The 72,089-nt window shown below is 43.2% G+C and overlaps 1 protein-coding gene and 1 long non-coding RNA gene across 3 annotated transcripts in view; both read left to right on the top strand.

Moving 5' to 3' along the window:
• LOC121657194 overlaps positions 1-8,634 on the top strand; it is a 10,369-nt gene extending 1,735 nt beyond the window's left edge. Inside the window, exons 2-3 of the long non-coding RNA XR_006013529.1 lie at positions 1,090-1,093; positions 8,510-8,634. This is a non-coding gene — a long non-coding RNA (uncharacterized LOC121657194). The remainder of the gene's footprint in view (positions 1-1,089; positions 1,094-8,509) is intronic.
• Positions 8,635-22,050: 13,416 nt separating this feature from the next.
• nedd9 (neural precursor cell expressed, developmentally down-regulated 9) lies at positions 22,051-69,990 on the top strand. Of its 2 annotated transcripts, none has more exons than XM_042012553.1 (7): positions 22,051-22,134; positions 47,463-47,849; positions 59,956-60,054; positions 62,230-62,367; positions 64,659-65,828; positions 65,934-66,023; positions 69,182-69,990. In XM_042012553.1, exons 1-7 carry the CDS (start codon positions 22,051-22,053, stop codon positions 69,689-69,691), a joined length of 2,478 nt encoding a protein of 825 aa, XP_041868487.1. In that variant the 3' UTR covers positions 69,692-69,990. The 2 variants fall into 2 exon arrangements, with proteins under 2 accessions (XP_041868487.1, XP_041868488.1); XM_042012554.1 differs by lacking the exon at positions 22,051-22,134 and adding an exon at positions 25,861-26,074.
• The last annotated feature ends 2,099 nt before the right edge of the window (positions 69,991-72,089 follow it).

Here is a 72,089-nt window from a genome sequence, read left to right as displayed (position 1 = left end):
GATCCTCCTCTTCATCAGGACCGCCTTCTGATACCGGGTCGTACTAGAAGGTCGGACCTTTTTAAACCATTGGTGGACTGACTGAGATCTGGTGGCTGTGGAGGCCGTTGGAGTCCAGTGAACTCATCGTCATGTTCTAGAAAGCAGGTGGAGATGATCTGAGCTTTGTGACATGGACATTATCCTGCTGGAAGTAGCATCAGAAGATGCTCCACTGTGGTCATAAAGGGATGGACATGGTCAGCAACAATACTCAGGTAGGCTGTGAGAGGCACAAACATGCAATGACTGCATGTAGATCCTTCTCAGAGCTGCAGCTAGTGATGTTACGCTGGCTTTAATTGTGTTTTTATGGTAGATGGTGCTCTGGTTCCCAGGGTGTGCGGCTGGAACTTTGGGGGTGGGTACTGGCCCACGCTGGGTGGTTGTCTGGGAGGGCCTGGTCCTCCCGGGCATGGTGTGGGCCCTATGCCTTGGTGTGGGGGTCATGGTGTCTGGTGGCTGGTGCCTGGTGGGGTCGGTGGCTGTTGATCTTGACCCGCCAGGGCCTGTACCCCGTGACTGTGGCCTTCCTCTGCCACCCTCTGGGTGGGACCGGGGTGGTATTCGTGGTGGGGTGACTTGGATTCATGCTCCAGGATTGCTGCTGATTAACCGGGTCTGTGGGCCCCCCTGGTCTGCCGCTTGCCTCTGTAGAGGCGAGGTCACATCTGCTGGATCACACGCGTCTCTGATCCTCCTTCTTCCGCATCCTCTGCATGCTGACACAGCACTGAGGTGTCCAGTGGGTTTATACACTAAGAGATGCTTTGGTTCAGGTGTTTCTGCTTCTTTGGTTGCTGTTGTGATACATGTTGTTGTTGTTGTCTTGGTTATTTTTATTGGAACTCCTGATGATTGTCTGCTTAGTTTACCCTTAAAAGCTATAAAGGATTTTTTATGTTGTGTTTCTGTACAGGTGTAGCAGCTGGTTGTCTGCTGTTAGGTTGGACTGAAGCTCGTTGCCTCTATCTACTGGATCTTTGTCTCCTTTTTTCTACTTTCCTTATTATTTCTCTTCATTACTGTCCTTTTTTTCTGTCCCTCCAGTCTGGTGCAGCAAGATTACATAAATTCTATAATACCAAATAAATAAGATAAACTAATATATTTAAAGAAAGAAAGAAAGAAAAAAATGTGATTATCTGATTAAGAGGAGCCTTATACCCATCAAGCTCCTCGCAAATTTGTTCAGTACAACACAGCAGCCAGACCATCACTCTGCCACCACCATGCTGGACAGGAAGGGGTAAAAAAAAAATAATAAAGTTGTGTTTTTAATAAAGAAATTGTGTTTAGTTGTGTATTTGTGTCAGCTGAGATGCTGACACAAATACTGATTTCATATCCTCACTGAGATGGAGAACTGACTTACTTTTAGCCATATTGTTAAAATTTGATGGTAAAACTAACTGAATTGCCGAATAGCTTGATGTTTTTACTTTTATTGTTTATTTAATTGATGTTTTTACTGCACTGGGCAGCTGCTTGCAGTATTTATGTCATATTTACATGCTTCCACACAGAATTAACCAAAAAGAAGAGAGGACTAACCCTCAAAAGTTTGGCATAAATGCATAAACATGAATAAAGGTCCAGTTATTGTAAGTGCTCTGACCTTCGGGCTCTGTGTTGCACATTTGGACGAGTGCCATGTGCATGAAAACATGAGGGAACCTGGCAGCAGGAAGAAGAGCTGCTTTGTTTGTTGTGTTTGAGTGAACAACAGGAAACAAGCAGCATGTGTAACAGCTGAACCAGAACCGGCCGAGGACGTGCAACGACATGCAGCCGAGCGCGAAACAAGCCTCAACTTTATAGATTTCTACCTTGTTCCCATGACAACACAGAACTCCTACAGGAAGATTGTTTTATAGTAAGCGGGTCCATGAGGAAACCTGACCAGTCCTGATTCTTTAGGCGTGATCTTCAGTGTTTGTTGCTGAGCGTCACAGTAGAAACACAAACTACTGAAAACGCTGTTTTCATGGAACATCTCTAACATATCTTGGCTGACAAATATCAGACATTCACTCCAAACTATGGTCCAACTATGGAAGAAAGAGGAGCAAGAGTTAGATGGAAAACACATGCTATTACATTAAAAAGTAAACTATATAAATGAGTGTACTTCCTAGGTTTTTGTATTTATTTAGGATTCTCCCTGGTCATGTTCCTCAGTCTTTCTTTAAGCAACTAAAAAGTTTAATAACTAAATTTCTATGGTGGGGCAAGTCAGCTACAATAAAACTGAAAGTCCCCTGTCTGAGCCCATGAGAGGGAAGAGTTGGTCTCCCTGATTTCTATTTATGCTGATTAGCAGCACAATCAATGGTCATACGGGCAAACCAGCAGACAGAACCTTCCCTCTTGTTACAAATGGAGCAACCTAGGGTTAGCAGACATCACTCTGGCCTTTTTTTCCAGGGGTGCAAATTTTGGTCTGATATTAGGAAAAAGACTAAAAACCTTCAAACAATATATGCAGTTACCCCTTTCTGCTAACCCGGCTCTAACTGAGATATTAAAGTACGAATCCTGCTTATTATGGTATAGCAAAGGTATTCAGACATTTGGTGACCTATTTGATGATGGGCTGTTATTTTCCTTTGAACATTTAAGGTCACCAACAGGTAGAGATTATAACAGAGTCCAGCAAGGAGGCAAACTGTCTTTATATCCGTTGGAATGGGACACGTATATAGTGGGTAAAGATGTAAAGAAATTTGTACAAAATGTTACTCGAGGTTTTTGGAAAGCAATTCGTTTGAGATGTGACGTTCGTGAACGAATCGATTCTTTTGAACGGCTCTTTTTAATGAACAATGGGAACTGAGTCACAGCTGTGAGCTGTTCATTTGCGAGCAGTTCTTTTTATAAACAAATTTTCCACACTCCCTTCATCACATTTGTGACTTGATAGAAGTCCGATGTCCAACACGCTCCATTCATGTGAAGCACTGATGGGCAAAGAGTATTGTTTGGAAACAAATACTGTGAGTTCTCTCCAAAACATTTACTAGAATTTGCACTGACTGCTCAGGTTTATCCTTTTTTATCTATATTTTTCCTATAATTTTTTTAATCTTGTATAGTAGATTTTATATAGGTACATATTAAGATCCGGCTCCCTTTAAAAAGCCATAAATCCCATCGCTACAATTCTTCAAAAGAGTCAGCCATTTCCTTTAAACCGTCGCCACTGAAACGACGCTACAAAATTACCTGCTTCTACTACTGATGGGCGGGTCTAGAAATTTTAACTGATGGGCGGGTCTAGAAATTTTTACTGATGGGCGGGTCTAGAAATTTTCACTGATGGGCGGGGCTAGAAATTTTCACTGATGGGCGGGTCTAGAAATTTTTACTGATGGGCGGGGCTAGAAATTTTCACTGATGGGCGGGTCTAGAAATTTTTACTGATGGGCGGGGCTAGAAATTTTCACTGATGGGCGGGTCTAGAAATTTTTACTGATGGGCGGGGCTAGAAATTTTCACTGATGGGCGGGTCTAGAAATTTTTACTGATGGGCGGGGCTAGAAATTTTCACTGATGGGCGGGTCTAGAAATTTTTACTGATGGGCGGGTCTAGAAATTTTTACTGATGGACGGGTCTAGAAATTGTCACTGATGGGCGGAGCTAGAAATTTTCACTGATGGGCGGGGCAGGTCATGAATACGCTGGTTCGATGCGCGTAACCTGCCATCTCACGTCATTTCCTGTTGCCAGTTCCAGTCTGATCTCAAGCACATTTTCCCGGCTGAATAAAATCAGCCGTCCAGTGCATATTTAGCATGTATTCAGTAACGGCGGGCGGGTTGTGGAAATTGGTTTGGTTGTGCGGGGGGTCGGGGTGGGCATGATTATTTTATATATGCGGCAGCCGCGGGTCGTAAAAACCTGACCCACGCATCATTAACGTTCACACGCTTCGTTCTAGTGACGCGGCTCCAAAGATAGTTTCTTATTAACCATTTAAACACCTAGACATTTTTTTCTTTTTATTCATTTTTTTCTTTTTGTTATGCACCATATTTTCTAGACTATGAGTTGTACTTTTTTAACATTGTGTAATTAAATAGGCATTTAAAAAAATTTTACTAATTAAATATTTGGCAGTTTTTATAGAAATTTAAATCATTTAGCCTTCATGTCTGTCTGAAGTCTTTCCATGGACTCTAAAGGCCGATCAGCCTGTCAGAGGAGAACAAACAGCTGGTGTCAGGAAGGCCGGCAGGGTGAAATCTGGCTGCACAGAAACAAGAACATCAGAAGGCAGAGGAGTGAAGAGGACTCGTAGGAGGTGTAGTCCTTGTCTGTGTTGTTTTGTCCTGAAAGCAGACGATGTAGGCCAGCAGCCGATGAACTGCAGTCACATTATCTCTGAACAAAACCAGGTCATTTCACAGCGGGATCGTAGCATCCCAAGTGACGCACGGATCCAGCTCCGTGTGACGGTGATGCATGGAAGCGCCTCGGATCGGCTCCGTGGGTTTGTTGGTGTAACAAGCTGATGCATCCGAGCATCAGCTGAGAGAAGGAAGCTCTGATAAAGCTGCTGTTGTTCCAGAGCGCCCAGCACACCAGCAGCATAACCTGACGGGGACTCGTCCAGCAGGCCCGAACAGGCCCAAGGTCAGGAGGTCATGCGAGCAGGTGCCGCCTGATTTCAGTAAATCACACGTTTGTTTTCATGTTGAAAAGAACAAATCAGAGAAAACGTCAGGCACAAATCAGGATAATGGTGATGTTGATGCTCAGGAAGCCAAGAGGTTTAACTTTAGCAGCTCCTCACAGCTGCATCAGTGGTTCTCTAACGGGGGTGCACCTATTTGTTAAAATAAATATATAATAAAAAAGATCTACTACATCCCAGTATCACCTGTCAATCACTTTTCACTTAGAAAAACTTAGAAAACTTAGAAAAAGCAGCTAAAACACAGAGTCAAAAGAAGGCGAAAGAGACATCAGCTTTTCAGTGAAAACGTTTAATTTTTGCCCATAAGCTGTAAGCAGTCCACGTCATCCCAGATAGAAAACATGTTTGGCTCAAATTTGGTCCAAATGATCACAAAGTTGTTTGGTCCAAAAAGAAAGATATAATCTCTCCACAGGTTAACCCTAAAAATCGGTCAGTTTTCACCTGAAACTGGTGAATAAAAGACGTGTTGTGGAACAAATATTTCACTGCAGCCTTGCTGATGTAAGAGCAGCATCATCTGCATCTGGAAAGTACGGCACAGAAGATTTACATCTGGTAAGCGTTTACCAGGCGTCTAACCTGGAATGCTAAACATCATTCACCTCTCATCTTGGAGGGGAGAATAAAATATCGATTTATTTGTTGCATCCCACCGACGAGACGTCTGCTACCAGTGGGGGTGGAAGGACAGATCAGCTGTCCATAAGCTGCAGAGAAACCTGAAAATGCCCATAAAAGGTCACGAGACTGAAGAACCGTGTGCAGAGATGAAGAAAATAAACATAATACCAAAAGAATAAATTAAAAAAATGATAAAGACGTGCACTGAAACCTGTTTGTCCTCGTTTTTATGAAGTGATAACTTGGTTATAAACAATCCCACAGTGAGATTCAGATCATATAAAAGCAGTTTTATGTACAAACAGGTCATCAATCACACCTGAACCTGGACATCAGCCTGCAGCCTGGACCCCTGAAAGCATCATGACCTTGTGATGCTATTAGAGGAAAGTGGTGAACGGTAGAATAAATGTTAAGGCTCCCATATTTTGCAAAATTCACTTTCTGTCATGTGTGTCCTCATAGCCTGTATGAGGCCCAAAAATGAGAAAATTCTGTCTCCCCTCTCTCTTTCTTGCTCCACTTTTTAGCGAATGTGTGCTCAAACGGGTGAGTTTGAGATCTTTCCCTTTGTGACCTCATGAAGGGAAATAACCCCTCCCCCCGGTAGTGGTTACGTCACTGACCCGCCCCCCGGCTCACTGAGCCCACCCTCAGAAGTCACCAAGCGGGCGCCAGCCAGAGAGGGGCGTGGCCAGGCTCCGCTCAGGAACATTTAAAGGTTCAGACACAAACAGCCCGTTCTCTGCAGAGCCACTAGAGCCACATCTGGAGCAGCTGAAATGAAGGACAAGGCTGAATTTGGGGAAATAAACTTTGCAATCAATGTTGTTGGACGTTTGACACCGTCATGAAATTCTTATAAGTATAATGGGTATAAGTATAAAAAAGTATAATATGGGCCCTTTAACACAGAGATTAATCTAGGGGTTTTATTTTTAACGCATAAACAACAGTTACTACTCACACCATAAAAATCTGAATTTGGCATCATCTCGGAGCTTGTAGGGGGGGTTTGTCAGCTGTGACCCGAATCCACCACAAACCACGTTATTTATGGAGATTCTGTCAAGCCTTACACGAAGCATCGATGTTACCACACTGGTATCGATCGATGTCGGAACAAACTGATATTACTGATATTTGGATTAATTCGCCCACCACAGTTAAGAAGAAATTTGTTTTTTGGTGAATGAGGCCCCTTGAGTTGCTGCCATGTGATTGGCTGATTAGATATTTGTTCTAACAGTTGAAGACATAGACGGTGAATTCTGGGCATGAATGTCTGCAGTGAGTTTTCATTTAGTTGATCAGAAAAACAAAACAAACACCAGTATATTTATTTTTAAACGGCAGAGCGGTTTCATGACTGTATGAATATCTATGCAGGTATTTTAATGAGATGCTTCAGCCTGAGGAGGCAGCTCCTCTCAGCTTCAGAAACACATTTTAATGCGTCCTCACAGAATTGGTTTTATATTAGAATAAAACCCAGATGAAGTAAATATAGAATTTATTCTTCTGAAACCTCCAGAGGCTCTGTTAACATGACCTGAAGATGCCTGCTCGTTCACAAGCAGACCTCACCCTCCTGGAAGCCCAGCGTTGCCTCGCAGTGAGTTTACTACAGATGAAATGAGGGCTTAGTGATGGCGGTGGTGGAGGGGCGGAGGCGTGCTGGAGGGTTGTATCGGGCCGGGATCGGAGCTGCATCCCCTGCAGCAGTGGGCAGAGCTGGTATCCTGCCCTGTTTTCATTCCAGCCGTCCTCTCGGGGACCAGCTCCGGTGGAAATGGTTTAGCCCCAGGTGGTGGTGGAGGTGGAGGTGGAGGTGGATGAGAAATCCATATTTTCAGCTAAACAGGAAAATCTGTCTGGATGTTCCCCTACAGATTCACCAGCAGAGATAAAAACCAGACGTGTGCAGCTCAGAGACAAAAGGTTGGCAGTTTGTCTTGCTCTTTGTGACTTTTCAGGCAGGAAATAACTTTTTCATCCAGAAAAACGACTGAAGGAGCAGGGGAACATACGCTTCCAGAGAGATCATATTTCATGTGGAAAAAGCAACATATTCCAGCATCCAAAGCTCCTGCAGCTCCAAGCAGGGCTGGAAGAAGAAGTGATTTACGGTGAGGAACATAACTCTGCTCCTCCGAGCCAGGCGAGCACAGATATAAACATCATGAACTCCACAGTAAAAACAAACGGACGGTGAAGTCGGGCACGAAACCTCGGCCGCATTCTTTCCCAATGAATTTTTCATCTGCTTGGAGGCTTTTGTCTCAGTTTCTGATGAATTTCAGCTCAGCATCAACATGAGGAGGTGAAAGCTGCTTCCATCACGCTCAGCTTTAAATTCTCAGGAAGAAATCAGACAAATTTTCATGACTGTTAAAATCTTTCGGTGTTTCATCATCAGGAAACTCGAGTTAAAGAGATTTTTTAATCTCAATGAGTCCTGGTCCATTTTCCTGGTAACATAAAGTTTAAATAAACATTAAAAAAATAATAATAATAACAGGAAAAGGACTTTTTTTTATACAACATTTCAAGTTGGAGGGTTTTGGTGACTCAGTGTGTTTGTGGTCTACTGGGAGCAGTGCTGGTTTCCAGTCTAACTGCTGCAGGAATCGTGACCTGTGATAGATCCTTCACATGTTTGCTGCACCATAGTGACGAGTCTCTGAGAGCAGATGCTGTGTATGAACAAGAAGAACCGATTTCTGTCTAAAAGAGGCGAATCTTCAGAGAGGGCGGGGCTTTATTTTGATGGACACACCAGGCAGTCAATTACATACGAGGAAAGATGAGGCTCATACCACTGTGTAAAGAAAGACGGGCCTCTTAAAGTCCATTTATCTCAACGCAGACGACGGACATGCAGAAGGACGGACAGTTTCGTCCGTCTCTGCGTACATAATCTGGTCCGTTTTCAGGAAGCATAGCTATCCGCCCCTTGATGCAGAAGATGGACCAATACTACCAGAAGTCATGGGGGCAGTGCTGAGCAGAATAGCTGACATCACCAGCGAAAGAAACAAACCAGAGAAGAAGAAGAGGATCAGGACGGGAACAAAAAAGCAGAAGAAGAATGAAGACGAGAACAACTGTAGAAATTGTGCGAGCTTATGAATAAAGACTGTAAGTGAGTGTTTAGGGCGTGTTGGGCGGTTGGAAACAACGTCATAGCGACGCGTTACCGCCACTAAACGGTGTCTGAAACAGACGTCGCCTCGCAGGAGTGAACTCTGAACTCAGCACTGCCCCCTAGTGGAGGAACTGACTAAACATGGCAACTAAAACACGCATGGAAGTATGAGGACGGTGACGTGTGACAACATTTGAAAACATTGCTATGTTTACGGAGCAGAAGCAGAAATGGGCCTTTAGAGGACAGGGAGTCTACTGGTACAGACCAGGTCCATAGAGCTGGAAACCAGATTCATTACAAGTTTGTCAGGAAAAAATGGAGAAATTAGCTTATTTAAAGAGTAATGCTGTTCAGACTTCATCTTTATTTACTTGTGTGGTTCTGTCTTCAGTTGTTTCTTTAAAGGTTTGATTAAAATATTAAACATAATGATATTTTCTGATGAAAAATACACGCAAATATGGCTCTTGTAACAAAATAACACACACACACAAAAACAAATGCTTACCAACAAACAAACCCCTCATAATTGCAAAATTAGAACAAAGTAGAAGAGTGAAGCTAAATGAAGAGCCATGTTGGGCCGAAAGAGCCGACTCTTTAAAAAGAAAAATATATAAATACAGAAACAAACGTCCTTTTATGGAGATGACGATATTAATTATCCCGTTATATTGAGAAAACAGTCCTCAAAATCACGAGATAAGAAAATTTAATTATCTCAATATAAGTGAAAAAAGAATAATAATCAATCATGGCCGTGCTCAGCTTCCGTAGGGAGGACAGCTCAGGTCTGACATGTCCGGGGTGTGTTAGTCCTCCTGTCCACCAGGAGGCAGCACTCATCTCAGCTTTTGCTGGATTTTGGTCACTCCTACAACTTCCTCCTCTTCCTCAGCAACCAAATGTGTCACGTTGTCATGTGATTTGTTGATTGGTTGATGTGGTGCAACCTTAAATCAGACATGTGATCAGTATGCGCTGGCTTGTCCGTTGCCCCGAGAGATAGAAATACACAAAATTCTTGCATCTTTAAATCTAAAAACAGAAAACTACAGAGAAATTAAACAAATCTGAACTGAAACAACTGAAGGAAAAGGCACAGATGTGTCCGCTTTGCAGCAGAAAGCAGGGTTTCATAGAGCTGGACTCCTGTTAAACGTGCTGCTATGAAAAGTGAAGGACTCGCTGTAACTACTGTGTGCCTGCCATTCAGATTAACTCTGACTGCAGGAGGAGGGGGGCACTGAGATGAAACCACTCCGGATGGCTGAGAGCGGAAACTGGATATAATTCCAGACCACATGTCTGGCTGTGTTTGGGCTGAAGTTTGTTTGAGGAAAAGAGTCAGATGTAGTTTAAATGGAAGACTTCTGGGTGATGTACTCATTCTGGAGGTCCTCAGCCCCTTTGCTCTAAATATAAAGCTGTTCTGTCCTTAGGACTTGATTTGTGCTGAGGTTTCCTCTGGGGAACATCACATTCATCACTGTGTGCCAACAATCCCAGCATTGTACTTTGAAGACTGAATATTCCACCAGCGCCAAAACAAACTTTGGAAAACAGCGCATCAACTGTTGTTGAGAAGTTAGGAAATATTCAGTTTCTCAGGGAATCGGAACATGATCGTGGTGGCGTTAGGACGAAATGAGTCAAGGTGAGGTCTTCCTTCTCCACGCCTGCAGTGAACCATTTTTCTGGTCAGTACAACAACAAATCCGAAGAAATCAGACGCGTTGGTGTTAAAGCAGCTCTACGTAACTTTCCAACCTCCAGTGACATTTATGTTTTGTTCATTGCCCTGCAGCGTCCCGAGGATTAGAAACCACGCTTAGCAACTTTCGTCCGTTCCCAGCGCATCACAGCCGAGTCTCACTTTAAACTCCGCATCACATGCTAGCAACTGGATAGCAAAACACTGGCCATGAATGAGCACAATGGCTGACTCATCAAAGAAATCCAAGAGGACATTATCGGAGGATGAGAGGAAAAGAAAGAGAAAGTGTCGACATCAGGCTGACTGACACATATTTGAACAGTTCCAACATTTCAGATGTTGAAATGGAGACATTTTACCATTTCATGGAAATTAATTGGAACTACTTTTTCCAGACGTGTTGCAGGCATCAGATTCTAAATTAGCTCATGTTTTCCATGAAATGAAATGTCTCGTTTTAACATCTGATATGTTTATCTTCTACTGGGAATAAAATAGCTGGATGAGATTATTGTATTCTGTTTTTATTTAGATTTTCCACAGACACACAGCTTATTTGAAATTAGGATTATATGAATCATCTAAAAGGGTAAAATTTTAAAGTATAAAACATTAAGACGGGACTGATTTGTAAAATATAACTGGGTGGCTGATCTGTAGGTGTGTTCATCACGTCTAAATGATGCTATCTGTAGCTTACATTAGCCTGGGTGGAGCACATGTGTTTATAAACACACTCCTACAGCTGGTTTATGTCATGTGTTTGCTGTGCTGCAGACATGTTAAACAGCAGAGATGCTCCTCATCTCACCGTGTCTCATCATGTCTCATGCAGCAAACACCAACCCAGACGTGAACCAGCGCTCGCTGTGCTGTTCAGCCACAGATCCCGGGCAGAGCGCCGCATCCTGACAGCAATCTGAGCCGTCACGGCTTCTTCTCCAGACCCACAATTAGATTTGTAGCTCTGGATTTGAGCAATGCACCAGCCAGACTACACCCTGCTATGAGTTCATCAAGAAACAACCCACACTGCAGCCATTTATCTCAGTCAGGAGGGTATGCAGGAAACCAATCCATACCAGAGGCACACAGAGACCCCGGCAGCAAACGCTCACATTGTATCACTGATTTTCCTTCCTCGCTCTTGTATGGGCCGAGGCCTTTTGGGAGGACTGGGCTTTGTCTCAGTTCTGTTTTGGTAGGATTAAGCTGAGAAAACATTAACACACAGGTAAGACCGGAGGGAACACGAGTGCTGAATGAATAAAGTGGAGAGTGCACAGTGCAGAAAAAGAAGCTAAAAGTAGGTCAGCTGGCAGGAAACGATGAGTAAAAGCACCACCGGAGGAGGCGAAAGTCAGGAGCTCCTCATAAAGTCCTGCTCGCTGTGTCTGCAGCGTTTTCCAAAGCCAGAGGCTGTCCACCAACATGTGGAGTAGGGGGGGTCGCTGCCTGGTTTAGATCCCTCACTTCCCAGAATTCCCACCCGCATCGCCCCACCCGCAGAGCACAAAAGGATGGATGGATCCTCTCCATAAATAACCAACAGAGCGAAGCCAAAACCACCATGTTTTTCTCTCCATGCTTTGTTTTGAAGCCCCGAACCAAAAATCGTGCTGGATCCATCACACGACCCCACAACACTGGCACACATTGGATTAAAGGAAAAATGGAAGCAGGAAAACTGAAAAACAGACAGAGAGCGTGAGATTGAACTGACGTGTCTGTACATGAAATTAGAAACAGAATCGAGTCTGAGTGTCTGAAACTGAAATTATTGTCAGTAAAAAGAGGATTTATTATTGTAGTTTGCATCATATTTATCTGGACGAGCATTTTCTTTAGCTGCTGCTGAAGTCAGGTCTGCCTCCTCGTCCCTCTCCTACGGTGTCCTACCAGGGTCTCTGCATGCTTTAACCTCTTTCACAACATTTATCATCACTTCTATGCTGATGACATTCAGTTATATTTTTAATTCAAACCTCATGAAGGTTCAGATCTGACTCAGGTGCTTAGATTCAAGATTAACCCTTTACTGAGCAGTGATTGTAAATTTAACACTTAGACACTAAGAGCATTATTTTGATACTAGAAAATATTGCAAGACTTTAAAATGGTGTCAAACTTATATTAGTTCATTTAGTAATAACATATAAATCCCAAAACCTCTTGATTATTTCCTCTTTCTTTTGGTGACTGCATTACAAGTACATTACTAAGATGTTTACATTTAATAAAATAACCTTTTAGAAAACATTACAAACAACCTGAAATTTCTGGAGACAAATAAGTGAAGTTTCAACAATATTTTGCCCTATTTTATTATTATTTACACATTTATTATCCCAATAGATCACTAAACATTTAATTCCAGATATCCTAAAGTGAAAAATCCAATATTTCACTTGATGTTCAGACAAACTTTTCAAGATCTAGACATTATTTTAAAAGTACAATTTCATAATTGAATTTTGTGTGCAACAATGCGATTAACCACGATTAATCACAGAAAAGCGTGTGATTAATCACGATTTCTTTTAAACCCTTATGATTTTTCAGATTGTTCAGGAGGCTTGCATCTTGTCAGAAAATGTTTGGCTGACAGTTTTCTTCAACTTAATGAGGAGAAAACTCAAGTCTTTGTCTGCTGACAGATTTTTACCTAACATAGACGAGACTCTCAGCTCATTTGTTAAAGCCTGAGTTAGGAACCTCGGGGGGAACTCTTTGGATGTTTTATCATTTAAAAAAATATCACCAACCTGAGTCACAGTGAGTCTCGCTCCGATCGTACATGTTGTTAGTTTATCTCCTCTACATTTCACCCTGTTGGTAGCTCAGCTGCTTGGCCTTCCCATCCACTGCAGAGTACATGCAGATCTCCAAGAAGCAGCTGAAAGCCATCTTTTAAAACTTCCTGTTTCTGCTTATCAAAGTCAAAGTCAGCTTTATTGTCACATCTGCAGCATGTACAAGAGAGAACTGAAATGATGGCTCTCTCAAACCTCGGTGTGATGAAATAAAAAATTATAAGCCAAGAAACAAAACGAACAAGTTCTATCACCTAAGTAAATAAAACAGGACAACAGACAGACGAGGCAGACGTCGTTTATATGTTTATGGTTATAAAGCAGCAGCAGACTGAGTTAGCTTCTGGTTAAACTGGTTAAAGTGGCTGTGTGCTTGTTCCTGAGGGGGTAAAAAGTTCAGGTGTTGTTGGGGGGCGTCGGAGTCCAGGGAAGGGGCAGAGCAGGAAGAGAGCCCAGCATCCTGACAGCCTGGTGGACCAAGCAGTTGGATCAATATGTAAACTGGAAGGGGTCCAGGGAGGGTGGGAGGACAGACTTTGTGGGTCAACACTAGCCGTTCAAAGCACCTCATAAGAATGGGAGTGAGGCCTACTGGACGAAAGTCGTGAACACAGGAGGGGACGACTTCTCTGGACAGGGATGATGGAGGTGGTTTAAAGTACGTGGGGACGAGCGAGATGTTGAAGATGTCCGAGACAACATCTGTGATATTGTGGAACACTTCATAATTTTTGCTGTTAAAAAAAATATTTTTCTTTCTAAAACGTCTAGGTTTGAGATTGATAGATTGATTTTTTTTTCTTACATTCCTGAAAGCTGCAGATAAAATCAGAGTTTCTGGACGAGTAGAGCTCTTCACAGTCTGAAGCTTTGTCAACAACAAGCAGGAATGTGAGAGGCTGCACGTAAAGAACAAACCACCATCCTTCCTGGAATCAAACTAGAGAACAGGTCAGCAGGAGGGTGGTTCCACCATCACCCCTCCATCCTCCTGGTGGGGGCTGGGTCGTCTGTTTTTTATGACAAACAACACAGAGTTTGTAATTCAGGTTCAGAAATGTTTAAATTTTAAAAACTTTAAAAAAAACTCAGCGATGTCTGAGGACTGGTCATCCTTGCCATCCAGTGGTGGTTTCTGTCCTCCACCCTGAGTTCTCCAGACTCCCTGAATCTTTCCCCAACATTCTGTTCTGTCGATGCTGAAAGACCAAAGTTCTTTACAATCTGCTGTTTGGAAACATTTGATGAACCTATTGATGAAGTTTGGCCCAAAGTGGAGAGAAAAGAGAGCCTGTCCTTAAGTGGAAAAACTAAACCTTTTATGAATGCTGCTTTTATACCCACGCCTGGCACCCTCACCTGTTACCAGTTAATCTGCTGGTTGGAGAATCTTCCAGAACCATGTTACTGGAACCATGGGTCTGTACACTACTGTCACTAGTATTTTGTGTATACTTTAATCTTTATTGTTGTTTGTATAAGTGTGATATTTGATCTTTGTCCAGGGACGCAGATGAAAACAGCTGATTCTGGCACATATGAAGTAATGTTAATGTACATGTCCCTGCAAAAATAAACCGATGAACAGTGAGGAAGTAAATATGAACATGAATAATAACAGTGTAAATAAATAAATAAATAAAAGTTAGTAATAATACTGAAAATTAAAAATAAAGTAAGTAAATAAAAAAATTATCATTTAAATAAAAGAGTAAGATTCAAACAAGGGAAAAATTAAATAAACGGGTATAATAAGTTAAATTAAAACGGTTGAAAATGGCACAATTTATCTCACATTTGAAAAACCTTTTTGTGTGTGTGTGTGTAATTCATTAGGATAGTACTTAATTTACTGAACCATTTATGTATTTCTGTATTTATTTCTAATTTTTTGGTCCTCATGAATGTGAATGATCACACGTCATTTATGAATAAATCCTCATCTTTACTGTCCTTAAATCCCAGCGGCAGCTCTGTGGTGGCCTCCATCTTGGCTCATCTTATTTCACCCCCACAGTGCGTCCTGGCATGAGTGGCCTGATTAAAGCTCACACACCTATCAGACACGGCGTGGAGGGTCAATACGCTGTCTGTCACCTCTTCAGCTCCGACCTCATCACTGCTCCAAGCAGGCGGCGAGCAGCTTACAGCTCAAGCATGAGAGTCGACTTCATCATCACCTTCCAGAGCCCGGCGACCCCCCCAGCAAAGATCCAGTCGCCTCCATCCACAGTAGACATCTGACTCCATTTGTTTTGTTGCTGCGTGTTGACTGAGAGGCAGCTGAACATCCCATCATTTATCAGTTCACTGATCAGCCATTTACCCCACAAATAGGGCCGATGGAGACAAAAGAAAGAACCAGTATGAACCAGCTGTCAGTATGGTGTCCAGTAAGGTTCACATTAGTGGGCACATCGATCCAAATATCCATAAAAATGATGGTGTTGATATTGATCGAGGCCAGTTTAATAAGATCGGTACTTTAGTTGTGTTTTGCTCTACGTCCAGACGGAAGTGATGTTCATGCTTTAAATGAACCAGTTCCAAGTTCGGTTCATTTAAATTTCTTTAGGTTAGAAGTTAAAAATGAAAGACTGAACTTGGGGAAAAAAATAAATTATGTTGTGTCTTGCAATGACCTTTGTCCTTGTGTGGACGCAGGACAAAAATAACCTTCACAGAGTAACAGAAGGTCATTTTTTGTTAAACGGGTATTTCAGCTTCGGCTTTCCGTAAATATTAAAGCAAGAAACAGAAATCTGCAAAGTGTAGAAATATTAGAAATAGATGTCTTCTTCCACTGGACAGATGCCGACGTTCTGACTTGTTTCATACATGCAGGCGGGAATAATTAACACAGAAGTTATGGATTCAATTTTCAGACAGTACGTAATATTCCTGTAAACGTTTTTGTCAACCTGTTTAAATTGTCTCCACATTGGTTCATCAGCTGTCATTGACGTTATAAATAAATCACAAATAGTTTTGGCTCAGGTTGCATACTGCTTTTCCATAACAGTTGGAATATATACACATATATATACATATACATATATACATATATATACACACATACATATATATATATACACACACACACATATATATATATATATATATAAAATCAAGACCTTAAAAAAGTATATCACATTTGTGCCGCCCTTTTCCTGCTCAGGAAGGGGCACCCGTCTAAACTATTCTAGACCCGCCCCTGCACATCTGAGGTATATGCTCAGACTGTGTTCAGAGCAACTTGCTCCTATTTTAACTCACCTGTATAACATGTCACTTAGAAACTGCACTGTTCCACTTAGCTTTAAAAAGTCTGTCATAACACCAGTGCCTTAGAAGACACCGGTGCCATGTCTTAATGACTATCAGCCAGTGGCCTTAACGTCTGTTTTAATGAAAACCTTTGAGCGACTGGTGTTGGACTATATTAAAGGACAGGTTCCTGTGTCTGTGGACCCACTGCAGTTTGCTTACAGACAAAACAAGAGCATTGAAGACACCATTTGTTTTGTTCTGAACTCTGTATATGAACATTTGGATAACAGAAAATCTCATGCATGGATGCTTTTTATAGACTACAGTTCTGCTTTTAACTCTGGTTCCTGTGAAGCTCATTCAGAAACTGAAAACTCTTGGACTTGGTGATGTCATTTGCAAATGGATTTTAAACTTTTAACTTGCAGACTACAGAAGGTCAAAATGAATGGTTGTGTCTCTGATGAATTTTGCGTAACCACTGGCTCCCCACAAGGTTGTATTTTAAGTCCTTTGCTTTTCACTTTGTACACATACGACTGTGCTGCTACTCAGCCTAACAACCTGATTGCCAAGTATGCAGACGACACCACTGCTATCGGTCTGATGAGGTCAAAGGCTGAATCACATTACAGAGCAGAGATAGAAAATGTTTGCTGGAGAGAAGAAAACAACCTTCTAAAACCTGTGAACTGGTTATTGATTTTAGTTGGTGTAAGAACAAAGTGCCTGTTGTCATTTATGATTCTGAGGTACGAATGGTTGATAAATGTAAGTTTTTGGATGTCACTCTCTCCAAAGATCTGAGCTGGCAGTCAAACACTAGTAACATTGCTAAAAAGGCTCGCCAATGTCTCTTCTTTTCACAGAAATTAAAAGAAAAACTTTAAACAGAGTGGTTCGCTCTGCTCACAGGACAGTAGGCTGTGACCTACCAGTCCTGGAGGTCATATACAAATCTAGACTTTTAACAAGAGCTTTACAGATCATCAGTGATCCCTCTGGCCACCCTGCTGCAGAGATGTTCGACCTCCTGCCGTCAAGGAAACAATATCGTGCTATTAAATGCACCACATCTCGTCGTACTAAAAGTTTTTTCCACAAGCTGTCATGACTTTGAACAATGCACGTTGAAATACCTCAGACATGCATTTTACTGTTTTAGTTACTTCCCTTACTGCTATTTATACAGTGTTTTAGGATGTGTCCATGTGTTGTATTTTTAGGCTTGTGTTTCGTATGTTTTGTTTTGTCTGTTAAATGTCGACAGTGCACATTGAGTTCTTAGCAACTGTTTTCCAATGTGGTTTCTTTTCTGCAAATAAACTGAACTGAAATCATTTCCAACACTTGGTGGAAAAAGTTTGAGAACCGCTGCCGTAAATAATTCAACGCAGAAGAGGCGTCCAATGTGCATGCGTGTTGCTGTGGAGCGTTGGTGGTTTGTTGTGCGACAGTGTGCAGTGCATCATGGGTAACGTAGTGTGAAGCAGGTGCAGCACCGGGGAAATGTAGGCAGGACTTCACATCATCTGAATGAGTTCAGGTCAGGTCAACGTTCACAGAAAAACAAATGAAGGACCCCTGACCCAGAGGCCTTTCAGTATGCCAGACAATATTTAGCTAAACAACGGCGGTGAAAGCATGATTTTATTCATTGTCCGCATTAGTTAATTATTTTTCAGAGTGCAACTGGTCAGTAAACTTTGTCCAAAGTTTTAACTAATCAATCATATAAATGAGAAAAACAGCTAAATATTCATTCAGTTTTAGCAGTTTGAAGACGTTTCCCCCATCAGAAAGGATCGGACCTGGTATCAGTGATACTGGCCCTGTTTGTTTCACTTGGTACCAAATCTTTTAGTTTGACACATCATTGTGTCACATTACACCAGAACAGCTGTGGACTGGCAGAAAAGAGAAAAAGGTGAAAATTTACTGTAAATCTAAAAGATGCGGTTACATTAAGATATTCATGCAAGCCAAAGAGCACAGACAATCTGCTGTTTAGTCGTCATCTACCAGCACTGCGTGAGGCTTCTCGCTGCCTCAGATGCACACAAACACAAACACCAGAGCTCAGACTTCATGACCGGAGCACAAAGTAAGAGGGAAGCAGCTGATCGGGGTGTTTCTGTTTGTGAGAAAGATCGATACAGCTGTAAAACTGCAGCAACTTGGGGCTCCGTTCACACTGCAGGCTAAAGTGGCTCAAATCCCACTTCTCTGTCCAGATGTGACACATATCAGATCTTTTTATGTCTGAACAACACGGATCGGACCCGGGCCGCTTCCATGTGTGGTACCAAGTCAGATCCCTATCCGATCATTTTCAAAGCGTCCTCCGTCTGTACGGCCACGTCGCATTCATGCAGCCGACAAACCTGCAGCAACTGTGTGATGCTGTCATGTCAAGCTGAGGTTTCCACCGCCTGCTTCCATCTATCACACCAGGAATGAAAAGTCAAAGACTACACATCACATATTAAATAAAGTCATTGTTTATGAAAGAATATCTAAAATGCAGGAGGTTAGAAACTACGCTCCCTTCCAGTGATCAATAATTACAAAGCTGATGTAAAAGCTGATGAATGATTCTAATGTTCAGTCACACAGTTTTGCCTGTAACGAGAGAATAAATCAAATCTAAAATATGAAGAGTGGACGTAAAGCTGTTCCTGGACGTCCTGGCCTCGGACGGATGTCACCGAGCTGTGGATCAGACTGACAGACACCGTCCCATCATTCCTCCTCTTCACTGGAGGACTGCAACGTGTTTCCAAGCATAAGCTGTACTGTCTGCAGGGATCAGCGTGTCGTCTGAATTTTAACACTGCTCCTGACACTGAGGCATTATCCTGCAGCAGCTGGTGACAGAATGATGAACACTGGGCTCTGCAGCCCAATGCAAGAGCCATCCAGAAGCAAATGACTCGCAGGGGAAGGTGTGCCCAGGCAACCAGTACTGAATGAACAAGAGGAGGGAAACACTCTGAACATTGAGCTGTGGGCCTGAAGAGACGCACTGGCATCCAGTTCATTCACACTGAGCATGTGCAGTACAATCTAAGTCCAACACAGACTTTTATGGCCTTGTTTTTCACCGCCTGTGGATACTTATATCACTGCCAAGCTGAGGGCCAAATAAAGCAAAGCCTCTGGCCGCGCACAAAGAGGCTTTCAGGTCACTGAAATACAACTGTGACAATCAGACGTAAATGAAAGCCTTCATGTTTGTGAGGTTGGGCAGTCTGGAGCCTCCGAGCTGCTGCAGAGCTGCAACTGTTTCCTCTCATCTGATCGGGATTCAGCGGATGATGCAGGAGGCGGTGAGGTCTGAGTGCTGCAAACAGAAGCTGGGATGACAGCAGAGCCTTTTAAACACTGCATCTCGTCACTTAGGGCTAATATTTGATTTATTTTTATTTTTTTCCTTGAAAATTGAAATACTTAGGAATACTAAAGTGTGCCAGTGCAAATGCAAAGAGCACATTTAGTACCATGACAAAGGATTCTGGACAATAAATCGTCCCACAGCTTTGAGAAAACAATAGAAAATACATCACTGTGCCTAATTATAAGTGTTAGATTCACAAAGAACCAGGAAGAATTTCCTGATAGAAAACCCAGAAGCATCAGTCAAAGTTTAACTGGATCACAGGAAGCTGGATTTTCTTTTCTTTTTTTCTCAGCATGTATCCCTGACTTAGACTCTTACCTGTCGTCTCCTTTTCTACATGTTTTATATTTACAGAGTGACAAAGACTGATTTGCAAATTCCGACTCTGAAATTATTTGCAAACCTTCACTTTTAACTAAATGACTGTAATGTTAAAATATGAAAAACACAACTTTGAATCTACTGGAATAACTTGCCCTATTAGCCAAAAACTCAGGAGTGTCTCACATTCCCACATACAATGACAGAAAGTTCTCTTCTCCTTGTTATTCAAGCATCAGGAATGTTGGGAAGTTTTACAGGAGAGATTTACGTTCTACTGGAACGGGCTAAATCTTGTGTTAATGGTTATAAGCTGTTATAAGGGAGCAGCTATAAGTTGTAAACAAGACCAGAAAAACTCTTTATAAATGGTTTCTGTTTAGCCCAGTAAATACTGAGGAGATGTCCTGGTTGGGGGGGAATGTCCAGACCTATTGTCTTATCTCATGTTGTCTCACTGGTCTTCTCGTCTTGTCTTAGTGAATTCCTCTGTGCTGCTGGGGGTTGCAGGGAGACGCTGGAGTGAGGTGGGGGAAGCGTAAATCTTCCTGAGCTGGGTTGTGAGAGTTTGAGGGTCTTCAGAGTTTCACGTGGAGCGGTGGGGGCCCCCTCAGAGGGGCTGCTGTCATGCACCACCAGACGGCAGCGAGCTCGGCTCTGTGATCTCCACTTATGGAAGACAAATGGTCGCCCTGCCCTCGGTGAAACACGGGTCAGAACCAAACATCACACACACCTGGCAGAGATGAAAGTCGGCCGGTTCGTTTTTCACTCGCCCTGTTGCCGGCCTGTTTTCGAGAGGCCTGCAGACACCAGACGCCTTCTCTGCTCTTGCAACACAGAAGGTGTGAGGCTACAAATACTGCTGCCACAGTGGCGGTTGTCATGGCAACTGGTGGCAGACCAGATGCCGGTAGTAATCCCGGCTGCCTGACGTCTCCTCTGGGATTCAGAGGATTTCTGGCTACTGAAGGCGACGCCGCCGCACGTCAGCAGAAATGAAGGCTAAAGACTACGAAACTCACTGCAGCCAAAGGTGAGAAGAGGACAGACAGCTGTTTGGGCTCTTCTTTTTTTTATTAGTTTTTACCTTGTCCTGCCCCCCCCCCCCCCCCCCCCCCCCCCCCCCAAGAGATGGATGTAGCGCAGGGCCCAGGAGCCCAGGAACCCCAAGAGCAACCCACCCCTCCTAATGCCCAGGAGGACCAGGTCCCTCTGACAGCCACCCAATGTGGGCAAGCACCCACCCTGATGCCCAAGTCAGGCACTCCAGGGACCAGGACATTACCCCTCTCCCCCTCTCACACCCTACCTGTACTTCCCCCAACCTCCAACCCCGGAGGGGGGCCCTGGTTGGCAGGAGAGCAGTAGGCCCCAGTTCCAAACCCAACAACTACCAGGACTAGCAGAAACTGATCGGTATTGTTGTCTGGTGGGTTGATTTGTGGTGAGTAGTCCCTGATATCTAAATTTATTTCCTCATGATCATGGGTGATATTCCCTGATGGGTCCGGCTATAGTTTTATATTTGGCTCATTTCTGACAGCTTTCTTCCAGACGCTGATGTGAACAGATGGGAGAATGAGCGCTGTTTGCCATAGGAAACAGGTGTTCACATGCATATAATCACACAGCATACAGACAGCAGAATAACCCCCCTGTGCCCACTTGTGGTCCAGAGAATGGGCTCCAGCTGGGCACGGTGTACATTACACAAACAAGTGTTATAAGCAGCCCTACAAGAGGCCTTCAGCTGAGGATGTGACTGTTCACCGGGACAAAGAGGGCCGATTGGCTCCCTGTGATCCTGATAAATGAGCTGACTCAAATTAGAGCATTGGGGAGCACATGAGAGGGAGGATAATTACAGGAGGTTTCTGGTGAATGCAAACAGACCGGCAGCAAGCCGAGCAGGCCTTCCTCACTGCGAGCATGCACAGTGTGCTTGATGAGATGTGAGACTTTCCTGTTAGTGTGTCAAAGATCAGATGGGTGTTTCTTCTCACCTCCGTTAGATGCTGTTTTTCCGTTTGATGCTGAAGGAGTGCAGAGAGACACCATCTCAGCAGCCGACTCACAGCGAGCTCCATAAAGAAACGGTAAAATACACTCAGGTTTTCATTTTTATGCTGTTATGGATGTGTAGCTATGCTTATATTGACTGGCTTGCAGTTGTACTACCAAAATATTAAAATCCATGTTTCTGGAGTTCATTTTTATTTGTTTTCTTGTACACATTTTAATTTTGTAGTTTATCATCAAGCTCTTAAAATGAAGCTTTCATGAATGATCGGCCCGCTCGCCACAGAACGTTTGTCTGTGACCTGCCACAGGGACAACAGTGATGCTGACGTTTACATGCTGGATGTTTTACTCATGTGCCTTTTTACTGCTCTTAACCCCTGCCACCTGCTCCCAGGAACAGAAACATGGCATTAATGTGACTTTATGCTTGGCCCAGATGTGGCCTTGACTTACAGCGTTAACTAAATGTGAGTGTAGCTGCAAAAACTCAGTCACATGACCACCACATGAGGCCCATAAGGAAACTGCCATTATCCAAGCCAGGCCAACAACTGACATCTGGCCCACTTTTGGCCCACAGAACTGGGCCATAAGTGGCAGAAGTAGCCTGGATTCATCCCAAGCATATCTGCTACCTAGGATGAAGTGGTAAACCAGGTACTTTTCCAGCCTTTTGTTGCTCCTGTTCCAACTTTTTCCAGACGTGTTGCTGCATCAGATTCACTATCAGCTCATATTTTCCATCACATGGTGAAACGTCTCCGTTTCATCCTCTGACATGTTGTTTATCTTTTACTGGGGATAGAATATGAGTTGATAAGATGTGGAAATCATTGCTTTCTGTTTCTCTTTACATTTTAGTCCAAGAGTTTTTTGGAAAAGTGGTGGTATTGCTCTATGGATCAGAATGATGCAACAGTGTACAGAGAGATTTATAGTGTTGCATCATTTCTTTAAAGAAAACCTGCAGTTGTTCCAGTCTGAGTGTGAGAAGCACCTTTAATTTTTCACTGGGTGTCAGCTGTGTCTGAGAGCCCATTAATCAAACGCAGTGCAGAGCAAACACAGCTGAATAAATAAATGCATGCAGCTTCTAAATGCAGAGCATGTCGCAAGTGTAGGTTCGAACAACAGCAGCAGGTATGAACTGAAGAGGAAGATGAATGAGTGAGGAGGCTGTTAAAAGTCATGCTGCTGGGTGTCGTCGTTTTCTTTTAAACTGACACAACATTTCCGTGCAGAAAAAAATGCTGCATAATCTCACTTCCTTCACACTCGTGAACTTCCTGATCTGTAATCAGACTGACGGAGAAGAACATTTCTGCAACACATTCGGTGTTTTCAGCCATCCCAGTTAACCAGATACTAATCTGATCTAACCGTTGACGTACAGATGGAATTATAAAAATGTTTACCACATCACATGTTCCATCATTTCCTTCTTTATTTTCTAGGCCAAAACACTCCCCAAGCACACAGCAGTAACACTACAAGAAGTTCTGACCAAACACATTTAATATCTTATTTCCGGGAGGAAGCAACCGATGTGAAGCAGGTTTATGTGTTTATGTGTTGTGTAGTTTTGTATTGCCACAAAAAAAGTGTTAATAACAAAAATCTAAAATTTTAAATTAGCTTTGAAAATTATGATCAAAGAGTTTCCATTCTTAGACGTTAGATATGTGGCACATCTGCAGGCATCCAACCAACCATCCACCCATCCAACCAACCATCCACCCATCCATCCATCCACCCAACCATCCATCCACCCGTCCATCCATCCATCCATCATCCATCCATCCACCCATCCATCCATCCACCCAACCATCCATCCATCCATCATCCATCCATCCATCATCCATCCATCCATCCATCCATCCATCCACCCGTCCATCCATCCACCTGTCCATCCATCCATCCATCCATCCATCCATCCATCCACCCATCCACCCATCCACCCAACCATCCATCCACCTGTCCATCCATCCATCCACCCAACCAACCATCCACCCATCCATCCATCCATCCATCCATCCACCCATCCACCCATCCACCCAACCATCCATCCACCCGTCCATCCATCCATCCACCCAACCATCCATCCATCCATCATCCATCCATCCATCATCCATCCATCCATCCATCCATCCACCCAACCATCCATCCACCCGTCCATCCATCCATCCACCCAACCATCCATCCATCCGTCATCCATCCATCCATCATCCATCCATCCACCCGTCCATCCATCCACCTGTCCATCCATCCATCCATCCATCCATCCATCCACCCATCCACCCATCCACCCAACCATCCATCCATCCATCCATCCATCCATCCATCCATCCATCCATCCATCCACCCATCCACCCAACCATCCATCCACCCGTCCATCCATCCATCCACCCAACCAACCATCCACCCATCCATCCATCCATCCATCCATCCATCCACCCAACCATCCATCCACCCGTCCATCCATCCATCCACCCATCCATCCACCCAACCATCCATCCACCCGTCCATCCATCCATCATCCATCCATCCATCCATTAATCCATCCATCCATCATCCATCCACCCATCCATCCATCCACCCATCCATCCATCCACCCAACCATCCATCCACCCGTCCATCCATCCACCCGTCCATCCATCCACCCAACCATCCATCCATCATCCATCCATCCATCCATTAATCCATCCATCCATCATCCATCCATCCACCCAACCATCCATCCACCCGTCCATCCATCCACCCAACCATCCATCCACCCGTCCATCCATCCATCATCCATCCATCCATCCATTAATCCATCCATCCATCATCCATCCATCCATCCATCCATCCCTGGACCGGTCCCCAATATCAAACAATATCAAATTAACCCTTAAATCTCCTCTAGATCTTTGGCACCTCTGAGTGCTATGACTGCCGCCATCACCAGCGTCTCAGGACCAGTAGTGTGTAACTCTGAGGGGTAACTTGTGATGGATAGCTTGACCTTTAGATCAGGGATGTCAACTCTGGTCCTCAAGGAAAGCTGTTCTGCAGGGTTTAGATGTTTCCCTGCTGCAACACATTCAGTGGAATGGTTTTCCAACAGCTTGTTGTCAAGCTTTACACCAGCCTTTTAATGACCCATTAATTTGTGACCGGTGTGTTGCAGCAGGTAAACATCTAAAACCTGCAGGACTTTGGCCTAAAAGATTGCTGCTTTGTATTGTAAATCTGTATTAAACAATCCATGATAACAAAATTATTTATCACATTTTCATAATAAAAAGAAATATAACAATACAATTTTGCTAAAAGACCTCTATTTTGACCCAGAAATTATGACGAAGCCTCTTATGTAGTCAATACTAAATTATTACAATAATTACAACAGTTATTATTATCGTTACATAATTTCTCTCTAGTTTATAATTCTGAAAAATATGTTTCCTGTTTATTATAAACAAATTATTAAAATTGTTAAAATAAAATTTCATCCATTTCCATTTTTTTAATTATTTATAATCAAATAAATAATTGATAATTAATTTGAATTAATTTCTTTTTAACAGAACAAGTTATTCAGGAAAACATTTTCATTTAGAAATAAAAAAATATATTTTTATCATTTAAAATAAACCATAAATTTAGATGGTTTCTTTGAGCTTTTATTCTCTTATTTTTAAGGCATTTTGGGCAGATGATGACGTCAGATTTGTAAGGCAGCGCTGAAGGGGCGGAGTTAGAACGTTTGCTCTGACCAATCATCGGTGGGGTACTTGTGTGAGAGCCTGAGCCCCGCCGTGGTGAGCAGCAGTCCGGCGTAGCGAGGCAGAGAGCAGCGGTGCGGCTTCCAGGCGGATCTCTACGTGTTTCTCCGGTTTGTCGCTCCGGATGGATCCTTAACCGTCTGCGCTTCTTCGGATGCGTTTCGCCTCGTTGCCATAAAGCGGATATTTGTCACTTTTTCTTTCGTTTCCTGGACTCGCACAGAGACGCAGCAGGATGAAATACAAAGTAAGTCCTCGGATCGGTACTTTCTGATTTTGGTCTTGAACGCTGGGAGACCTGCGGCTGGTGCTCTTCTGTCTGTGATGCTTTAGACTCTTCTTCATGCTTCTTCGCGTTTCATACAACTTCTTTAAACATCCGGGTACTTTGACAAAGAGAGGTTTAAAATAAAAGCTGCGGTAAGTTCATTCAGAAGATGCTGTCATGTTTTTCTGAGATGTTTCTGAATTTATCAGAGTAAAAATATTTAAACATGCAGCTCAGGTATTTATCCCTCCAGGGCCGTAAAAAGGGAAAATGTATCCGGGGCCAAAAAGACTTTTGGACCCACCATTAAAAACTAGGAGATAGAGAGTTACAGGCTGGATTTATATGAAAATAGAAAACATCAGCAGTTTTTTTTTATTTTTTATTTTTTTAATCTCTTAAGTGGTAAATGTGTGGCTTAAAGTTTAGGTCTTCACCATCTTTATTTCTATTTATTTTTAATTAAAATGCTATAAATAGTAGAAAACAATCATTTTAAAATATTTTGCATAATAATTTTGACAAAGACAAATAGAAAAATAGCATGAATTAAGTTAATTATTTTTTTAATAATGAATTTTTTGATTAAATGGATAGTTGTTGGTTTGTTTAGTTTCTTTTTTTTCTCTCTTTTTTTTGTGCTAACAGGCCGAATAAACTTTAACCCATTAATGTCTAAATTGATTTACAATTATATAAACACAAAATAAATACACAGAAAAAAGCTGAAAAAATGACTAAATACAGTTAGATATTAAATAAATGAAGAACAACTAACGAAGACAATATAAAAATAAATACATACATGAGCGTGAATAAAGGCAAACAAATGAAAAATAAAAAAAAGAAATAAAATAAAGACCAGAAGTTATTTGTTTTAGATTTGTGACAACAGGTGTCAAGTGTTTAACTGCAAGTGGTATTAAATGCATCGTTATTTAAGTAAATTAATCATTAATAATTAAACGGTCTCCTTTTATAGAAAAAAGTTTTATTTTCTTTGTAGTGATTAAAGCAGTATGTTTGGTCAGCAGGGGGCGCTGTAAAAAAAGAAGCTGTGGTCAGAAACATGGAGAGAAGTTCTCAGGAATTCTCAGCTGTGGTATCATACCTTCATATCTGAGTGTCGGCCATGTTTGTTCTTGAGCGGCAGAAACAGCTGATCAACCATGTGATCAGTCATGGGAGAAACGCGTTAGCTACGTCAGACAGTACAACAATTTGTTCAAATTGGAGAATTTTTTACAAATTTCCACCAGTCTTTACAGAAACAAATCAATTTATACGTGTATTTTAAAAACTGGGCTGTTGCTGCTAGCATAGCATTGTTCAGTGTGTTGCCGTTGGACTGAAGGGAACAGATGTTGTTTGTTTTGCATTTATTCATCTGTGTTTTCTCTCCAGAATGAAGCAACTAATCAGATTTAATCACTTGTTAGATTTGGATCTATCTTTAGATAAACTGGGTTATTTTATTTAGTTTCAGACATCGGTCTGATCCTTCTTTTTTATTGTTTCCATCACCAAGGAGATGATAGATTATCCTGCTTTATTCACACTGATTAGTCGAGTCATTGCAGCTGGGTGTGACCTCGGTGTAAATCCTTCTCGTGGTTGGCTCTAACTTGCCGTGCAGCCAATCAAAGCCTCTGTTTGACAGCCGGCCCAAGCCATACATGAGCTCAGCAGCACCAAAGCCCAAACCAAAACTATAAATGTCAGGTTGGCTGATTTTTCCCCACTTTTAAATTCAGTGTGCCACATTGCATATTAAAAATTAATAAGGTTAACAACCAGAGCTGGACTGGCACCAGTATGATGTGAGACGACCACAAATAATGCAAATGAATGTCTGTGTTACATTTACAGTGTATGAAAGGATCAAGCACCGGTGGTGGTGACGTGGTCTAGGGGGCCCCCTGAATCAAACTGTGCTCGGGGCCCCATAAAGGCTCAGACCAGCCCTGCTAAGGCTTTTTTCATCATGTTGGGTTTAAAATCCTCATCTTGGTGTGAGGGACTGGACTGCTCAGCTTTCTGAGTCCTGGGTGAAAACCTGCAGCAATGCTGTCATGGAGGGCGTGCACGCTGATGTGGCTGACTCATTGTCCTGTTGAGTGCACAATAATCAGGGAAGAGGAGGATGATGATGGTCCGGGCGTGAGGTCAGTGAGTAGCAGAGACAACAGGTCTCCGTGGTTACAGCGTTCATCATAAACAGGCAGACTGGATGGTTATAAGTGATCCACAGCAGCGTCTCCGGGGAGGAAACGTGCACACTCTGACGTGCATGTTTGCCACAGCGGGGCCAGATAGCAGGAGGTCATGTTTCCAGCCCTCTTTGCTTATAATAAACATATCTGTGTTATGTAACGCTGGCAGAGGAAAGGAGGGTGGCGACATCAGAGGACACGGCTCACGTCAGCAGGATTATCGAGTTCCAGTGTTTAAAGTTTACTGCGTCCATCAGTTATTTACAGCAACACGAAGAGCTGCGTCCAGTGGAGCTGGGAGGTGTCATCAGGAGCTTAACAAGGCCGCCCGGCCGACTGAACTGAACCCAGAGATGGTTTCCAACAGGTGTTCAGGTGTGACAGGAATCTTCTGTAGGTCACCTAACACATTAAATCCCTCTGATGAAGCCACAGAGGCGGATCTCCTCCAGGAAATATGGAAAGAGATCTGAAGCAAAAATCTTGAGAGCACTGTCCAACAAATCCATCCAACAACACATCTGATCTGGAAAATGATCACCTCAAATCACCAAAACATAAAAACAGGGATGTTTTATGTGTTAAATCTGAGCTGGCACAGCAGCAGACAAGAAGCCAGCAGTTAAATGTTTTCACCTCTGAGAGTCCATCTCCTTAAACTTCTCAACAATCTGAAGATCGTCAACAGGGTGGAGGTGGTTCAGGAGTATCACGCTAAGCAGACTGCTGTGATTCAGTTGATGCAAAAACAATCAATACTAATGACTGTCCAAGAGGAAATCACTCACTGAGCCCGTTTACACGCAAAGATATGATCATTACCTGATTTCTGGAGGTATCAGATAATTCAATAGGTTATGTAAACAGAATAATCTGATTATGCTTTATCAGATAACTGCCATTATCAGATTATGAGAAATCAGATGAACAGACAGAGATTTCTCCTCAATACTCTAATGTCTTCATGAATATAGACTCATATATCTGATTTATTTCACCTTTTTACATCTGCGCATGTGCAAAGAGCTGCGATGCTTCTGTTATTTTCAAGGTCTTCCATTAAAAAGATGGAAGCAATGTAGTCACGTGAGCAAAACACAAAACAAAAATGCAATGGTGTGCAGCAGCAGAAGCTTGGAATATAAACAAAGTAAAACCTGTAAACTATTTAGCATCTTATTATCTCTCGTATTAGCAGCTAGCACTAAGACCGTGGGTTGTCACATTAGCAGCTAGCACTAAGACCGTGGGTTGTCACATTAGCAGCTAGCGCTAAGGCCGTGGGTTGTCACATAAGCAGCTAGCGCTAAGACCAAGGGTTGTCACATTAGCAGCTAGCACTAAGACCGTGGGTTGTCCCATTAGCAGCTTGTGCTAAGGCCGTGGGTTGTCACATTAGCAGCTAGTGCTAAGACCAAGGATTGTCACATTAGCAGCTAGCACTAAGGCCGTGGGTTGTCACATTAGCAGCTAGCACTAAGACCGTGGGTTGTCACATTAGCAGCTAGCACTAAGACCGTGGGTTGTCACATTAGCAGCTAGCGCTAAGGCCGTGGGTTGTCACATAAGCAGCTAGCGCTAAGACCAAGGGTTGTCACATTAGCAGCTAGCACTAAGACCGTGGGTTGTCCCATTAGCAGCTTGTGCTAAGGCCGTGGGTTGTCACATTAGCAGCTAGTGCTAAGACCAAGGATTGTCACATTAGCAGCTAGCACTAAGGCCGTGGGTTGTCACATTAGAAGCTAGCACTAAGACCGTGGGTTGTCACATTAGCAGCTAGCGCTAAGGCCGTGGGTTGTCACATTAGCAGCTAGCGCTAAGACCAAGGGTTGTCACATTAGCAGCTAGCACTAAGACCGTGGGTTGTCCCATTAGCAGCTAGTGCTAAGGCCGTGGGTTGTCACATTAGCAGCTAGTGCTAAGACCAAGGATTGTCACATTAGCAGCTAGCACTAAGGCCGTGGGTTGTCACATTAGCAGCTAGCGCTAAGGCCGTGGGTTGTCACATAAGCAGCTAGCGCTAAGACCAAGGGTTGTCACATTAGCAGCTAGTGCTAAGACCAAGGGTTGTCACATTAGCAGCTTGCGCTAAGGCCGTGGGTTGTCACATTAGCAGCTAGCGTTAAGGCTGTGGGTTGTCACATTAGCAGCTAGCACTAAGACCAAGGGTTGTCACATTAGCAGCTAGCGCTAAGGCTGTGGGTTGTCACATTAGCAGCTAGCGCTAAGACCAAGGGTTGTCACATTAGCAGCTAGCACTAAGACCGTGGGTTGTCCCATTAGCAGTTAGTGCTAAGGCCGTGGGTTGTCACATTAGCAGCTAGTGCTAAGACCAAGGGTTGTCACATTAGCAGCTAGCGCTAAGGCCGTGGGTTGTCACATTAGCAGCTAGTGCTAAGACCATTGGTTGTCACATAAGCAGCTAATGCTAAGACCAAGGGTTGTCACATTAGCAGCTAGCGCTAAGACCAAGGGTTGTCCCATTAGCAGCTTGTGCTAAGACCAAGGGTTGTCACATAAGCAGCTAATGCTAAGACCATGGGTTGTCACATTAGCAGCTAACGCTAAGACCGTGGGCTCTCATATTAGCAGCTAATGCTAAGACCATGGCCTCGGCCATGTTCAACAAAGTTCAGATGTTTTGAAAGTAACAGGAAGTGATGTCACCACATCGTACATAATCCAAAATAAATCCAATAACAGTGGTAAATGTAGACACCAACCTTGTGAATATAACTCAGAAGTGTATGTAGACGCATCAGATCAGATTTTTACAGTAATCTGATTACACCCAGATATCTGATTTTGATGGACATATAATCAGGCTCACTGTGTAGACAGCAAAATGCTTCAGAGAGCCGCTGTTCTATCTGATTTTGAGACACCAGTGCCTGTTTACATGACCATCAAAATCAGATACCTGGAAGTAATCAGATTACTATTATAATCTGATATGATGCGTCTGTATGCCTTAAATATGAAAGAAATCTTGGGTTGGTCATAATTCTATCAGAACTTTTATCGCGCTCTTCCACATCGGACCACGAGACATTTCTCCCTACATGTTCTGGTTATGTTATGGTTGTGTTTACCCACAATGCCGTGCGTTGTAGTCCACTTCCTATATTTGGTTTGCTTGAAGTGAACTGAGAGCTATTATTCATTAACAATTACAGAATCTATTTTTAAACATTTGCACATCAATTCCGAATCGTCCACGTTTCCATCTAAAAACGACTTTCCCCCTCCCCTGCAGGCATTTGGGCTAACCCCCCGCCTACGTAGTGAGGGCCTGGCTTGCTATGGAAATGCTCGCCTGACCAGGCCGGACTGTTCCCATCTGACCCGAAGTCTCCTCTCTCATCACTGTCTAAGTTTATGGCTTTATGTCAAAGATAAAAGAGTCAAGGCCTTTTTTTTCTTAGAAGGATGTCACCATGGTAACCAGAAGTCTCCAGATAGCAGCTCTTTGGATGCACTCTACAGAAAGTCATGCATGCAGCAGAGTGCCGTGGTGTTCTTATCAAATTTGCTCTTGAACTCTTTAAAATCAGCCAAGTGGTCAGATTAGGTTTCCCGGCTGTCGTCAACCACAGATATCTGACTGAAGAACAGATAACCAAACATGAATAAATAAAGTATATTTGGACTCAGCTCAATGGCAGTTCTCAGTTTCCTCTGGGTTTTTACCTCTCATAGGTGTCTCTGGCTGACTTTACTGGAGGTTAAACTCTACACAAGCTAACACCCAGAGGCGTCCTCGGTCTTTTTGGTTTGTAGTCGCTGTGAATGTTGCAGAAATAGCTCCATAGCCACAGCGAGGAACGATTAGGTGAACCCAAACTGTGTCTAAAAAGTGTTTTTTCCCTCAGTGTTTCTCTGTCAGGGGTTCAGGCTGCAGGCAGTGGGCCAACAGAGCTGGAGGAGAGCTGACATTGTTCTGAGAGCGAGGAGGAGGAGGAGGATCTGTGTTGATGAAAGGGTCTGCAGAAAATAAAGGAGAGAGGAAGTTGTGGGGGCAAACAGAGTGGTGGCGGTGGGGGGGATGGGAGGTGGAGTGGCCCGTGAGAATGAGAGCATTCCAGGCGATGGGGAATGTGAGGCTCGTTCAGAAGATGCACAAGATGGTTTCAAGGTGCCCCTTTACATTGTTAACTAGCTGTCTGGCTCTGAGCTCTTCTAAGAGCTAGTTTTTCCTTACGGGAGCTGGTTCAGACGGAGCTGGTTCAGACGGAGCTGGTTCAGACGGAGCTGGTTCAGACGCAGCTGGTTCAGACGGAGCTGAACGATGTTTTCCATGTTTCTTCCCTCGCTGCTGTCCTGCTGTGTCGTGGCGTCGTGACTTTCCTGTCGACTTTCCTCCCCTGCAGGATTTCTGTGAAGAGTTTATCCCTCAGCAACATGAATAGCCCTCGGTCTGCCCCCCCTTGCTGGACCCTCACACGGCGAGGCGTCCATTACCATGTGAAAACGGTCACCACAGTGTGTGTGCTCCTTCTAGCCACACTCACACAGTCCAGTCTGCAGGAATGCATCCCATCATTTCGCTTTTTTTCTTCCTACTTACAAGGAATTCTTCTGCAGGATCGACTCTGACCTGCTGATAAGGAAGAATTGTGTTTGCAGGTCTTTGTTCTTTAGTCCTGATCCAGAATCCCAACCCAGATCCAGTCCTTGTGTCTTCATCTCAGACTTTGTTGTAATCTTCTAAAGTGGTCTTGATCAACAGTTCTCCATCTTTCTAAACCCTTTCTTGTTGATCCTTCATTATCAGGCCAGTCCTGGAACCCGAACATTTTAGAGGAACTTAAGGACCCAATCCCACTGGTGCTGCTTTAAACCAGCCCCAGTCCACTTCCACAGGTAGCATGTTTAATCTGGAGCAGTGTGGACGCTCATTCCAGCTCTGGTGCGAACCACAGAAATGAAGCCTGGTTGGTTTTCTTCCATTGTGAAACGGACCACAGACAGGAAGTGACGTAGATCAGCATGGTGGAGTTCTGGCTGCCTCACACTGGACAGGTTCTGGTGAGAACCGGATCACGGTTAAACCAGAAACGACTGCAGAAATTTATTGTTGCTTGATTGTCTACTTGCTCTGAACAACCCACTTTCAGTCCTGGCCAATTAATGAGCCCATCTACTTCTTCTGTCTCGTTGGCTCCAGGAAATGTGGCCCTCTAGTAAACAGCTGATGTTCTCCAGGTGGTCCGTTTGAATAAAGTGTGAATGGAGGCGCAGAATTTTTCCCGATAGTCCCCAGAACTATCCTGGTATGAATGCGCCCCAAATCTGACCTATGAATCATTTAAGAATAAAAAAAAAGCTCTGTCGGCGTGGCGATATTTTTATAGAATGAACATATAAATATATTATTTTAAAGTTAAAGTTAAAAGTTAAATAAAATTCTAAATAAACATTACTGTACACAAGTATTGTATGTGTTAAAATAAAATATACAAATAAAGTTTATAGTTTACATTTTTCATAAAATGAATATTCATCTGTTTAAACTTTAAGCATCTTGGATGGTAGAAGCTGAATATTTGTGTGACTTCGTCTCTAAATTTCCTGTGTTCATGTTTAAATGGGACATTTCTTGGCTGGATGGTGAAGATGGAGGAGTTTGTTGCAGCTCTGATCATTCAGAGGGCGGCGGGGAAGATGGCCGCCTCTTCGGTTGGTCTTTGTGTGTCTGACATCTCTGCATAGCGTGAAATCAGAGGGACACTGAAGGGAATCTGCATCTCATTGGCTATTTCTCTATGTAAAACCAATCATTGTGGTGCTGCAGAGATACCACGAAACGCACTTCACATGTCTGTTGATGCCCCCGGAGGGATTAGTGTGGGTCTCTGAGGGCTGCACGATGCTCTTTTTCATCGTTGGCATCAGCGCCCGGCTTGGAAATAATCTGCGTCTCTGCTTTGGCAGGACTGAGCGGCGGCTGGCTGGAAAACCCAGCGTCCTCCTGATGTGAGGAGGAGCCGGAACTTTAAAATCCTCTCAGAGATTCAGCAAACTGGGGATTTGTCTGAAATGACTCTGCAGAACCAGTTTCACCATCAGTTTCCTTCTGGTTGGCAGAAGTTGGCCCAGTGCAGAGAAAAGACGTCCAGGTTTTAATTACAGGAGCACAGAGGAGTCCGGTCTGGGCAGGAAGGGCTGCAGGCGAAGAAGTGGGACGCCAACACGTCCTCTTACCTTGTAGTTTCTCTGATGAGTGGCAGGATGACGGCCGTATGAGCTCATTTCCTGGAAAGGAGGGCGTTGCAGCCGAGCGAACTTCCTGTTTCATCACCACTTTTACTGCTCTGATGCATCAGAGGAGGAAACAGTGAACAGCTGACCCACATGACACACCATCACACCGTTTCTGGGTTAAGACTCACTGGTTCTGCATGTCCCCGTTAGTCACAACCGGCGGCTGGTGGAGACAACCAGGGCTGACGTGTCCCAGTTCCTAAACTTGAACTGGTTTTTACATCAGGTCCAGACCCACAGACCGCCTACATCAGGTCTAGAGGTGTCACCATTCTAGATTTTCTTGGCACAATTATCAAAATGTGTAAAAGCACACAAACCCTCCTTATAAGTCTAAAAGTTTTATTTAGTCTCTTTTGTTCTTTAGAAAGCAGGAAACACGTCGGCGGTCCTTTAGCAGAACGGCTGCTGGATTAATTCAGAGTGAATCGATTTCTTTTTGTATCCCAGCTCTGAGAAATATGTGGCATAATGTGCACGTCGTAAGGCAGCATTTCATCCCCATGATCAGCGCTCATCTGTAAGAGTTGTCCTGGACACTTATTATAATCAGTAACAAGTAAACTGGCTCCTCGGCCTCCTCGTCAGGTGAACCTACAGGTATCTGCAGATGTGGAACCGATAAAAACACCTGACTCCTCTACGCTGGCTGTTATAGCCATGCAGTAGAAATAATTATTTTAGGCCACATCCTGATTCATTCTTTAGTTTTGTTCATGGTTTAAACGTCTCACACTGAAAACTTCCAATGCCTTTATTTACAGACTTCTTTATTTATTGTTATTAATTTATTTAATATTTAATTGGATCTTTTTCTTTTTATGTTTTGCCTGATTTTAGTTTGGTATTTCTTTGGATTTTATATAACTGGGGGTTAAATGTCGGATTGAAAATGAGATTTTTGTGATTGAACGGAAGTGGAAGTGTGTTAAGTTGTGAGGTCGTCTCACGCTGATCTGTGGATCATAAAAACGGTTGAGGGTGAGAAACATTGATCCACTCAGCTGATTCATTGATCAAAGCTTTGTGTTTGTAAGGGTTTATCAGAAAGCTTCACAATGTTGGAGATTTTTACAGAAATAGTTTGAAAATATCACCAATAAGTCAGAATAATTGATTAAAAAAGGTTTAAAAACCACACTGATCTGCGAGTGTGATTGACAGATGATGGATAGATTACTGCTCGTCACCCGACGTCCACATGGAGCTTTTTGGATTTGTTGTCAGGGAAACTCCCTGATGGCAACCCTGTGGTGTGGTTAAATGCAGCATCACTTCCTGCTGGGGCTGCCAAGCCGTCGCCATGACGACCGGTCAGGGCGTGGAGATGCACTCATCACAAACAACGTGTTTACTCAGACTAAGAATAAAACCTGAACGAATAACAGCCTGATCTGCCCTCACAGATAAAGTATTGATGTTTAGAGTCGGTTATAACTCTGCCTGCCTCTCGGAAACGTATTGATTCACAGCTGCTTGCGTAAGATATCGATCACTGTCAGCGGCTGCTGCCACGTCGCTTTAAACCAGGGGAAAATTACACAATAAAAACCTATAAATAACAAAAACTCCACATTTTTTAAATCTTTTAGTTGAAATACGTAACAAGTACTTCATCAAGATATTTACATTTAATCCTTTTAAAAAACATAAACCTGATTTTTTGAAGAAAATAAGTTTCATTCACAAATTTACTTTTTATTCATTTACGTATCTCATTCATTTTTGTTTTATTTATTCATGTATTTTATTCTTTATATATATTTTATTCTCTCTCTCTCTCTCTTTCTCTCTCTCTATTTTTTTTCTTCTTTTCTCTCTCTCTCTCTCTATATATATATGTAAATATATTTATATTCTTAATACAAATTTATACATAAATACAAATTCAAGAAATGAATTTCATAAACTGTTTAACATTTAAATTTGATACATTTTTAGAAATTTATAATTTTTTTTTTTTTTTTAAAGTTCATGTGTGAAAAAATATTTATTTTTTATTTTCTATTTGTATTATATTTATTTTATTAAGTTATTTAACTATTTAATTTGACTTTTTCCCGTATAAAAACATGCGTTCCAGCTTCCGGATCACAGTGACTCTACAAAAATAAATTCCAGGTGTCTGGAAGTGAAAAATCCAGAGGGACTTTTCCAGAACTAGAAGTTATTTTAAATGTACATCCGTGTACGTTTCCACATGTGTGCAGTAATCCTGAGCTGACTCATCATCTGAGGTCAGAAAGATGGAAAAAGTTCTCCTGCCTTGGAAATGTTTGACATTTAAACAGAAAAACATCAACCTCACATGGACAAACTAGGAATTCTAGTTTTATTAAAACGTCACAGCCAGTATCTTCTAAGTTATTTTCACATTTACCACGTTTATCCTGCGGGTCAGATTGGACCCTCGGGTGGCCGGGTTTGGTCCCCGGGCCATACGTTTGACAGCCCTACTTTTAGAGGTGTTTTTCCTCCGTGGGGTAATTACATTAACACATGGCCACAGGCAGAGCTTCCAGAGGACCAGCCCTCCTGAAAGTGTCCAGATGAGGAAACAAGGCGGTGCTCTGAGCCCTGAACCGCTTCCCATGAGCCCGTCCGACCAGAACGTCACACGGCCCATTTATCTGAACTGGCTCTCACCCGCAGCAGGCCGCACTGCGAGGAAAAGTCATCAGGTCCTCATTACCGTCATTACTATAATTATTTTCTATATTTAACCCTGTGAAACGAGGCCAACTGAGCGTGTGCGAACCACCCCGGGACACGTGCTGCAGTGGTACGGCCCTGATTGCCCCACCAATGTTCTCACAGTCGGAGCGTACCACGTTTTTATGGAGCAGGTTGTTTGTTTGGGCTGAAACAGGGTGCTGTTGCCATGGTGATGCGGTTTCTTCCATGTGATGTGGTTTTGTGTTTGGCCTCTGCAGAGGGGGAATTTGAGTATTTGTGTGCTTGTTTAGCCAAAGCCACCTTCATCATTATTAGACTGATGAGTGGCCCTGAGAGGAAGAGCCAAAACCACCCAGACAGCTGGTCCTGGAAGCGAAGGTGGGGCCTCAGCGAGGAGACCGTCAGGGTTGAGGCGAGCAGCTTGTTGACTGACCGGATTGTGTTCCAGCTGGACTTCATCGTGATGAGAATCAGAAATCCTCTGGAAAGGGATGTGTGAACTTTGGTACTTTATCTGTTTTTAGATTGATTTGTTTCATCATTTGCTGATTTTTTGTCTCATTATAGACGAATACCATGATTCAGCAGCAGCAGCTCATATAGAAGAAGATTTACTCACTTTGGCTTAATGGATTTAACCCTGAAAACTTAAAGCCATGTTTTGCTATTTTTGGTCCACCTGTTTTTTTTTTTTTATCTAAACCATCCTGTAGAAGCTTCAGACATGATGTTTCTCAGCTGTCAGATTGGGAGGTAAAATGATGTAAAATGAATGTATGAATAGATGTAGCAGCATAAAGGTCGACCAGAAGAAGAAAACAGAATTTATCACTAACAGAACTTTGTAGAAATAACACACAGATCAACAGTGACCAAACCTTTTCTCATCTCATCGTTCTCTCAAGTCTTTCAGGAGAAAAAATATTGTTATTGAAACAAACACACAACAGAAACTATTTCCATGTTTCCACTTTTTCCTCATTTCCAGTTATTCCTGCTACTATTTACCTGCTATCCTCACTAAACCAACTCCAGCTCAGCTGCTTTGTGGCGCCACCGTGCATCAGAAACGTCTTCTTGGCTTTATTCCAGCCATAGAGGAGCATTATTTTTCTTCTTTTCACACACACATAGAACTTTCTGCTCACTGGTTGATCTTTGGCTGCTCCTGATTGGACGTTACCGTCAATCTAAGCTCTCTGATTGGTGGAAAGTCTGACAGGAAGTGGCTTCATCATCATGTCCAGGTCTAAACAGAGGTCTCTTAGTAACATAGTAGTGATGGTGATGTTTTTATGATGAAATGTGATAAGTAATTCTGTTATCATGGATCATTGTGGATTTACCAGATAGAGTCTATAAATAAAACTACATTTAGTGGCTGGATTGTAAACCTCCTGGACGGATAGAAATGCCTGGAAAACCTCCATAGATCAGCTAAAGGGTAAAATATCCATCACATTTACCCCACAGAGATACACACCACCGCTGCTGGGATGCTGGTGATGGAAGAAGTTAAACACTGCAGGGGGATCTGCTGGAGGTTTAAGGGTTAACACAGAAATAAAAGAGTTTCAGTCTTTTCATCTAAATCGCCACAATAAAGCAAAAAAGAGCTCTTCCAAAAAATGTCAAACTGCTCCATTATGAGCTGTGTCAGATTTAAAAAGCCGTGCTGGATGACATGCTGCTGAACTCCACGCTGGGCCGCCCTCAGCCTCCAGCTCTGCACCAGATGTCTTTCTAACCAACCCTGAACTCCGTGGGATTTTCTCAGCTTGGGCTCGGCTTCAGGGCACGCTGAGGGTTCAGGATACTGACAGAAAGCTACAGATTCTGTAGCTAGGAAAAGCCCCAGAGCGCGCCACTTTTGTGTCTGAGTGAGGCATTTAAGACTAATTGCTGTGGGTGAATGCATCAGTTATTCAGCCTTTACTCCACCACGGAACGAGTTAACTGGGCATGAACACTCCTTCCCAAGCTCACAACTTGTCTTGTTTGGTCCAGCCCAGCCCAACAGTCCTGCACTGTAAGCCATGCATGCTCCATTTAAAGCAATTAGGAAATAAGTGACTTGCTCAAGAACACATCAGTATTAAATACGGAAGGAGAGTGTTGTCACTACTAACTTTCTGCAGCAGTCTTGTCCAAGGTAAAATAGCCAAATTAAACTTCATTTACCTCTGAAACTAAACAAAGACAGAATTCTTCTGAAAATATGAAGCTCACATCAGTTCAGGAGGAAAAGAAGCAGCTCAGTATTTCCACATAAGATGAACTAACGGGGAAATCTCAGCTGCTGACTGTAAATCTGCATCGGCTGTAATCTCCCTGCACACCGAGCTGGATTAAATTCATAAACAGAAACAAGCTGCACGGAGAGTAACGCAGGATTTCAGATGACACGCTACACGTCCGTCTGAAAGACACGTTTGATCTGAAAAAGCTGCACAGAGAAGCAGAAGTCTTTCATTTATCAGCTCAGTGAGGGAAGCAGGAAGCCCACTTTGTGGCCTCAGCTGCTCTGAGGCTTTCTTCAACCTTCCTCTTTCCACCCAGCTCGATTCACACGGTTCCCATGTGAAACTTTCTTCTGGGTACGCCGTTATCTCCCTCTGCGTGCCGGACCACCCTGCCTATTGTCCGAGTCCACCGTCAGGGCCGTGAGCCAGCAAACACCCGTCCCACAGCGGGTTCAGTCATGGCCCAGGAAGTGGGTGGACGCTGGCCAATGGGACAGAGGTTCCCTTGGTCCAGTTATTTGATTCGAGGTGGCGGGGTCATCCATTAGGAAACAAACCCTGATCGTTTTAATTCAGGAGGAAATGCAAACCGCCCGGGCCAAAGCTTTAGATCTGTTTCGACAACCAGTTAATAAACGTGTTTATGATGGCAAACTAAAAGATTTTCTTTCCACATAAAACACATTCAGGTTGTTTCCATGGGTCAACAGTGCAGGTAATCTGCAGACTCTGGTCCAGACCCCTCGTATAATGGTCGGGGAAATATTTAGCTTCTGAATTCTGAGTTCTGTTCAGATTGTTGTAACATAAGAACACGCACACGCCAGTCAGAATCAGGTCCAGACATCTTCTCAGCTTCCCGTTCTCACAGCTGGAAATACTCCAGAGTGCGGGCTCTGCACAGAGTGGAAGCACTGTGTGGAGAGCACAGGAGGCTGGGAACTGGAGATGCTGGACACCAGTGATAAAACCTGGTGCAGCTGCATTGTTGGGGATAGTTTGAATTCTGAGGAGAGTGTAAGCTGTCATGAAGCGTTTGAAGGTGAAATCAGACATGTTTAGGATGCACACAGGGTGTTAACTCAGCCAATCATGATGCAGCAGGAACGCTCCAGCAGCTTCAGTGTGACATCTGATGTGATGATGATGATGCTGCTACTGAGTCATTGAAGAATTGACTGGCTGGATTACGGAGTTGCACACACGTGAGCCTGTTCCTGCTAAACTACAGGATGCTGTCATCTAAAGTAAAATGTTTTCAGTTTTACAAAAGACGCAACGTGACGGACAAACTACATGTATGAAGAGTTTGATTACGAGGTGCCGCTTGTGTTTCACTCCTCTGTTTGATGCTCAGAGAAAAGAAATCACTAAAATTAGACAGAAACGCTGCAGGTATCATACGCCTTCATCCCAGTGCTTCTTGCATTTACTGTAAACAGCTACTAAAATGGAGGTATCAGTTTTATCAACCACATGCACGCAGCCTCAAACCAAAGTGTGAACTCGCATGTGTAAAAGCTACTGAAAACCAACTACATGCACAGATGCAAGCAGGTGGGAAAAAATGTCCGTCCTGTTAATCAAGACAGCAAGCTAACGTTACAGAAGGCCTGTCAGCGTCCATTACAACTATATGTACCAGGCTGATGATGCTAATTAGTGATTTCTAGCCACTTGTAGGACAGCCAATAGCTGCTGTTCTTACTGAGGAGTGGGAACAGCGGCTGGAGGAGCATCAGTCCCTGAAGCTGTTTATTACCAGGAACTACATGGACCAGTCGTACCATGTCCTGTGGAGGATGATGGGGACAAACTTTGCGACTACAAAGTGAAAATCAAATCTGATTTGATTTCTATGTCTACTTGTTTTGTATTCGTGCGGCCAGTAAGATCTTTTTTGGCTTTTTTTTTTGTCAACTGCTGCACCAAAAAAATGTGAATTGTAAACATTGTTATTTCTGAGTTTATTGTTCAAGTTTTTATCACTAATACAGTGAAAATGAATGTTTGCTAAGGCGATTTCACCCCTAAACCCCTAAATTTTCTGCTGGTCCTCCTACAAATTTAAGTTAGGGGCCGCTGTGCTCCTCATAATAAAAGTTAGTTAATGACACATTCATTTGAGTCAAGTGTGTTGGAGCTGGGACACATTGGAAACCTGCAGGACACTGGCCCCAGACGTCCAGATTTGATGATCCCTGCAATAAGAAACCATGCTGGTGCTTGAGTTGTGCACACCTCTGAGATCTGTGTGAGTTTGTAGAAAAAGTTTTACAAAGATGACGTGGTGCCTGGTGAACCACAGACGTTTTCATACATGCTCAGTGTTGTTTGGTTTTCATTAGGTTTGAGCTGGAGGTAAACATGCAGGTGGTAAAAATAGATAAATCATCATCACTTTTATAACATCATTGCAGAGCAAGCTGCAGATTTCAGACACAGTATCTGAGGTTTCATGGGAAGCTGTAAACAGGACCTTTACATACAATCAGGATAACAGTTGTTGGCTGTTATCACCACCGGGTACGTGCTTATCTTTTTAGGTGATGAAGAGGAGGCAGGGCGCTCGTTTGTTGAAATGCGAAGGCATCAGGTGAATGTTGTTTTCTCAGTTGCAAATTTTAAATTTGCTGTATCTGAAGTTTGAGTGTGGGGGATGTTTTAACATCTAGTGGCTCAAACTGAAACCAACTCTCCACCCACCAGCTGTCGTGTAAAAAAGCACGAAGGCTTTGAAGACTGTGTTACCACCTCTGCCTGACAGCTTAATCCTATGTTATATACTCGCCTCCTAATATGATGGCAGCCTCGTGTATCCTGCGTTTGTTTAGGTATCAGTTGTGTAATTTCTCTAAAATCAACATTCAGCATCCTGCCAAAGAATCTGTGGAGAGAAACTGGGTTTCTTAATTTCCTTTCTATGCAGGAAAATCTCACAAAGTAAAGCTACTTTTATTTTTACTGTCTGCAGAGTTTAGGTGACAAATTATTCTGTTTTATTTACTTAGTTTGATTTATTTAAATTTAAATTCTCTCTTGGTCCTGTACGTGCTGCAGAATTGAACCTAACAGACATCCCATTCTTAATCAAATGAGTTTGATACTAAATTACTAACATACCGTTAATGCTAAATGTTAGCACAACATCACATGCAGCTGCTTTCCGGGTTACCGACTCACAACAACGGTCACGCAAGACTGCGTAACTTCCTGTGTCTGTGTGTGATTGTGTTGGGCAGGAAACAAAGAATTATAACTGGCTTAAAGTTGGCCTCCAGGGTGGTCTGCCACAGCCTCACTGAGTTAGTAATGAAGACTCTTGGAGCGTTATTGATCTTGTACAGCTTCAGGCATTCCAGGATCAGTCAGAGGCTTTCTGGTAATCAATCCAGGCGGTGCACAGGTTGGTCTGTCTGGTTTTGCAATCTTAGGCAGTTCTATCAACCAGCAGCTGGTGTTTGGCTCCTCTGGTACTTTTACCAAAGCCTTGCTGTGTCTCTGTCATGTATTGATCATGTGCCCACTTATCTTAGCCGCCATGATGCCTGACAGGAGATTCCATGTTGTGGAGAGACAGGTTACCTGATAGCTGGATGGGACTGTTTCCTTCTGGGCATCTTTCAGTATCAGGACTGTCCGTCTTTGGTCAGCCATTCAGGGTGACCATCCCTCAGTAACTGGCTCATTCACTCTTAGTTCTTTTAACCACTGTGCTTCACTGTTACGTGATGCCTCCTCCTTCTATATGATTTCCAGTAATGTTCAGTCTCCAGCCTTGGTTGGTGAGCGTGGTATTACCTGCCACTGGGAGGACACTTTAGCTGGGTTAGTGGAGAACAGCAGGTTTATTTTCCTGGCCTCTAGTTCTCTCGTGTATTTCCTCAGTCGTGCAGCCAATGCTTGGAGTCTTTATTTGGCAATTTTCAGAGTCCCAGGTATGGACACCTGGCTGTACCTCTTGGGTACCCCTTTTGTGGTTGAACCCTTCTGGAGTTCTGACAGTTGACTAACATCCCTCCGAGTCGCCTTGATTGTGGCTTCCAGCCTCCTCCTCCATGGAGCCTCCTTCTTGTCCTTCATATTGATGCTATGGTGGCCGAGAGTATCCAGGATCACTGCTGCTGTGCTGTATGTCAGCTCTTTGGTTCCAGTGATAGTTCTTAGTGCTGCATTGACATCAGCTAGAAGACTTCCTGGTGGTACTTCTCTCGTTCTTCCTAGTCGGTGTCGGAGATTAACAGCTGCTACAGACTGGTTTATACTGGGATTAAAAGCTGCTACAGACTGGTTTATACTGGGATTAAAAGCTGTTACAGACTGGTTTATACTGGGATTAAAAGCTGCTACAGACTGGTTTATACTGGGATTAACAGCTGCTACACACTGGTTTATACTGGGATTAAAAGCTGCTACAGACTGGTTTATACTGGGATTAAAAGCTGTTACAGACTGGTTTATACTGGGATTAAAAGCTGCTACAGACTGGTTTATACTGGGATTAAAAGCTGCTACACACTGGTTTATACTGGGATTAAAAGCTGCTACAGACTGGTTTATACTGGGATTAAAAGCTGCTACACACTGGTTTATACTGGGATTAAAAGCTGCTACATACTGGTTTATATTGGGATTAAAAGCTGTTACAGACTGGTTTATACTGGGATTAAAAGCTGCTACAGACTGGTTTATACTGGGATTAAAAGCTGTTACAGACTGGTTTATACTGGGATTAAAAGCTGCTACAGACTGGTTTATACTGGGATTAAAAGCTGCTACACACTGGTTTATACTGGGATTAAAAGCTGCTACAGACTGGTTTATACTGGGATTAAAAGCTGCTACACACTGGTTTATACTGGGATTAAAAGCTGCTACATACTGGTTTATATTGGGATTAAAAGCTGCTACAGGCTGGTTTATACTGGGATTAAAAGCTCCTACAGACTGGTTTATACTGGGATTAAAAGCTGCTACAGACTGGTTTATACTGGGATTAAAAGATGCTACACACTGGTTTATACTGGGATTAAAAGCTGTTACACACTGGTTTATACTGGGATTAAAAGATGCTACAGACTGGTTTATACTGGGATTAAAAGATGCTACAGATTGGTTTATACTGGGATTAAAAGCTGCTACAGACTGGTTTATACTGGGATTAAAAGATGCTACAGACTGGTTTATACTGGGATTAAAAGCTGTTACACACTGGTTTATACTGGGATTAAAAGCTGCTACAGACTGGTTTATACTGGGATTAAAAGCTGCTACAGACTGGTTTATACTGGGATTAAAAGCTGCTACAGACTGGTTTATACTGGGATTAAAAGCTGCTACACACTGGTTTATACTGGGATTAAAAGCTGCTACAGACTGGTTTATACTGGGATTAAAAGCTGCTACACACTGGTTTATACTGTGATTAAAAGCTGCTACAGACTGGTTTATACTGGGATTAAAAGCTGCTACACACTGGTTTATACTGGGATTAAAAGCTGCTACAGACTGGTTTATACTGGGATTAAAAGCTGCTACAGACTGGTTTATACTGGGATTAAAAGCTGTTACAGACTGGTTTATACTGGGATTAAAAGCTGCTACAGACTGGTTTATACTGGGATTAAAAGCTGTTACAGACTGGTTTATACTGGGATTAAAAGCTGCTACACACTGGTTTATACTGGAATCAAAAGATGCTACAGACTGGTTTATACTGGGATTAAAAGCTGCTACACACTGGTTTATACTGGGATTAAAAGCTGTTACAGACTGGTTTATACTGGGATTAAAAGATGCTACAGACTGGTTTATACTGGGATTAAAAGATGCTACAGACTGGTTTATACTGGGATTAAAAACTGCTACACACTGGTTTATACTGGGATTAAAAGATGCTACACACTGGTTTATACTGGGATTAAAAGCTGCTACAGACTGGTTTATACTGGGATTAAAAGCCTCTACAGACTGGTTTATACTGGGATTAAAAGCTGCTACAGACTGGTTTAAACTGGGATTAAAAGCTGCTACAGACTGGTTTATACTGGGATTAAAAGCTGCTACAGACTGGTTTATACTGGGATTAAAAGCTGTTACAGACTGGTTTATACTGGGATTAAAAGATGCTACAGACTGGTTTATACTGGGATTGAAAGCTGCTACACACTGGTTTATACTGGGATTAAAAGCTGCTACAGACTGGTTTATACTGGGATTAAAAGCTGCTACAGACTGGTTTATACTGGGATTGAAAGCTGCTACACACTGGTTTATACTGGGATTGAAAGCTGCTACAGACTGGTTTATACTGGGATTTAAAGCTGTTACACACTGGTTTATACTGGGATTAAAAGCTGCTACACACTGGTTTATACTGGGATTAAAAGCTGCTACAGACTGGTTTATACTGGGATTTAAAGCTGTCACAGACTGGTTTATACTGGGATTAAAAGATGCCACAGACTGGTTTATACTGGGATTGAAAGCTGCTACAGACTGGTTTATACTGGGATTAAAAGCTGTTACAGACTGGTTTATACTGGGATTAAAAGCTGTTACAGTCTGGTTTATACTGGGATTAAAAGCTGCTACAGACTGGTTTATACTGGGATTTAAAGCTGTTACACACTGGTTTATACTGGGATTAAAAGCTGCTACACACTGGTTTATACTGGGATTAAAAGCTGCTACAGACTGGTTTATACTGGGATTTAAAGCTGTCACAGACTGGTTTATACTGGGATTAAAAGATGCCACAGACTGGTTTATACTGGGATTGAAAGCTGCTACAGACTGGTTTATACTGGGATTAAAAGCTGTTACAGACTGGTTTATACTGGGATTAAAAGCTGTTACAGTCTGGTTTATACTGGGATTAAAAGATGCCACAGACTGGTTTATACTGGAATTTAAAGCTGCTACAGACTGGTTCATACTGGGATTAAAAGCTGTTACAGACTGGTTTATACTGGGATTAAAAGATGCCACAGACTGGTTTATACTGGGATTAAAAGCTGTTACAGACTGGTTTATACTGGGATTAAAAGCTGCTACAGACTGGTTTATACTGGGATTTAAAGCTGTTACACACTGGTTTATACTGGGATTAAAAGCTGCTACACACTGGTTTATACTGGGATTAAAAGCTGCTACACACTGGTTTATACTGGGATTAAAAGCTGCTACAGACTGGTTTATACTGGGATTAAAAGCTGCTACACACTGGTTTATACTGGGATTAAAAGCTGCTACAGACTGGTTTATACTGGGATTAAAAGCTGCTACAGACCGGTTTATACTGGGATTAAAAGCTGCTACAGACTGGTTTATACTGGGATTAAAAGCTGCTACAGACTGGTTTATACTGGGATTAAAAGCTGCTACAGACTGGTTTATACTGGGATTAAAAACTGCTACCCACTGGTTTATACTGGGATTAAAAGCTGCTACAGACTGGTTTATACTGGGATTAAAAGCTGCTACAGACTGGTTTATACTGGGATTAAAAGCTGTTACAGACTGGTTTATACTGGGATTAAAAGCTGCTACAGACTGGTTTATACTGGGATTAAAAGCTGCTACAGACTGGTTTATACTGGGATTAAAAGCTGCTACAGACTGGTTTGACCAAATAATGAATAATGAAAAAATAATGTCTGGATGTTGACTTGAATTACGAGTTTTTACATAAAAAAAAACAGGCCAGAGGAAATGTCTCGGAGTTTGAAGGAGGATGGAGCCAGTTAGCTTAGCTTAGCTCAGCTAGCTTGGCCTCTCCAACATCTATTTACAAAACACAACAATGGGGTATGTGGTGGTCTGTTGGGTGATTCTATGTCCCTGTAGTCACTTCAATACTCAAGTTTAAAGGTGCTTAAGAGAAATCCACAAAAAAGAAATAATACACAGAATAACAGGTTTTACCTACAGATGTGTATCTAAAGAGAAGTCTGACCTTTGTCTCTGCAGAACCTGATGGCCAAAGCGTTGTATGACAACGTGCCGGAGTCTCCTGAGGAGCTGGCCTTCCGGAAGGGAGACATCCTAACCGTCATCGAGCAAAACACAGGTGGCCTGGAAGGCTGGTGGCTCTGCTCCCTGCATGGCCGCCAAGGCATTGCCCCCGGCAACCGCTTGAAGCTGCTAATTGGACCCATGTTTGAGGCACAATCTTCAGCTGGTGCTGCTGCTCAGTCTCCTCCTCAAAGCTACCAGCAGAAGGCGGGTTCCGGGGCCCAGGGCCTCTACCAGGTGCCCCAACAGCAGCAGAGCATCTACCAGGTTCCTCCAGGACAGGATGTCTATCAAGTCCCACTACAGAGGAACGCTCTAGCAGCTGATAACACACCCAGTAAGGTGAGACAAGAAAGGAGATCTTTAATTTCCCCCACAACTAAAAGTAATGATTTTTTTATCAGCTAATATGTTAATTTACTTCTTGATTAATTCAACCCCACCACAGAGCACAGGCAGCTAATAGGTTTTCATTTTAAAGATTTTTCTGATTAGCACTGCCTGAGGTTGAGGAGAGGAACTCATTCCTGAAACCAGCTGCTGAAGTGATGGGGGGGAGGACACATCTGTGGAAAAATATCAAACTTAATTTGGCCAAATTACAGTTTTATCCAGGAAACCTACATTAAAAGGCACATTTGAGAGGTTGGTGATGGAGAGGAGGGGGAATGAGTTTAACAACAGAAGACGGACACAGCTCTGGTGACAGATCTTTGGTGTCACGGTGGATTTAAAATCAGATTGGTGGGTTGGTTTAAGGTGTGATGGTATTTATACATTTACACTGCGATGTGTCCCTGCCAGTCTGATTCCACTGAAGAATCATGTGGGTCCAACACCTGAAATGTGGACTGGGTGCGCCGGGACTGGCTCTCACCACAGAACAGGGTGGTGTTTTTGGCTTCCTCGTTCGTGGGTACACTGGTTGTAGCAGAGTCAGTCTAAGCCACAGAGAAACAGCAAATATGGGAATTAAATGTGGAAAAGAAAACAGAGTTGCTGTTTAAATGTTGATGGACCTGAACCTGAAGGCAGTTTTATCTGTATTTAAACGCTGCACACATGGTTGATGGCAAACCCAAACTGTGACTTTACAGGGTTGGTTGGTGTGTCGGTCCTGATGAGAGTCTGCTTGTCTGGGTCAAAGTGAGAGAGATAACAGAGTGAACGATGGAGACTGGTGAACCGAGGAAGAAGAGAAAACAAAGAGGGACACTACTGTATCGCTCCTGGGTGTAAAAAAAAACGTCTGTTTTCACTAATGTCCACTGAAACGGAGACCTGTCCTGCTGGTTGGCAGGACTGCAGAGAAAAACCCTCCTGACTCCACGGTCTGTAGGGGGTCTTTCTGGAGTTACGTAGAGCAGAAGACGTCTGAGTTTGGTAAGCTAGAGGTCCGACGGACCAACAGACCAAAGTCTCAAGCTGCTCCGAGTGTTTTTAATTCCTATAACCTCAAATAATTCACTTCATCCCTTAACCAGAGGTCATCACAGCTACAAACCTCCACAGAAACAGACTATTTCTTACCATGACTCGTCGTTTTCCACAGCAGTCGGGTTATCCTAAATTCTGTGATCCCCTTCACCGCCATCCTGCAGGTTGTATTCTTGTAGTGTTTACCATGTGGGATTCATTTACTTGGACAAACTGCTTCAAATGCGTCTCCGTGCGTAGAAAAAAATAAAACAAAAACCAACGTAATGTACAATCACCTACTTGTGGGAAAACAATCTTTTCAACCAGCTCACAGTTGACGTGGAACAGCTGATCTGCCCACAGCAAAGCTAACAACGGGAAAGTTTCCCTCCAGGATCATCATCATTATTTCATTAGGTGCGGCTCTGCATCTCCACCAGGTGTTACACCGACTCGTCAGCATCTGGAGGGATGAACGAGTTTCTGTTCTTCTCTCATTTGTTAGATCATTTTACTGTAACACGTAAACGATGCAGACGTTTACTTCTTAATAACATCCGCTCCTCTTCCTGGACGGTCCACCTACAACGTTCCATCACCGCTTCTTCTTCCGCTTCTTTTTTCATCCATTTTTAGTCGTTGTGACGGTCAGGATTCCTGTTTCTGCTTCTGTCAGAGCTCATCTGCTGGTTGTTGATTGCGTTACGGCCCTGGGTCTGCGATAATACCAAACATGTCTGAGACTGACGCAGACCCAGGACTAGAGGAAGACTGACATGAACCAGCGCAGATGCAGCTTCAACCTAACGATGGAGATGACGGCAGCGCTGCAACTCCAGGAAGATTTACTAAAGACTTTCAGTTTCTAGTCTGCGACTGTGAAAATTGTTGGGTGAAAGCCCAGCATTAGTATCCTTCTTTATAATTTGAATCATCATTGAACCTGATCTGAAGTCGTCCCCATTCATCCAAGCATTTAACTAGTTTCAGCACCTCAGACCGGATCAGCCTTCAGGTGTGGAGAGTAATTAGATGCTGAAAGAGCTTTCAATGTCCTAAGAAGTAAATCTGCCCTACCCTTCACAAGAACTGAGCTCAGGTGCTGATTTAAGAAGGTAAACAGGCAGCAGGTCCCGGGAGCTTAGTGTGATTCACTAGACAGGAGCCGGCCTGTTGTGATGAAGTTAGTCTCAGTTAGGAGGTGCCGAGAGGAAAGACTTGTCAATCAAGCTGTGTAAAAACACAGCATCCCCGCCAACCAACACCCCTCATTTTCCTACCAGACTGCAGGCTTAGCAGAGGACTGGAATTAAAAAGGCTTCAGTGCGAACATGGAAAATTAAATGTGCCTCTAATGATAGAGTGCTTTATGCTGTAATCATGTTATTGGAGAGATTAAGTTGAGTTTAGACGTAACTGTCCCTCCAATCTGTGCTTATTAAAGTATTACAATTTTCAGTGGTTTCAAAATCTATTTAAAGGACAGATTCTGGTGTGTGCTAGTCCTACAGTCTTTTATGTGCAATAAATACATGCATACCTATATACAGGGAAGAAAACTATATAATAATAATGTTCCAATCCTGACTACTTATGGGTGGAGCTACACAGCTAATTTGCATGTGATGTGAGGAACAGATGAAATGAGAAACTAGCCAGCTATGAGGAGATGGTACAGGCTAGGCAGCGACCAAGTCAAGTTAGGAGCTGTAGCATTTGGAGAAGCATGAAAGTGAGATGCTTTATACACGAGCTAACTGCAGAGGGTACATGCACAACAAAGGCAAGGCCAAGTGAGGAGCTGCTGCACTCGGCCAGAAGCTAACTTCAGCAGCAAGCTGCTTCAGCAACAAATAAACATCCAGTCAGCTGGCAGAGCAGCTGGAGGAGCTTCCAAGCTAGCCCAGCATCCCTGGACCTTGTGGCTTTAGCAGTGAAAAACAAGGCCAACCGAGAAGCTGCTGTACTTGGCAACTCAAGCAGCTAGCTCCAGGAGCTTTTCCCAGGCCTGTCAAGAGACCAGGGTGCTTCAGCACCGATCTTTAATTAGCTTGCAGTGCAGTCAAGACTTCAGACTGAAAGCTCCAAGGCTAGCTCGGCATTCTCAGTTAGCAGCTGCTGCTGAAAGCTTCATGTTGACTTACCATGTGTTCCTTGGCTTTCTATTAAGCACTGCTTCATTTGCTGATCTGTGCCCTGATCATCAAAACAAAAAATCTTGGGCCTGCTTAAGACTACCTAACGAAATGCCAAAGCTTGCCTCAGAGGCGTCAGGCTGTGCTGAGGAATACTGATGTGCGGGTCAGGTTTCTTCCAACCTGCGGGTATATAAAATAATCTTGCCTGCCCCAACTTGCCTCACACAACCAAAGCAATTTACACACCCCGCCCACCGCCATTAAATACACGTTAAATATGCAATTGAAGGCTAATTTTAATTGGGCTGAAAAATGTGCTTGAGGACAGAGTGGAATTGGCAATTGGCATTAACAAATGATGCAAGACTGCAGGTTAAACACATAACCCGCAAATTACAGTGGAAATTTGGGTCATGGGTCGGCCTGCACATCACTACAGAAGGAAGGAAGGTGGTCTTGACTTTCAGGGTCATTACAGTTTTACAGACTCTGTTTTTGTCTCATATCTGATGTATCTCTATTTCTGTATGCACGTTTCAGTAAATCCCTGCACCTCTTACCTGGAAACTTTGAAGAGGGGTGGCTCAGTGTTGCATGTGATTGTTTATGAATGAAATGTTGGGGATATTTTTAGTGTTGTGAAATCCAAACCTTGCTGTTTACTCTTGAAAATATCGAACTGTGTCGTGCACCGCGGCTTGTCGTGATGCGACAGCTCATGCTGCGTGCAGTATGTCTGGTCTGGTTCAAATGTACTTTTGGTTCCTCAAATGATTATTGAGCTTTCTGCCGGCTTCCTGGGCTGATAATCCACTCTCATATTCCTCTAAAACCATCAACCCTGCCTGCAGAGAACTGTTTGTTTGTCGTGCACGGCTGTCCGCTGCAGTGAGCTCATGCACTGAGCTGCATGCCAGCTCAGTGCTGCAAATCCAGAACGGTTATTTTCTCTTCATGTGGTCTGGGGCTCTGGTTTATAAAGGCACACTGAGGTTTGGCACTTGCTGCCTCCCCGGCTGTTTGGTTTGATGCTGAGGCCTTGTCCTTGGATGCCCCCCCACCATCTCTATGCCATGTGGATGCCTGGAGCTCTCGGCCACACAGTCTCCTCACATGGAGTCCTGTAGCAGCTTTTTATCATTCTGCTCTGAGAGACACGTCGTTTTCTGCCACTTCGTCTGCTTCCTCCTCGGACTCTGAGATGGGCTGGGGAGTTTAAATATCTGCTCTTATCTACACCTTCCAGACTGCTTTTCATTCCTCTCTTCCTGCCCTCATCAGGTCTGCTCCTTGTATAGGCATTTCCTCCATTGGCTGCGTCCCACTCATAGATCCAATCAGTTCATTGGTGCTATAAAGCGGCATCGGTGCAACAAAAGCTTTAATGAACTCTAGCAGATTTCAGGAAGTGAGCTGATAGCCGTTTATGGGCTACAGGGGTGTGCCGCTGATTAAAGTCCAGGTAACAAGGTTGTGTGTAACAAAAGGCCTGGTTGTTGTATCGGCTCTGTTTTCTACTCAGCTTAATCCCGGTCACGACAATCTCAGCTCCAAATAAGTGAGTTATTTCTTCCTGGAGCAGGTCAGCTCTTCAGACGCTCAGCTCTGTCGCCTTCATGATGAATCAGTGGCCTGTGAGATTTGACTGAGAGGTCAAGGTCATAAATCAGCCACAGCAGCAATCTGCTCTGCAGAGAGCATACTGAGAGCTTTTCTCCTCCCCAAAGTTTAAAGCAGACAAACTGATGAAGTAGCTGTGGAAGGACGAGAGAACGCAGGAAATGCTGTGCTGACATAAATACATACCATAAACCCTAACAGATTCAGTTTCAAATCACAAAACAAAGACAACCAGGAATTACTTTCATTTAAAAGCCAAAGCGAGTTCAGTTTTGGTATTTCCAACCACACCAGTAGCTCTCTGGATGACAGAGTCCACCACTCTGGTTCAGACCAAAATATCTCAGCAAGTGGACGGGTTGGCACGAAGTTATGGAGCAAGGACAGGACAGAAGTTTTATCTTATATCTCCATATTTGTAAGTTAAACAGCAAGTGTATATATATATATATATATATATATATATATATATCTTTACACTGGCTTCCTGTCAGTCACAGAATAGATTTTAAAACCCTTCTGCGTGTTTACAAATCCCAGAATAGTTTAGGCCCAGAATACATCTGTGATATGTTCAGAGAATATAAACCTAGCAGAGCTCTTAGATCCAAAGACTGGTCAACTAGTCCAGACCAGAGTCCAGACCAGAGTCCAGACTAAACATGGAGAAGCAGCATTTAGCTGTTATGCTGCAAACAAGTGGAACAAACTGCCAGTGGAGATTAAACTTTCCCCAAATGTAGACATTTTTAAATCCAGGTTAAAAACATTTCTTTTTTCATGCACCTATGCATGAAATCTGCACGGTAACTTTTTAACTTATCTTGCTTTTAATCATTTTAATGTAATTTATTATTTTATTGTGATTATGTGTTGATGCCTTTTACTATTTCTTAATATCTGTAATGTTTTTGTTTTATGTAAAGCACTTTGAATTGTCCTGTACATGAAATGTGCTATACAAATAAACTGCCTTGCCTATATATATATATATATATATATATATATATGTATATATGTCCTAATGAAATCTGCAGACATTCATGGTCAACTGTATGAACTCTTGACTGGGATTTATGGAGCTTTTTTGTCACATTACAGTGATGGAAATTCATATTAAATCTGGTCAGAGTTTCATAAAATGAAGCCTAACAAGCTGCTGTAGCTGGACTCTGATCAGTCAGAACGAAGTGGGGCTTTTAGAGAAGGTGGTTTAAAAAGATGCAGGGATTAAGATGGCTTATTTCAGGCAGAGTACGAATTAAAAATCATGCAAAGAGTGGAACTACCATCTGCAGACCACGTACCAGTTTAAATTAGTCGTTTATGTTGGTTTCTGAACGCAGAAATCGTCCCGTCAGACTGGTGAATCCTGTGAAACTGTTTGCTCTGTTGTTCTGTTCTTTCTTTGCAGGATTTTCTCCAAATACATTTTTCCTAGAAAGTAAATACTAAATGTCAGACACATCCATTAGCTCTACGTCTTTTCAGATGATTGTGCCACAGGATTAAAATCCTGCTTTGATCATGGAGGATGAACGATGATCCTTATTAGAGCTAAAGTCTGCTCTCTTCTAAACGCTCCTCATTAAGCTCGCTGCCTGTTTGGGTTTAGCCGCTTGGATGTGTTGTTGAGGCGGCCGACAGTCTCGTGGGATTCAAGACTTAATTACCTGCATTAATTAGTTTGGCAGTTTAATAGGCTGGTGCAGCTCGGAGCGGGAGAGGGGAACATACTCGAGCAGTTCTGAGGGGAAACAACACGGTGCTGTGATTCAGCAGCAACACAGAAAACGATTAAAGGATGAAACATTCAAGATGCAGACAGAAAACACCTTTCTCATCCAACGGTTGACTGATGGTTTGTGCAGCTGGTGGCTCAGATTTCATCTTCCCTGCATCCTCAGGGGAGTGGCATTAAGAGTAAACCATCAGAGCTGATGGCAGATCAGTGGATAACAGAGGTGATGAGGGGCTGATGAAGAGGAGGTAGATGGATGAAATCTTTTACAAGCCAACATTTGATTGAAAGCCTCATTTGTGTAGCAGGGAGGAAGTGGCTGTGTGTGTACAAGCAATGAAAAGGTGTTAAACAACGATTTCCCGTGAAACATGTTGCCACACACACATGCTATAATTCACACAAAGGCAATCATCCAGAAATCAGCCGTGTCAGAGTTCAGCTGTAAGGATGAAAACACCAGAGTAAAATGGATTTATGCCACCAGTCAGTAACACACACCAACGTCACGATTCGCTGAGAGTCAAAATGGCCGATATCTCACCTCCTCCACCGGAGACCCGAGTTCGAATCACACAGGGGACGAATATTAACACGCCTGTTACACGCCTGTAACACGAGGAGCAGCGTCCCTTAACACTGCTGCATAACCACCACACGTAAGTCGCTCTGGAGAAGAGCGTCGGCTGAATGTTAGTGGCAGTAAACTGAGGATGCGTGTTAGACTTCTCCGGTCTGGTCCCGAATACGTTAGAAACGTATTTAAATGAGAGGAAACACTTCATCAGCTGTGAACTGTAGATCTACCCAAACCCAAACTCGTTCAGGATCTTCTGGTTCTCATGAAGCAACCAGATCCCTCAGGTCATCAGGGTCAGGTCTACTTTCTGTTCCCAGAGCCAGAACTAAACGTGGAGAGGCAGCGTTCAGCTTTTATGCTCCTCACATGTGGAACAAACTCCCAGAAACCTGCAGGTCGGCTGACTCAGCAGTTTTACATCAGGGTAAAAACTTTGCTGCCTTTTGTCAAAACAACTTAAATGCCCACGCTGCAACTTTATTTCTTGCATTTTATCCAAGTTTGTTTTTAATATACTTGTTAATGCTTCCTGCACCCTGCTGTGATGCTTTTAATATTTTCTGTAAAGCACTTTGAATTGTCTTGTACATGAGATGTGCTGTACAAATAAATTTGTCTTGCCAAACAATGATGACCTGTGGAGTTCCCCCAGGCTCCATGTTGGGCCCTCTAATGTTCAGCACCTACATGCTCCCACCACCTCGAATCATGGGAAAAGAAACCTGATCATTATTATGCTGACAACACTCAGCTCTATATTACTGTCTCACCAGAGGACTTTTCGCAGCTAAATTAAAATAATACTGAAATAATTGTGAAATAATTGGATTTGAATTGTTTCTGCTGGTGTACAAGGCTTTGAATGGTTCTGGTTCAAAATATAGACCTGATCTGCTGACGCCATATGAGCCACTGAGACATCTAAGAGCATCTGGGTCAAGTTTGCTTTCCATCCTGAGAGTTCAAACTAAACATTTAGTTTTCTGCTCCTGATATTTGGAATAAACTCCCAGAAAACCGGAAATCTGATTAAAACGTTAGTTGTTTTATGTCAGCTCGTAAAACTGTGTGATATGCCACAGTTTTTTGTCCAGATAGGGAGTTTTTCTTCTTCTTTTTAAATAACTTTTCATGCAAATGTACACTGACATCTGTTTTTATCATACGTAACTCACATCAGGTTTCCTCATGCATGAAACGTGCTGTATAAATAAATTCATCGTGTTCATCTTTGCAAAGCAGCTTAACGTTTATTGGTAACTAAGAGAGTAAAACAAATATGAGGTAGTTGTTGATGCCATGACAAGGTCGCTCTTAAGCAAAGCTTTACTGTCCTACCTGCCAACCCTCAGCCTGCCAGGATGCTAAGTAAACACATCTCTGCTGAAAGAGCCTTGAGTCAGTCACCACAATGTTTAGGGAATGTTAACAAAGCATCAGTTTGGTTCCTCGGGCCACTTATTCAGCCCTGACTCCGTACTCACCGGCTTATACCTCTTCCATGAAGGAAACTTAGGAACTTCTCACCTGAGTGGGAACAAATGTTTGCTCGGTCCCTCCACCTCTTCATCATGTCATGACTCCCCCACTCCAGCCATCCAGGCTCATGGGATGCAGGAGTTATTTACCTGCTAGCATTTGTAGCAGCGTTGAGCAGCAGCCTGCAGGATAAACAAAGGGAGTAGATGGGAAATGAATGAGCAATGTGCAGAGAGGAGCCACTACAGAAGCAATGATATGCACCTGAAAGGTCACAGAGGTCCTCTACAGACACCTTGCTGCCATCTGCTAGTGACAGAGTCCCTGCGTCCTCTTATCGTGTGCATACAGGCTGAACCTGCAGGGACAGCAGCTGGGAAACCTGACCTTTCACCAAGCGCCACTTTGTTGGTTCTTTAGTGAAATCTGAGCTGTGTTTGTGTGCACACTCTGCAAGGCTGCCTGTTTCTAAGACTAAACATTAGAACTCTTTTACCAGTGGAGAATAAAACGATTCACCTGAGCAAACAGGCATTTATACAACTGAGCCTAAATCTGAGCTTCTAATAGAAATCCATAAATCTATTGATAAATATCTGATAATAGATGATCACCAGCTGCATCTGAGCTCAGATCATCTCCACCTGCTTTCTAGAACATGACGATGAGTTCACTGGACTCCAACGGCCTCCACAGCCACCAGATCTCAGTCCAGTAGAGCAGCTTTGGGATGTGGTGGAACGGGAGATTCTCATCATGGATGCAGCCGACAAACCTGCAGCAACTGTGTGATGCTGTCATGTTAATATGGAGAAAACCTCTGAGGAAGGTTTCCACCACCTGCTTCATCTATCACACCAGGATTAAAAAGTAAAAAGGTCCGACCCGGTACTAGAAGGTGGACCTGATGAAGAGGAAGACAGGTGGTCCTGATGACGTGGTTAGTGAGGGGCTTTGACAGTAATTATGAAGTAAAGGACTCTAAACCCAGCAGTAAAGCTGGCATCAGACTGGTTTCCATCTCTGCTCTTCAGAACAGCTTTTTTCCATCAGGTGGTTTATTTCAGTGCTGCTGAACGTTTCAGACTCCACAGTTCCTGCTGGGTGATGAATCCACAGGCAGGAATGCCAAAAATGAACTCAGATTGCACTTATGAGAAACACATGGGCTACTGTTAGTCAGATGAATGGAATTCCTTTCCATACAAGGCGACTCGTTTTCCACTTTCTGTTTCTAACACTTTTTTTAACATATAAATCTTTTACAAACTACCCACTCGTCTCCATCTAAAGCTCTGATGCCACTCTGACGTAATGGCTCCAACCCGAGGCAGCAGAGATGGATTTTTGGGTATTAATTTACTCCCCGGCGCTGATTCCAGACCTGGAGCCTCTGCCAGGAAGTGGAGCCTATGGTTCCTAGTTTCTAGCCCTGCTAATGGACCCTGCTTGTGGCGCATGGAGGGGACAAGAGGAGTAGTGGACTCGGGAAGGACATTCCCGGCATTCCTCTGGTCTGTCTGACACAGTAAGGAGGTCTGCTGTTAGGGGATACGAGACGGAGCTGATGGGAAGGGGATAGGAATGCTGGGATCGGGGGAGGGGGGTAAAATGTCAGGTTTGTTTTCTTCTGTCTGTGTTAGCCTGTGAAATGTCTGAGAGGTGTGTTAAATCCTGCTGCACGAACGCTGACGTTTAGATGATGTAACAGCAGGAGCTGAAATACTGGACTAAACCACGGGTTCCCAACCTGGGGTCCCCAAAGACCACACCAGGGTGCACCAGGATTCAAGAATTAAGATTGAAACGTGTATCCTCAGTCAAAATGAAGAAAGCTACTTCGTGGACAACATTTGGGCATCCAGTCCATTTTTGTCCATGTGCTGTGGTTTAGTGAGCTCAGCGAGCTGGTAACTGGGATTTTTCCTGCACCATGTCAGTAATAAAACATGCCAGAATAACGTAGATGATGAGAGAAAGAAAAGTCAGGCTTTATGTTAGTTAACTTTGGATTTTACAAAAGAATTAAAACATGGTTAGTTTTTTCTGAATTTAAGAAAAAAACTTAATTTTCTTTTTTTTGGGAATTAAAGACATTATTCATCAAGATAAAAAGCACTAATTTTTCGGAATTAATGTATTTCTGAGTATTTCCTCCACGTTCTCACCTTTATGAAGTAAAGGGTCCCCTGTACAACCAAAACCAGAGCTGGGTTCATGTCACCAGTCAGGATTCAGATCTCATGGGCTCAGATAACGGACTACTGCCTCTACTGCTCCTGTTGCTGAATTTGATACCACTGATTACAATATGATCCATAACAGGGATTAACCCATAAAACTCTGCTAGATCTCTGGCATCCCCGAGTCCTCTCTCTTCTATCAACAGCTTCCTTTGTTTTGAACACCAAGGACCATGCTGGAAACGAGCTTTATACTTTAGCATGTTGTCCTTTGGAATCCCTTTTTATCCTGTCATTCCAGAAATCAATCATCAGTGTCTCAGCAGCGGTGGTGTATATCTCTGTGGCGTAAATGTGATGGATATTTTACCCTTTAGCTGATCTACGGAGGCATTTCTATCCCGTCCAGGAGGTTTACAATCCAGCCACTAAATGTAGTTTTATTCAGAGACTTTATCTGGTAAATCCACAATGATCCATGATAACAGCATTATTTATCACATTTCACCATAAAAACATCACTTTCAGTTTAGTTGGTTTAGTGAGGATAGCAGGTAAATAGTAGCAGGAATAACTGGAAATGAGGAAAAAGTGGAAACATGGAAATAGTTTCTGTTGTGTGTTTGTTTCATTAACAATATTTTTTCTCCTGAAAGCCAAGACTTGAGAGAACGATGAGATGAGAAAAGGTTTGGTCACTGTTGGTCTGTGTGTTATTTCTACAAAGTTCTGTTAGTAATAAATTCTGCAGACAGACTAGACTCAATCCCGACGTCTCCCTGACCCACTTTCTCATCTACTCGCTGAACAATAAAGGCCACTAGAGCCGACACAATTTTTTAACACCACAGTCTAAATGAGGACCCGACTCCTTCCAGTATCTCTGATTTGGGTGTTTTTCTGTAATTAAATGGGTAGTTAAATGAGGAGCTTTTGTACCATTTGGCTTTTAAACATTTAAAGATTTCTGCTCTGAAAATCTGTGAAAGCTTTTAATTTTCAAAATAAAACTTTCTGCTAATGTTGCAGCTTTCTAACAGCCGATTAGAGAAAATTTACTTTCTCTGAGCAACTTTTTGTTTCCTGGATCCGTGACAAACACCCTGAATAAGGGAGGATGCTGTCAGGAAAAAATGGCTTCACGTGTAGTAACTGACTGTCCCTGGGTCACCCGAGGACAAGAATGAGAAGCAGACCGAACAAAAGGCGGCAGGACGATCCTGACCAGCCGTCCTCGTCCAGACAGCAGCTCTAACTGTTTGTCCCCGTCCCTGCTGTGATCCGACAGGTGGTGACCCCGACCAGAGTGGGCCAGTTCTACTCTTACGGCTCCGGACAGCACAACCAGCAGGACCTCTACGACGTCCCACCCGGCAGATCGCAGGGGGTAGGTGTCTCATGTTCTCACCCGTCCCGTCAGCTGGAAAAGCTGTTTATACAGCAGCTCTGATCATGTGGAGAACATCCTGCAGAGCTTCTGCACATCTGAACGCATGTCAAGTGTCAGCACAAGGAGACCAGACTGATGGAGTTTTTTTTTTATTTAGTTTTTATTTAAGAATGTTTTATGTAAACTTTACAAAGAAAAATAAAACAGACATTAATATGAACACAAAACAGGGGCTGTACCGGGTTCCATAAAAAAATATATAAAAAATCAAATCAAATCAAAATAATAAAGTCAGAATAAACATGATAGTACAGATAATATAGAAAGTTATACAAATTCTGGACATCTTGACATAACGTATCTTTTCCATTTATCCCAGATCCTGTCAAATCTATCAGACTGAAATCTACTAGAGAAAGTTATTCTTTCCATAATGAACAAACCGAATACAATCTGGTGCCAGTCGTCCAGAGTTGGAGCATTTAAGCTTAACCATTTCTTTATGAGAGCTTTTCAGGCAGCCAAACTTCAGTTACCAAGCAAACATCTAGTCTCTCTGTCCGTGTCCACTGAGTGCAAATGTCCACAAAAAAGTTCATCCCAGTTAAAAGGGATTTATGTCCAGAATCTCTTCCAGCTCAGAGTGAATCAGAATCCAAAAGTTATTGATCAGAGGGCATGACCAAAACAGGTGGAGATGTTTTACTCCTTGAGCTCCACAGTTTCTCCAGCAGCTGGAGGAGCCTGAGTAATGTTTACTTTGTGCAGGAGTAATAAAGTATCTACTGAGACTCTTCCAGCCAGAGTTCAGTCATCTTCACTGCAGCTACTCTGTAAAACAACTGGATCATTTCAAGGATCAATGACCAAAGCACATGTCAGATGATAATGTGAGAGCACGGCTCTCTCCAGAGAACGATGAGAGACGTTCAGGAACATTTTAATGGGGTGGCGGTAACAGATGCTACTAACTGCAGCATCCAGCAGAATCATTATCAGCTCTGCTTAGAATCAATGAGGCTGTTTACATAACATTCAAAATCAGATAACTGGGAGTAATCAGAGTATCATGATCATCAGACCCAACGCGTCTCTGCCGTTTCTCAGCGCTATACGTCATGTTTTACTGAACAATTACATCCTTCTGTCATTCATTGTAAAACAGATTTATATTTTGTGACAACATTCAGGTTTTAAATGCTAAAAGAGCTAAATGCTAGTTGGTTTGTAAACAGGCTGATAACTAACTTCTTGGAAAACAAGAAGATAAGCTAGTTGATATTGAGAATGTAATGTTACTAGAACGGAATCAGACATCTCAGCTGCCTTTATCGCTGCGTAGATCATAGTTGATGCTGTTTCTTAGACTTACTGCATCATTTTATGGTAAAAACTTTGCTCAAAATCCTGTTGGACTCAATCTGATACTTGTCTTCTGCCCCCTGGTGGTTATTCTTTGAACTGCAATAAAATGGACATATCACAGAGTTATGAATGGTACATATAAGCAAATTATTTTAGTTTCTTTAGTTAAAAGGGCCAAATTAAGACTGCATATTAAAATTTGAATGTTCTGCTTATTATTTTTCAATTCAGGCTTTATGTTGTAGGGACCGTCATACGACCCCAGAACTGAACAGCACCAACTCAGGGCCATGTACCTCAGATCCCAGGACCTGTGTGACCAAATATGCATCCAGCTGACCAGAGATCAGCCCTTATCGCTTCAGTTTCACCATTACTGGAACAGTTAATTTAAAACTGGCCCCAAATCAGCCAGTCACTGTACTGTCATAGTTATAGTACTGACAGGCGTTAACACTGGTTCATGTGTTTACATTCCTATTGTCTACGCGTTTCTTGCCTTTACAGTTTAATGTTTTATCTACTTGTGTGAATAGTTTTAACAAACATAAACAGAGATTTGCTGGTTATCGCAGTGAAGCAACCAGAGCCAAATAATCAATCAAAATCTGAGGCAAAAGAACAGAAACATGGCACCAAAAAGCTTGTTTGTGTCGCCCTCTAGTGGCTGAAAGTATGTTACGTCGCAAACAGCTTCCTTTTAATCACGTCTAAATTTTAAAATTTGGTTTAAGACCAAAAGAGTTCACCGTATCCTTCTTAACCTGAAATATTTGGTGTTGATCTTCTCTTAAATCCATGTTTCAGGTGTACGATATTCCTCCTGGACAGCTGTACCCCAGTAAGCCGAGTGGATCCAGAAACCAAGGAGTATACGACGTTCCCCTGCCTCAAATGGACATCAGTGGACAAGGTGTTTATGACATACCTCCCTCATCACAAGGGGTAAGACTTTAACTGCAACACAGTGGAGCTAAAGCATTACGATGCGATTCCAACTATTTTTCTTAATTGTCTTTATTAAATGAATAAAAGGTCAGATGGCATATTTATGACGTTCTTGCAGCTGCTGTAAATTAAAGCTTTGCTTGCCAGTTGAGTTTAACCAAAACTCTGCAAGTTTTTGGCTCCAAGTCCGAACTCCAGCAGGAAAAACCGTCAGAGCATAACTCTTTTTTTTCCAGCGGCTCTAAGATTTCAGCAGAGCGAGCCGGCAGGCGGCCATCAGTTTACTTGTAATAACCCAAAATATGCTGGGAGCTGTTATTTGCATCGCTCCTAATTACAGTGTGGGCAGGCCTGTCTAGCTGTAAAGAGTGCATTTTGAGGTTGTTGGAAATCACTTACAGGCCGCCGCTTCTTTCACCCTGCTGTGCGCCCATCATGCCCTGGGGCCGCATGTTAGAGCTCGTCTGGTTAGAGCTCGTCTGGTTAGAGCTCTGTTGTACTATCAGGAAGGAATCAAGAACAGAAACTTTATGGTTTCAGATACAGAATCTACACCCTTTTTCACTTCCTCTAACTGCAGCGCTGCTCTATGTAGTGAAAAGCCACAGACAGAGTGTTAATATGTTAATGTGCAGGTCAGAGATGTCTGCTTACAATCATGATAAAATTAGCTGCGAGGCTCGATAATCTGGTTATTTCTACCAGTTTCCTCTGCATCTATAATTGCTGACAACAGTTCCTAATGAGGCATGTGTTCTATTCAGTAAAGCACAACCAAAGGGATTGTTCCCCAACACTCAGCCTCCTGCAGAAAGTCTCCATCATGGTTCTGAATTGGACCAGGTCTACATCCTGCTGAGGATCCTAAAAGACGCTTGGATGTTTGCCCAAACGGCCACGTGGTTTGTGAACTTCGAGAAGATATGTGACAATGTCTCTAGGAGTGTCTTCAGAAGGCTTCTGATGCACAGGGTCCCCTGTACAACCAAAACCAGAGCTGGGTTCATGTCACCAGTCAGGATTCAGATCTCATGGGCTCAGATAACGGACTACTGCCTCTACTGCTCCTGTTGCTGAATTTGATACCACTGATTACAATATGATCCATAACAGGGATTAACCCATAAAACTCTGCTAGATCTCTGGCATCCCCGAGTCCTCTCTCTTCTATCAACAGCTTCCTTTGTTTTGAACACCAAGGACCATGCTGGAAACGAGCTTTATACTTTAGCATGTTGTCCTTTGGAATCCCTTTTTATCCTGTCATTCCAGAAATCAATCATCAGTGTCTCAGCAGCGGTGGTGTATATCTCTGTGGCGTAAATGTGATGGATATTTTACCCTTTAGCTGATCTACGGAGGCATTTCTATCCCGTCCAGGAGGTTTACAATCCAGCCACTAAATGTAGTTTTATTCAGAGACTCTATCTGGTAAATCCACAATGATCCATGATAACAGCATTATTTATCACATTTCACCATAAAAACATCACTTTCAGTTTAGTTGGTTTAGTGAGGATAGCAGGTAAATAGTAGCAGGAATAACTGGAAATGAGGAAAAAGTGGAAACATGGAAATAGTTTCTGTTGTGTGTTTGTTTCAATAACAATATTTTTTCTCCTGAAAGCCAAGACTTGAGAGAACGATGAGATGAGAAAAGGTTTGGTCACTGTTGGTCTGTGTGTTATTTCTACAAAGTTCTGTTAGTAATAAATTCTGCACAGACTAGACTCAATCCCGACGTCTCCCTGACCCACTTTCTCATCGACTCACTGAACAATAAAGGCCACTAGAGCCGACACAATTTTTAAAAATATAAGAAGAAAAAAAAAGCACTTGTGTATGAAACACACACATTACACAAATATTTCATATATAAAATTTTGTCCCACTTTTCAGTTGGTCAGAAAAAATTTATGACCAGGCCAAATGTAGTTGTCGACCCACTGATGTACATGATCTATTATGTCATTTTATTAGACGACGTGGTATAAATTTCCATTGCTACGCAGATGATACTAAACTATTGGTTAGAAAATAAGTTGTTGGTTCAACCTGCACAGAGGCAAATAATGAAGCTGTCTACAAAAGGGTGGCTGAAAGGGTTGTTCTGTAGCTGCTCCTCAGTTCACATGCTGCAAACCAGTTAAAGGTTCCTGAGCAAAAACAGAAACAATTTCAATAAAATGAACTAAAAAAAAAAAAGTTTTTCTCCCGTTTCAAGAACATGTCCGAATGGTAAAAGTTCTGATTGTGCAGTAAAAACTAATAATTGTCCTTGTCCACAGGTTTACTCTGTGCCGCCCTGCAGAACCAACGCCGCCCAGCAGGAGGGGAACTATGACTTCCCCCAGCCTCTAAAGCACAAACAGGAAGGCATCTATGATGTCCCGCCTCCCGTCCTCACCAAGCCTGCCCCCAGCCCTCAGTCTCATTACGATTTCCCCCCGAGTGTCGAGGCCCCTGTCCATCACAAGCACACAAAGACAAACGGCAACGAAGGCATTTACGATGTGCCTCCACCTGCCCTTCATTCGGGGGCAGGGTCTCAGCAGGACGTGTACGACTTCCCGCGGGGCATGCAGCCCACCCAGCCCAGAAACATGCCCGCCGACAGCGAGGGAGGCAAAGGGATCTACGACATCCCCGCTCAGGACGCTCGCGCTGTGGTAGACGTGACGGACGGCGTGAACCGCCTGTCCTTCTCAAGTACCGGCAGCACACGCAGCAGCATGTCCACCTCCTCGTCCTCCACAGGCTCTGAGAGTCGCCTCGCTCTGGATGTGGACGCCGCCGTGCAGAGGTTGTACCGCCTGCAGCAGGTGGTGGAGCACTCTGTTGGAGCGTTGCATTCAATGGCCGCTTCCCCTCACTGGAGGACATTCCCGTTTATGGAGCGCCACGGGAACGACGTCCGCATGGTGCTGGACAGGGTCCGAGCAGCTCTGGGGGATTTCATCACATTTGGCAGAGGGGCGGCAGCGAACGCCACGTCCCTGTCAGACTGCAGTCTACATAATAAGCTCAGAAGGCAACTGGGACGCCTGGAGGACTCACAACAGATACTTCTGCAAACCTACCAGGCCCTGGAGAACTGCAGCTGGGCTCTGAACGCCCTGGCTGCGTCCGGAAAGCACCACAGCAAGAGCGACGACCTGGACCGCTTCGTCATGGTCTCTAGGACTGTTCCCGACGACGCAAAGCAAGTAGCGTCCACGATAGGCAGCAACGCTGAGCTGCTGTTCAGGCGGACACATTTAGACGGGTCTTTATCAGTTGGAAACACACCTGAGGAGAACCTGATCCACCCCCTCACCTCCCCCTCCCCAGAGAACAACAACTACAAGGGTCAGACCAAGCCGTTCCCCGTCCCTTCCAGCCAGGACAAAGACAACATGAACAACAGCGAGAAATGTGTGAAAAGCTGGATGGAAGACTACGATTACGTCCATCTGCAGGTAAGCTGAGGGTCCAGCAAAGTTTTTACTGGTGGGTTTTACATGTTTTACATCTCAAACCTGAGGAAGCTGTGTCATTTCTCACCTTCCTGCCTTCGTCTGCAGGGCAAAGAAGACTTCGAACGTCAGCAGAAGGAGCTGTTGGAGAAGGAAAACATTATTAAGCAGAGTCAAGTTCAGCTGGGCCAAGAACAGGTGAGAAACCTGAAGACATGAACATCCTGTACTTCACAAGACAGCAAAATGCTGCTTTTGGATGGAAACAGTTTTGTGGTCTTTTTGTTTATTTGGCACTAAACCACAAACCAACAAGGAAACAGCTGAATGGGTTAAACTCAAGGATCTTGTTTTATTATTGATACTTACTTCCAGAAAGACAAGTTCAAAGTGTGAAGCATTAAAAACATTACAGATGATGCAAAGACAGTATTAAACATTAGTAAAAAGCATCAACAAAGAACAAAAATCACAAAAAAAAAAACATAAAATCATTGAAATGATTAAAAGTTGTCGGGCAGAGTTCATGACATCTCCAAGTTTGGAGAATCTGTCCCAGCAAACCACCCAGACAGGCCGGGAGCTTCTTATCCAACACCGTGCATGTTCTGAATACCGCCTACTGAGCTCAGGCCGAAGGTCGGGGGTCCTGCTTTGTAAATACAATCAGTACAAACTAGGGTAGTAAAAAAAAATTTATTCTCAGATACTAATCAAATCTAAAAGTTGTGTGAATCTGCATGGGTATCAATACTTAAATGTTGCTTTAGCGTCTGCTGGTTCGCAGAAAATAAACGTCTCTAGTTTTTTAAACAGGCACTGAAGCGGGCAGCTCTGCCTCTACAGCATCTCTCTGGAGGACCCACTGCTTACTGTGTTGCTATAATTAGCACGTTTTTAGACCTCTCTAGCAACTCTTTAAAATAAAAAGAAGCGACGCATTTAGCAGCTTTTTCTGGCGTTTTCAGAGACTTTGACACGGACGTGAAAACGTCTCATTGAGTTGCGGTGCTACCGGAGGCTCCGCCCCCATCCAGAAGCGCTCACAAGAGGCTCATCTTTGGCTGCAGCAAGTACTAGACAAGAACTAGATATTGTTTAACAGGTTTTTGAGCAAAATTTTTATCATAAAATGATGCAAATAGTCTCAGAAACTGTATCAGACATGATCCCTGCAAAATTAAAGGGTTAATTAGCCTCCAAAACCAGCAGCTGTGTTCCTACGCGGACTGTTTTACTCTTTATTTTCTCAGTTTTAAGATAAGTTACAAAATCAGGCTGTTTTCAGAGAAGAGCAACAACTCTAAAAGTCCTTGAAATGCACTGAAGCTCAACATGTAGTTTTCATCAGTCGGCACTTTTCCCGAAGGAGCTGCAGCTTCTTCTTCTTTCCACTGATGCTCAGTAAACATCAGGAAGGGTTTTAACATGCTGCGTCCCGACGCTCTGGAGCTGCTTCCAGCGTCAACAGTCAGTCAAAGCTCATCTTGCATCAAACAGTAAAAAGTCTCAGATGTTTGATAACATCAGTCCCTTTGCTGAACCCTTAGTTTGTGAATTTTTCAGTCAATACTTAAGAGAATCTGATCCAACAAATATAAACACGACTGAAGTTGCTGGAGTTTGTTACAGTGAAAAACACAAGGCCGTTTCTAATTCCTACAAAACCGAGACGGAGCATTGTGTTGGTTTATGTTCACGTAGCAAGCATGCAAACGTTTGCATCACGGGGCTTGTTTCCATGTGCATCAATAATCTGGTCATTACCTGCTTTCTGGAGTTACTGTTCAAGTGATCATGTAGACAGAATAATCGGATTATGCTTTGTGAGACATTGAGCCCGTTTACATGCCGATCGAAATCCAATATCTGGGAATAATGAGATAATTGTAATAATCTGATCTCATACATCTACATATACTTCTGCAATACAGTATTTGAAGAGCCCTGTTCTACATTTTCCCTGCTAGATGTATTTAGTCTTTTTCATTGCGTTCATCTTTTTAACAGAACACATATGCAGATGTAACAACACAGAATAGATCAGATACACACATCTGCATGAACAAAGGTAAAATGTAGGTATGTTAATCCAATTTTTCATAATTAGATAACTGCCATTATCTGACAAAGGTTAATCTGATTATGCTGTCTACATCAGAGGTCCCACCATCCTGCAGGTCTTAGATGTCTCCCTGCTGCAACGCACCTGATTCAAATTAAACGGCTCTCTGACACGCTCTGCTCCAGCCTGCTAATGAGCCATTAATTTGAATCAGGTGTGTTGCAGCAGGGAGACATCTAAGACCTGCAGGATAGTGGGCCTTGAGGACCAGGGATCATCTGAATAATCTGATGTCTGCAGATTCTGAAATCAGACAATGATCAGACTTTTGGTTTTTAAAGGGGCTTAGCTCAACACACACACGAACACCTAAATTATGATCATTTGATTTCTATAAATAGATTATTCCAGTGATCATGTAGACTGATAATCTGATTATGCTTTATGAGATTATGAGCCCATTGACATATCTACCAAAATCCAATAACTAGAAGATAATTGTAATAAATGAATGCACTACGTGCCTGCATGGCTCTACTGGCTGTCTGTGCGTTTTAAACTTCCTGTGTTAGTGTTTAAGTGTCTAAATGGCCTCTCCTCACCTCTCTGAGCTTCTTCATCCCTGAGGTCCCGGAGGAGGCTCAGAGGGGGCCGGACCTTCTCTGCTGCTCCACAAAGGTGGAAAAATCTGCCTTCACACATCAGAGAGCCTCACTGTCATTTTAAAAACTTATCTTACACCATTTTTACTCTTTGGCTTTCAACCCCAGCGAGACCCAGTTTTTATTGTTTGTTTTAACTGGTTCTTTATAGCGTTGGGTTTAGCTGTTCTCATGTTTTTATTTGATTTTATATTGATTTGTGTACGTACGTAATAAGTTACGTTCTTGTTATTTTAAAAACATCCGGTTTTGTTAAACAAGGCGGCGGCCAAAATCTCAGCCTTAGCCACTGATGTCTGAACTAATATACAAGTAAAACAACTGCACTTAGTCTGTTTGCAGCTGTTAAACTCCCACATTAACACGGAGGCTACGGGCGCCGCCATGTTCAACCAAATCCAGATGAAATAAAATGTTCAGTGATCGTTGTATGGGTGAAAATAGCAGAAGTCAACCTGGAGTTAACTAGTCCGCCAACATAAACCACAACTTTATGAACTTTTCATTTATAGGGAATTCAGCTGTGGGATAAAATAAATGTTGAATGATTTCTATGATCAGAACAAACCTGTGATTTTCTGTTTGTTGGGGTGAGAATGGCCATTAAAAAGATCTCAATCCTTTCACAGATCAACCAGTTCAAGAAGCTGGAGCAGGAAGTGATCAAACCCGTGGAGAACGACGTCACGCAGTGGAGCTCCGCCTCCTCCACCGACGGCTCCTCCGCCCACGCGTGCGCTCGGGACCGCCAGCTGCTCGGCTTCTACTCGGAGCAGTGCGAGCAGCACTTCGTCACGCTCCTCAGCGCCGTGGACGCCTTCTTCGGCTGCGTCAGCACCGGCCAGCCTCCACGCATCTTCGTCGCGCACAGCAAGTTCGTCATCCTCAGCGCCCACAAACTGGTCTTCATCGGGGACACTCTGTCCCGGCAGGCCTCCGTCCCTGAGGTGGCCAACAGGGTGATGAACTCCAGTAACGTGCTGTGTGACCTGCTAAAGACGGTGGTGGCGGCCACCAAAACGGCCGCTCTGAACTACCCGAACACGGCCGCCATCCAGGAGATGGTGGACCGGGTGACGGAGCTGTCGCACCACGCGCAGCAGTTCAAGGAGCAGCTGCTGCAGATGGCCAAACTGTGACCAACCCAGCTTCATCTCACCGTTCCCACGTTAGTCTGGCAGATTAGACTTGCTGTTTCAGCTGTAAATAGTCCGTTCTGTAAATATCTGCTCTATTTTTGTGTAGATAGTTTTATATTATGGTCTGGACATAAATGTAGACGCAGTAATGTTGTCTGTAGGATTATCTGGTCGTTTTTCATAACATTCCTGTTTGTTTTCCGAAGCACCTTATGAGCTGTTTTCATTGTCGACTGTAGGCCTGTATGTCATGTCAGTGTTTGCGGAGCTTCACGCAGAGTAAAGGTCTGTTAACATGAGCCCACGTTGTCTCGTCTGACTTCACAGAAACACACAAAGCCAAAACAAGTGGTTTGAAATAAAGATTAAACTTGAAGATCATGAGATGTAAAAAAGTTTTATGTTTCAGCATGAAGTAGAAAAACAAATTAACTTTTTAATCTCTGCTAGATCCCCGAAGTCCACCTCCTCCTCCACCAGGAGCGGTGGTGTGTATCTCTGTGGGGTAAATGTGATCGATATTTTACCCTTTAGCTGATCTACAGAAGTTTTCCTGCATTTCTATCCCGTCCAGGAGGTTTACAATCCAGCCACTAAATGTAGTTTTATTCAGAGACTCTATCTGGTAAATCCACAATGATCCATGATAACAGCATTATTTATCACATTTCACCATAAAAACATCACCATCACTACTATGTTACTAAGAGACCTCTATTTAGACCTGGACATGATGATGAAGCCACTTCCTGTCAGACTTTCCACCAATCAGAGAGCTTAGATTGACGGATATTTCCAATCAGGAAGTTTTAGCTTCTACAGACTGGTTTATACTGGGATTAAAACCTCCAGCTGCTACATGTAGTTTTATATCAGAAAAAAACAAGCAGACCAAAAACAGACAAACAGAACTTATTTTAAGGCTTAAAGAAACTTATTGGTACCTTTCTTGGATCTTGTGGTCTTCAAGAAAAGCATGTTAGGTGCTACTTAAATGATGCAAAATCAAATGTAATCAAAATATATGAAACATATTTTATTGTCCTTTTTCTGCAGCTTTCAACTCACTGTCTTTATCTTCATGTCATCAGCTGTGAGGCAAAAATCAAGGGGTGTTAAATGTTTACCCCCTTTTTTCCTCCAGACCTGCTTTAATCCTGGTGTGATAGATGAAGCAGGTGGTGGAAACCTTCCTCAGAGGTTTTCTCCATATTGACATGACAGCATCACACAGTTGCTGCAGGTTTGTCGGCTGCATCCATGATGAGAATCTCCCGTTCCACCACATCCCAAAGCTGCTCTACTGGACTGAGATCTGGTGGCTGTGGAGGCCGTTGGAGTCCAGTGAACTCATCGTCATGTTCTAGAAAGCAGGTGGAGATGATCTGAGCTTTGTGACATGGTGCATTATCCTGCTGGAAGTAGCATCAGAAGATGCTCCACTGTGGTCATAAAGGGATGGACATGGTCAGCAACAATACTCAGGTAGGCTGTGCTGGTTAAACCAGGCCACGTTGGTACTAAGGGGCCCAAAGTGGACCAAGAAAACCTCCCCCCACCATCACACCAGCAGCAGCCTGAAGCGTTGATCCAAGGCAGGATGGATCCATGTTTTCATGATGTTTCCAGCAGATTCTGAGCCGAGCATCTGAATGTGGAGCAGAAATGGAGACTCATCAGACCAGCAACGTTTCTCCATCTTCTATTGTCCAGTGTTGGTGAGTGTGTGTGAATTGTAGCCTGAAAATCCCAGTAAACACTCAGACCACCAACCATGCCACGTTCAGAGTCTCTTAAATCCTCTTTCTTCCTCATTCTGATGCTCAGTTTGAACTTCAGCAGGTCGTCTTCACCACGTCTCCATGCTGCCGTGTGATTGGCTGGTTGGATATTTTATAACAGGTATGGCATGTAACCGTGGTAACCTATGGTTTTATTTTCAGGTATTTTTGATCTGGAGTCATGTCTAACCGGAGCTGTTGGGTAGCAGAACAAAGATTTTTTAGGTGAGTCTGAGCCAAATGCTTCATCGCTCGGCTTGTGAGACATGAAGCTGGACACGGAGAGCATGACGGTAAGTACCGGACCAGAAGCTGCAGATGTTCATCAGAACGACCGTGTCATCTGCAGCATGTTTTATCAGTGTGCATGAATTGTGCACGGAGCTGTGTTTTCTCGTGTTCGTCTGAGGAGGAGCTGCGGCTCCTCAGCTCCCACAAAACATTAAATATAACCAGCAACTCACACAGGTTGGCCCCGACAAGCAACTTCACGGTCCAGCTTCAGCACGATCCAGCAAACGTCATTTAACCATTTCCATCCAACACGAGCCATTCAGTGTGCTGAAACTAAAGCTTTGTTTAGAAATTCATCTATCAGATGTCAGATGAATTTAGGC

Source organism: Melanotaenia boesemani, chromosome 17 (assembly GCF_017639745.1).
Source record: "Melanotaenia boesemani isolate fMelBoe1 chromosome 17, fMelBoe1.pri, whole genome shotgun sequence".
Taxonomy (NCBI): Eukaryota; Metazoa; Chordata; class Actinopteri; order Atheriniformes; family Melanotaeniidae; genus Melanotaenia; species Melanotaenia boesemani.
The sequence above is the reverse complement of the archived record's forward strand: the minus strand, read 5'-3'. Positions and strand labels throughout refer to the sequence as shown.

Excerpts from the sequence above, each read along its gene's own strand:
- nedd9 (XM_042012553.1), top strand. The coding sequence starts at position 22,051 with ATGCTGTTTTTCCGTTTGATGCTGAAGGAGTGCAGAGAGACACCATCT. Across the intron at positions 22,135-47,462 it reads GCGAGCTCCATAAAGAAACG|AACCTGATGGCCAAAGCGTT; the intron begins GTAAAATACACT and ends TTGTCTCTGCAG. Across the intron at positions 62,368-64,658 it reads TACCTCCCTCATCACAAGGG|GTTTACTCTGTGCCGCCCTG; the intron begins GTAAGACTTTAA and ends CCTTGTCCACAG.